Source organism: Panicum virgatum, chromosome 9N (genome assembly GCF_016808335.1).
Source record: "Panicum virgatum strain AP13 chromosome 9N, P.virgatum_v5, whole genome shotgun sequence".
NCBI lineage: Eukaryota > Viridiplantae > Streptophyta > Magnoliopsida > Poales > Poaceae > Panicum > Panicum virgatum.
The window spans coordinates 71,559,103-71,629,170 of record NC_053153.1 but is presented as its reverse complement, the minus strand read 5'-3'; the positions used below and the strand labels follow the sequence as shown (position 1 = coordinate 71,629,170).

Genomic DNA, 70,068 nt, shown 5'->3' with positions numbered 1-70,068 from the left:
GTGGTGCACCGAGAAGGAGCTGGTGAGGAGTGAGGGGCGAGCTTTGCCGACAGGGACGCCGGTTGAGTAAATACGTGGCGGTGGAGAGCGCTTCAGCCCAGAAGAATGACGGCGCGGACCCATGAAGAAGCAAGGTCCGCACGCTATCGTTGATGGTGCACAGGATGCGCTTGGCCTAACCATTTTGCTGCGACGTGTAGGGACAAGTCAAGCGAAAGACAACGCCGTGCTGGTGGTGGAAGAAGCTCCGGAGCGCGTAGTTGTTGAACTCGCGCCCGTTGTCAGTCTATAGAGCTAGAATAGGCAACTGAAACTGCGTCTGAACATATGCAAAAGAAAAGGAACGTAGAGTGGGCAGCACATCGGATTTTTTTTCGGCGGGGGAATGTCCACACGTAATGAATCTAATCATCTAGAACAGCAAGATAGTATTTAAATCCGGAATTGCTCAACACAGGCAACGTCCATACATCAGAGTGAATTAGTTGGAAGGGAAAATAGCTGACAAAGTTTGAACAAGAAAATGGCAGCCGGGTGTGCTTGCCGAGCTGACAGGCATGGCACAAGTGACTGACCGATTTATTACATGTGAAGGGAAAATTCTGAAGCACCTGATTAAGTGTGGCCTGACCAGGGTGGCCCAGCCGCTATTGCCAGAGATGGACGGAGACATTGGAGTCCGAAGCGTGCAGGCCGTGAGCAGCTGATGTCCGGAGTGGGTAAAGGGCGCCGCTGCTGTTACATCAGAGAATCTCCTGACGAGTTGGAAGATCCTTGATGGAGAAGCCAAATGGGTCAAATTCAATGGAAACATTGTTATCACGGGTGAGGGAACGCACGGAGATCAGATTCTTGATGAGGTGAGGGGAGAACAAAATGTTTCGCAGCTGAATTGGAGAAGAGGACGTGGAAATGGAGGCGGCTGCAGTATGTGTGACCGACAGTCGTGCTCCATTGCCAACAGTAATGAAAGAGTTAGAAGAAGAGGGCACCATGGAGTGCAGCATACCAGGATAAGCAGCCATGTGGGAGGTGGCTCCGGTGTCGAGTAACCAGTCGTTGGTGCCGCCGCCGGCGGCCGGTAGGTTCTGATGCCGGCCAGAGCTTGAAGAAGGGCGGACTGATCCCAGACAGTGGCGTTTGGCGGGGTGGAGGCGTTGGAGTCCGACGGCCCGGTAGCCATCATGGCCTGCTGCTGCGGAGGCCCACCAGGCCGAGGCCCGAGGACGCCCGCACCTGGAGCCCGAAAAGGCATGGGCCGGGCCTGAAACAGCCTAGTCCACGAGTTATACCCGGAGACCCAGCTCGGTAACACAGAACTGTGGAGCTGCAAGGACTGGTTGTGCCCTGAGCCGCCGTTGCCGGCGGAGCCTTGTCTGCCGCTGCCGGAATTGTTGGAGCCGCGGCCGCGACGGCGTTTGTCTTTGGACTTGGAGCTGTTGGAGCCGCCGGAGTTGTTCTTGGGGGGATCACCGTTGGACCCGAAGCCGGAGGAAGAGCGGCTGCCATGGGAGGCAACCATGGCCTGGGTGGCCTCCTGCTTGGCGTACTGCACGTCGCGCAGTTCCTCGAGCAGAAGGGCGGACCGAGCACTCATGAAGGTGTGCGGCGGGGTTCGGTTGGTGGGGGACAGGATGACGTAGCGGTACCGCGGATGGAGACTCCGCACCTGGTTAAGGACCTGGCTAAGCTCGGAGACGGGGTGGCCGACGTCGCGGAGGGAGTTGGCGAGGGTTTTGAGGCGAGCCACGAACTGGGTGGTCGTCATGTTGCCCTAGCAGATGCTGCAGAATTCCGCCTCGTAGTGGACGGCGCGGGAGAGCTGGTTGTCGCGGAACAAGTTCTCCAGGTCACCCCAGAAGGTGTAGGTGAAGGAGTCGGTGCGGTAGACGATGTCGAAGACGGACTTGGTGCATGTGGTGTGTAGCCAGTTGACGATGCAGTGGTCGTTCATCGACCACTCCGGCGTGCGGTAGGCCAGGGGCGGTAGCGGGTCGACGACGTGGTGCGTGAGGCCGAACTTCCCGAGCACGGATCCGAAGAAGGTGCGCCACTGGCCGTAGTTGGATTCGTTGAGGTTGAGCAGCACCGGGACGTGCGAACGGATGTTCACCATCTAGACGGTGGCGACGAGCGGCTGCTGTGGGGGTTGCAGGTTGGGGTGTTGGAGAGGCTGGACGCTCCCGGTAGCCGCCGACGGAGCCGCCGACGAGGAGGATGAATAGGAGTCATGGCCGGAGAGCACTGGGGAGAAGACGGGATTTTCGCTCATGGCCATGGGAGCGGAAGTGTTGTGGGCAAAAGGGTTCATCAAGAACGTTCGCCGTCTGATACCATGAAACAAGGAGAATGATGCAACCGCACTATGTGCATTGATCTCATGGTGTACTTATACATGTACATACACAGCGCCAAAGCTTGCCAACGGTAGATCCTATACATGCGCTACTGGCGAGGCATGGCGAGCGGTGCGGGCGGTGGAGCGAGTCCACGCCGCGCACGACGCGCGGAGAGCGCGCCGGCGTCAAACGACGCTGAGAGAAGCAGCCAACATAAAGACCGGGGATCTCAACTAATAGTTTAGAGCATCTCCAATAGTTCCTAATTTTTTCTTCCCAAAATTTATTGTTTGCCAACTCTCCAAATAAGTATAGGGATGTAAAAAAGAGTACATCTCCAATAGTTCCCCATATTTACTCCTAAAAATTGAAACATTGGCCCCACAAAAATAATTTCACAGGGACATCTGGCAACCTATCTCTTCCGCCGCCGCCTGCCGCCTCGCCCTTCTACCGTCCGCAGCCTCCTCCAGCCGCCGCCCCTCCCTGATCCACAGTTCGGCACCACAAACTGGCACATGCTAGGCACCCCTGTCCTCCCTGATTTGCGCCAGCACCTGACACCTGCCGGCCGCCCCTCTCCTCCCTGATTCAGGCAGCAACAAAGGCGAACGTCACTTGGGCAGGGGGCGTAGAGCACTTGGGCAAGTCCCAGGTGAACAGCACTTGGGCAGAAGATCATTAAGCCATGGCGGCTAGAAAATCCCTTTTGCAAACAGAATTGAATTCGTCATCTTCCGACGACGATGACGATTATTTCATCTTGTCTGCAGCTCGAATAGTGCAATCTTTTTCGAATGAAAAAGGAAAACATGGTGGTTCTGTCCATGGCCATCAAGTTTTGTATAGAGATCGAGAAGGCGGCCACAAAAGGATGTTTCAAGATTATTTGGCCGATGATCCGACGTACCCCCCCGCACATATTCCGTCGGAGGTTTGTGCACATTCAATAGTTTGTTGTTAAAATTATCTAGTTAATTCCTGTATACATTCTTTAATTTGATTTCTTTTACTAATTTCTTTTACTTTAGGTATAGGATGAATAGGGAGCTTTTCCTACGCATAATGAATGCGGTAGAATCATATGATGACTACTTTGTGCAAAAATGGAGTGCCGCCAATGTAGCTGGACTGAGTTGTTTCCAAAAAGTGACTTCAGCATTCCGTATGCTTACTTATGGAGTTCCAGCTGATGCTACGGATGAGTATGTTCGCATTGGAGAAAGTACGGTACTTGAGAGCCTACGAAGGTTTGTTGCTGCAGTAGTTGATATCTTTGAAGATGAATATCTGAGATCGCCTAATGAGGTTGACACAGCACGCTTACTTGCGCTTGGGGAGCAAAAAGGGTTTCCTGGTATGCTAGGGTCTATTGACTGCATGCATTGGGCATGGAAGAATTGTCCAGTAGCTTTGCAGGGTCAGTACAAAGGTCATGTGGAGAAGCCCACTATTATTTTAGAGGCGGTTGCTTCTAACGATCTATGGATATGGCATGCCTTCTTTGGTATGCCTGGATCGCATAATGATATCAATGTTCTGCATCGGTCTCATCTGTTTGCGAAGCTTGCAGAGGGTACAGCTCCTGAGGTGAACTATACCATTAATGGGCATGATTACACAATGGGATATTATCTAGCTGATGGTATATACCCATCATGGGCTACTTTTGTTAAGTCCATCTCTCAGCCTATGGGAAACAAGAAAAAATATTTCGCCAAAGCACAGGAAGCAGCAAGGAAGGATGTTGAAAGAGCTTTTGGAGTTCTTCAATCAAGGTTCGCCATTGTTCGAGGGCCAAGTCGTGTGTGGGACATAGAGACTCTAGGAAATATTATGAAAGCTTGTGTTATTATGCATAATATGATCATTGAGGACGAGGGAGCCGTTGACCCCAACGAGCGCTTCGAGTACGGTGGACAAAATGTGGAACCTTCTCATGAGAGTAATCGAACCATCGATGAATTTATTGATGCACATAAAAGGATCAGAGACAACGAAACCCATCACCAGTTAAAAGAAGACCTGATCGAGCACTTGTGGCAGCATTTTCTGGACAAATATTAGTTCGATTCACTGGTCGATGTATTGCTCATGTACTGAAGCACTATTTTATTTTTGAAACCCACATTGATTCTGTCGATTGACTCTGTCTATTGTAATTAGTGTCCAAGCAATATTTTAATTGGTTCTTTTGTATATAGAGCACCTGCGTGCAGCTGCCGGCATGCATGCTGATTCATTGACATAAAAAAACCATGCGCAGGATAAGTACCAAATTTTGCAGCTCCATAAACGATAATGCAAAGGTTCAGTGAAGCGAAATTACAAGAACAATGATAAAGTAAATTGGTTCACCAAATCAAACTAAACTTTTGGTTTCAAATAAAATAACATTAAGGTATTTCTAATTGGATAGGCGACGAGCAACGATCTTCGCTTGCATAATCTGATAGTACTGTAGCTGTGTCGGGGTCAGTGAAGATGAGGTCATGTCCATTGACATAATCTTGTATTCCTTCTCCATGAGGTCTGCCTCCACCTTTTTCTTCTCTAGCTCTAGTGCAGCCATGAATCTTTCCTCTTTCTTCTTTTCTTTCTCCCTGTCAAATGCCTCTTTTTTTGCCCACATCTTGTCTAAAGCTTCCATGCAAGCCTCACCACCTCTTCGCTTAAGAGCTTCTTTTGCCTTCTTCTGACCGGGCGGCCTCTTTTCTCCTTCTTGTTGTATAGGTCCACCTTCTGCTTGTGCTTGCACGGGTGTATTGCCATTTTGTTGTGCTTCAGTCTGTTGCATCGTAGTGGACTGTACGTGCACCTTCTGCTTCTTATTTTTTTGGCCTCTTGTCTTGGTCGGCCATCTCCCTTCTCTTTGTCTTCCACTTGTCTTCATCCTTCAACTTGTTCCAACAGTGAATTAGAGTGAACGCCTTGTTCTCTTGGTCTAATTCCTTGTACATCTCTGCTGCGTTAGATATCTACAAATGAATATAAGTGCTCATCAATGTGGTTGTCTTAACAAATGAACAAAAAGAAAAAAATAATAGAAATACAATTACCTTGTCCTAAATGGTTGCACCACTTTGATTTCTACTGCTCTATTGCTTCATAGCAGGCACAAAACTTGTTAACTTGATTCAAAATAGTCATCCACCGATGCATAATGGAACTCTCTGTTCTAAAAAAAGGAGTCGTCTTGTTTTCCTCAAAGTAAGTATGAATCCTGCTCCAGAAAGTTCCTTTAGATTGATTAGCTCCATGCACGGGATCTTTGCTAATATTAAGCCAAGCTGAGACCACCACTAAATCCTCCTTCGAGTCAAAATTGTTTGACCTCTTTGAGTTTGGCCTTGAACTGCGAGGGCGTGTACCAACAGCACGGCCTTCCACATCAATTCCTTGACCTTGAGTAGCAGTCTCATCAGTTTGGTGGGTCTCATTTGTCAAAGAAAAATCTAGGTCATCCAAACTAGGAACGGGATCGTCTCCCTGAACCATGTTTGTCCAAAACAATTCATTGGACCTTTGATCCATCCTACAAGAAAATATGAAATCAGCAATAAATACAATACAATGAAGCAGCATATATTGAAAAAAAGCATCATATATATTTAAATACAATGAAATCATTGTCTAAATAGATCAGATATCACGGCAGAGAACTCCACAACATATGTCAGCAATACAACCAGAAGTATGAATCATCAGTACTCCTCACATTTTTTTTGTGATAACTTTGAAATCAGCAAATCAACATATTGGGTACATCTAGGGTGCAGAATTAACTCGACAGTAGCAAAAGTTGGAATTCGTACCCACAAACTTCTCAAAGTGTTCCTAAATTCTAAACAAAATATAGGACACAACAATGAAAGGCCAAGAACACAGCAGGGCCGGCCTACTCCAAGCGGCAGCCGTGCGCAGGGCGCAGGGCACAGGGCAGGGCGGCCAGTGCAGGCTACGACCAGCGCAGGGCACAGGGCAGGGCAGCCAGCGCAGAGCACGACCAGCGCACAAGGCACAGGGCAGGGCGGCCAACGCAGGGCACGGCAGCCGACGCGGCGGTATAGACTAGGCGCCGCAGCAGGATAGATGGCGCCAACCCATGGGGGAATGAAAAACTAGAAGATGGATGGGATCATTGCCTCATTGGTACTTGAACCGTATCCAAGGACGGCGGCGGCCTTGATTCCTCGACGGCGATGGCGCGCAAGAGGAGAGCGGCGCGAAGGAGGGCGGGAGAAGACGCGTGGAAAAAAATCGTTCGCGGGGAGGCCGATCGGGAGTCACGGAGTGCTGCGCATCTTTACGCACAAAGATGGGAAATATGCCAATTGTTAGGAGATGGGGAATTAAGATAGGAAACTATTGGAGAAGAGTTTTTTTCTTTTTCCCAAAAAAACAAAAATGGGGAAGAGGGATAGGGAACTATTGGAGTTGCTCTTAGATAAATAAGTTCCGACATGTATATGTAAAAAAAGACCTCAGTCCTTGTCACATGGTTATCCATCATCGAGGCCTCGTAAATAAAAAAAAAGACATTACCAAAATCACCAAAAACCACCAGAGTTTTTATGCTTGAAGCTGATGAGGAAGATCGATCAACCGACTACCAAAATTTTGAAGATGATATTGATGAAATCACAAAATCATGGAGACAACTATACAATTCCAGAATTGCACTTATTGAGAGCTGCGAGAAAAATGATGAGGTAACGTCATTGTTTTTTATTTGTACCATCCCTCATAAAATACCGAAACAATACATTGAATTCTCATTACTCGTATTGTTTGATATGCAATTGATCTTCAAGGGCCTAGTAGACATGTCTTTGTCATTTGTGGGGCTGGATAGAAACTGGTCTCTAGAAATGTCTTTGTTTCTCTATGTCTGTGTCATGAAATTCACTATTTTAGATTGTTAATTTCTTCCATGCTGATGCCATTCTCCCTGCCCTCCCCATCCAGCTTGACATTTGAGCATACATGAAGCATATGATGAGTTTCTCCTAGATTTTTCTTTTTTGCAAGACATTGGATAAAATATGGCAATCATGAAAGGCGCCTCTCTGGCCAGGATAATGTTAAAGAAGTGTTTGAACGAGTTGTTACAGCTGTTCCTGATTCAGTGGATGTATGGTATAGCTATTGCCACTTTGCAATTTCTGCATATAAAGAGCATTCGATCGTCAGGAGGTAGCAGTGAATTCTATAGCCTTGGATCTAATTGTTACCTAGCATCTATCTACTATTTGTACCTGTCAGCACTAATTGTCTAACCTAGCTTTATCTGCAATCTAGTTATTTTATTTTGCACCAATCACTTTCTGTAGATTGTTTGAGCGAGCTCTAGAGTTTGTAGGCAAAGACTACAACTCTGGTAAACTTTGGGATCTTTATTTGGAGTATGAAGAATCAGAAAGTGCATGGTATGAGATGGCTATGATATATACAAGGCTACTCAGGAGTTCTATTGAGAAGTTTGACCGGTAGATGGCATGGTAGGTTTGCTGGGCTTATTTGTGCACTTGCGCGTAGTATTTGATTGATTGCATCACTTCTCTTTTGGCCATCCGCCTGCACAATCCTTATGCAGCCATATTAGATACTGTCACATGCCTAAATATGTTTCTATATGTTGGTAACACTCATCCTTGTTATTTCATCTCAGCTTCAAGAGCTTTGCAGCCTTACATCCTCTTCATGAGATACTCACTCCAGATGTAGCCCGTGCATATAAGAATTTTTCTTTGGCACATCTGAGTTCAAGTGCATTATCAAAAACAGATGAATTGCAGTTATACTTTGATGCTTTGAATTTCTTTCTGAGGAATCAAAAGAGAATGAGGCATCAATTTGGGAGGAAAAAATCTACGAAAGGTCTATTTCCTACATTTTCTGATTCATTCATGCTACCCTTTGGATTGTTAGCTTATACTTCACTTCTAATTCATGACAATTACTACACTTTTTTAGTCACTTGGTTCATGTGTTGCTACAATTTCTCATTGGTCTCATACATCTTGTAATTCTGGGTTTCTTTGTTCTTCTATGTATTTGTTGTATATCTACACCTATCCTCACTATTTACTATCTTTCCTCCCCTTGCCCAGCCTACCCACCCGGCCAAAAAATTGTAGTTATTCCTACTTTACAAGATGTAATTGTAGTTTTTCCTACTTTACAAGATGTTTCCCATCCAATGCTCAATTCCTCATGTTTGTTTTCAGTTACGCCGTTGTCTTCAGCTACCTCGCTGGCATTCGAGTATTGTTGGGAACCGAGGTGGCCCTAATACCCACTATACACTATACAGAGACCTACACCTAAGACACACCAACTCACTCTAGAGTCGGTTTTAGCCTTTTTAATTTCTAGTTACTTAGTGTATAAGGTCCGTTCGACAGCAGAGTCGTCTTCTCGCTTCCGGGTGGCAGAGCCTACCAACAGATGAAGCCGGCTTCCGGGATGCAGGGCCTTCCTACAATGAAGCCCAGACCCTTTATGATCCCGGGTAGCAGAGCCAGCCTATGATAGATCACAACTTATACACTAAGTACTTAGAAACTGGGAAACTAACACTTACAAGGGAACTCAAATCTTTATTCATAACTTATACAACACTTGATATAACATGAGATGACACTTACACTCTTTATGTGGCTACCCTATCATGACACCACTACACTATATGGCAACCTTGTCATCTCCTACTTGAGACCTCTTATGCCATGGTGTAACGAACATGGCACCATTGATGCCATTTCGAGTGATTTTGGTGATCGAATGACAACACAACACTTGGACTAATATGATTGTTAAGATGATCATTCTCAGGCTTTTAGGTTCAAGTGATGACAAAGAGAAAGAGAAGATAGGCGTAGCAAGGCCCGATGGACTGCCCCTACGGGGGTTCAAGTGATAACAAAGCTCTTCGATTCAGGAGCACCGGAAGAACCGACGCCAGGGCATCGGAGCATCCGATGGTAGTCGGAAGAACCAACGCCTTGATACTTTGGTGCAGAAGGGAATCGAAGCCAAGTCAGCCTATAGGCACCGGTTGAACCGACGGTCCAAAATAGGGCATCGGTGCAATGGCCGTCCTTTGTACCAGAGACGATGTCAAGTGCCCAGAAGAAGTTTCTTCAGCACCGGTTCAACCGACGGTGCATCGGTGCATACCACCGGTGTAATGACGTCAGCATCCAGGAGAAGATTCTTTCAGCACCGGTTGAACCGGTGAGGCATCGGTGCATTGCATCGGTTCAACCGGTGGTCTCTGCGTCAGCTGTCAGGACTTCAACGGCTACTTCATGTTGTGAGTGACCGGATGAACCGACGCTACCCTGCCAAGAGGCATCGGTTCTTCCGGTGGTACGCAGATTTTCAGCTAACCGTTGGAGCAACGGCTACAAGACTTGGTGGCCTATATATACGCCTCACCCCGGCCATTTGAAGTGTGCTGGAGTTGCTGAACATCCCAAACACACCCAAGAACATCTCCAACCACCATAGAGCTTCATTGTACATCATATAGGCTTAAGCACACTTGTGAGAGTGCTTAGTGCTTGTTTAGGGATTAGTTCTTGTGAGAGCTCACTTGAGAGAAGTCTTGCTGCGGCAAGCAACTTGTGATCCGTCGTGTGACCCTCCGTCTTGGTGTGGAGTGGCAACGACACTTTGTGCGGGGGAAGAGGAGGCCCCCTCCTTGGTGGAGAAGCTCCGTAGTGGATTTCGGCCGGGTGACCGAGAGAGACGGTGGCGGTGCTCTAGACTCGGTGTCTTGTGCGCACTTGCCTTTGCTTGCCGGCATCGCCTTGGTGGCGTAGTGCAAGACGGTGATCGGAAGAGCCTCGGTGTCCCGTGGACGTAGGCGTTTGTGCCGAACCACGTTACATGACCGTGTCTACTCGGGAGTTTGCATCCCTCTTGCACTTATCTCTTTACTTACCTTATTACGTTTCCGCATTTACTCTTTCTTGTGTGCCTTTACTTTCCTAGTTATTTTGATTAGGATTGGCTATAGGTTGCAAGTTTTTAGGGGTAAGTAGAGAGTTGCATAGATAAACCTTAGTCATAACTAGCATGTGTAGGACGTGTTAGGTTTATCGTTTGCAAGTAGATTGAGCCCTAGGTTAAAAAGCGATTAGCGACCCTATTCACCCCCTCCCCCTCTAGGGTCGGACACCCCGGTGATCCTTACACATGGTATGGCAAGGGGGAGGGGGACACCCCTATTTATAGGACTCCATGGTTCATATGGTGTTGCCATGTGTCCACCATCTACACTTTTCTATATTTTTAGAGTTTTCTCCATCTTTATCCTATCATACAAATATCTTTTCTCTAGAGAATTCTACACTTCACTATGAAGCATTATAACTATTACTCATACTTGCTTTCCACTCTTCTAGAACCTTCTTACCTTGGCATCATCTTATCCTCATGCATTGCAAAGTTAGTTTCTTGTGATATCCATAATCTTCTAGAATGCTCCAAGTATGCATTGCATATTTCAACAAGTATATGTTCAAATCTGGTGTTACTCTTCCACTACAAGAGTTTCTTTAATTGAATCTTCACATAGAAGAGATAGAATTCAACTTCAAAGCACCAACAATCCAGCATGCATGTTAGTATTACTTTCCGATACACAAAATCTAATGGTTATGCATTTAAATAATCAAAATACTAAAAATCAAAAGCATGAACCGCTATTGCTATATCATCCTGTCGTGGGATTTCTAGGGTACCCACAGCCGGGTGGCGGAGCGCACCCGCCTATTCCCAGAGAGGGAGTACTCGGGGAGGTACTAGGCGATTGGGCTGATCTAGCTCTGAGGCGTGCACACAAGAACACACGATCTAAAGTGGTTCGGGCCGCCGGAGCGTAATACCCTACGTCCACTGGGAGAAGTTTTGATCTCTGTTGTGTATGAATCTATCCTCTGCCGGGCCTTGGCTCCCACCCAGCCTGAGTCTTCCTTCTAGCGGGCGCCCCCTTTTATAGACCAAGGGGGCGGATACATAGGACGTTGGGGCCCCGACAGGTGGGCCCAACGTGACTGCGCAGCATACTATGCAGAGTATTCAGATGGGTACAGTGGTTACGGATCTTTCCTCCGATACTCTCTGCTAGCGCTACAGTGGTCTTCTTTTGTCCCGTCACCAAGGTGTCCGTTGGGGGAGCGTAGCTTGCGGCGTAGCCTATGGAGGCTATTATGTAGGCGTCATAATGGGTGAAGCCGAGCCGTCGTATCCATCTGTTATGGCAGACTTGGCAGACGCGGCGTGGGCGGCGCCTGCGGCTCCACTATCTTGGTAACACGCGATCAATAGTGCCTCCTGGTCAAAGAATCGCCTTGGCTTCCACCGCATCAATGCGGGTGTCCACCTACCACAATAAATGCAGTGGTGGGTGAGGCTTAGTATGGAGACCAAGCGGCCTTGAAATGTCGTGCTTGTAGACACGTGTCGCTCCGGACCACCCCGAGGTAGGGCGTCGACTTCTTCCCTTAGCGAGTGGTCCGGTTACCATACAAGGGGTCCGGGACCCTATGAGGGGTCCGGGACTTCCGCGGGGGTCCGGACCCCTCGGGAGGTCCGGAGCCCCGGCTGTTCGGGCTGCCCGCCTCTTTCGGGACACGCGTCGTTCCCGGACCTTTCCCAGTCGTGAGACAGGTCCGGAACCGTCGCCGAGAGATCAGGACTCCGGACCACAGGGGTCCGGCTGTTTGGACGTAGTCAAGGATAACTATAAGGCTCTTGCTTAGATACAGCAAAAAGGGGTACCTAGTCCTGGGGTACCGACACATCCATACTACCATGGAGACAAAAACATACTCAGGCCATCTCGCTGATCATCTGCAAGGGCAAGGCGATTCAAGCGGCTAGCTGTTGGCGCCGATGCGTCGCCACTCTTCGTGATGAGACGGACACCGCGGGCGTCCACGTGAGCTGCACGGGATGCGTCGTCCAACACATCTCTTTTGACTTTCGAGGCCCCGCTGAAGCTGGGCCGGTGCGTTCTGCGATGACGGATGTGATCCAGGTGCGGGTGCCCACATACAGTTGACGCACTGGTTCATCTTGTTTCGAACTGACACACTCGTCATGTTTCTATTGAAAAATCATGTGTCGTCTCACGTCCGATGGTCATGTGACGGGAGTCCGTCCTAAGAATGAAAACGGACGAAAAAACATTTGTTTTCGTCCTGCAGTATTTCTACATTTGTTCCGTATAAGCTGTTAAATGGAAATGGGATGGAAAATCCGGAAACGGGACAGAAACATGTTCGGGGTAACTGGGAATGGAATGGGATATGGAAGAGAGGGTCTATCCTGCCTGTTTTACCGGGATCCCATTTTCGACGGGGATGAACCGTATTCATCCTGTTTTCGAGTTATACGGGATGGGCTAAATAACTAAGCCTACTTGGGTAGTCCAGCCCAACACACGTCCAAGAAGCCAGCCCATCATCCATCCACGTTACATGCCTGTCAAACCCTAACCCCAACCGCCAGCCCCTCAATCCCTCACGAGTCACCCCTGTCCTTGGTGGCCGCCGCCCGTTTGTCGCCCCTGCAAGCCACCACGGTGTCTCCAAGCTTCGTCCGCGCGTTGCCTACTCGCCTGGCGCCTCCGGCGGTCCGGCCTCCACAGCCCCGCCCGAGTCCCTGCACCATGTGCTTGCCGGTGGTCGGCCGCCGCGACCCGCGCCCAAATCGCTGTGTGCTGCCACCCACCGGTGTCCACGAGGCCATGACCCCAATATACTGATCCGGACCGTTGGCCTTCTACTTCCACACCACCGGCCTTCTACTTCCACACTGTCAGCCTTCCGCGATCAAATTGAAGATGTCTCGTTCACATAATGGAGATGGAGTTGGCCGTTTGTCTTCTGCTTCGACACCACCGGTGTCGAAGAAGCAGTTAGGTTGTTCGCAGCGGGGACGGTATTGTGACAGAACCGTTAAACGGTTTAATTAAGCGTAATGATCATCATTTGAACGCATCAGGCGCATTAGCTTAATTAAGTGTAACCTGACAGCATATTTCCAACCCACAGGCCGATCGAAACACACCAGAAGTCTCGCGCGACGGCGAGCACAGACGGTACCAGCATAATATAATTTCACAAAAATAGATAATAACATAAATATTTACAAAACAGCTTTAAATTTAGAATTTACATAAAATAAATGACAGCAGCGGAAGAGAATATGACCTGAGAGAAGGAAATTTGATTGAGAACCAATAAAACAAAACAATAATTATGAACACGTGAGGACGTCACATCGAGCCTACTTATGCGAATCCTGGTTAGCTTCTATACCTGAAATAGGATAAACAACAAACCCTGAGTATACTAATACTCAGTAAGACTTACCCGACTTTTGGGTATACTTAGCCCACATATCTAGACATGCAAAACTTTCTGGCTGGTGGATTTATTTGTAGAAAAGCATCTAAGGGTAGATCCTTAATTTCAAAATTTTAGCTCCAAATCATCTATGATTTGCAGATCTATAACAATCAATGTGAAAACATAATTGATTAAATAACATCAACATGTATCATATCATTTCGTTTCGTTTCCTTACTACGATGTGACTCGGAGATCAAGGTGCTCATGTCCGAGAGCGACTGACGGCGAATCGATCCGATTTAACCTTGCAAGGTGGACCTAACCCACACGGCACGTATTTGCCCCGTCGGACAATACGAACCAACCATTCCCCTCCCCGTCTTGAACTACAGAACCGCCCCACCTGCATATAGTCAACCGAGCTCTACGAGAGACCACCAAAAGTAAATATATGCATCCCAATTCTCCGCGGCCACTCGACTGCCCTAAGGGGTGGGTAGAAGTTCTGTACTTTCGAAATAAGGCAGTACTAGGCTTACCGGTTTCGACTACCTCCTACTCCCGGCATGCAATTAGTACAATTCAAACATGATCAGCAGGGTCAACAACGGTACGGTCCTCAATCGACACAGACGAGGCTAAGACACCAGGAACCCTGTCCTGTTGTCATACCTATATCTCATCATCATTCCCCCGTCCGGTCTCAAATTTCCATTCATTCCATATTGTATTCCATATCTCATATACTAGAATATAAAGATAACTATAAATCTCGCGAATAACCGGAAATTACTCGACTTTTGCCCTATAGCTCACGAGTGTCAGGAAATCACTCGACTTCTACCGAGACTTATTTAAGCATAGCAGTGCTATCGACCTATCCATACTAGTATAAGACCAAGGGAACATAGGGATCATGCAATTAAGGTTCCAAGCCACTCCTAACAACATAATGCACAAGTAATACACATATAATAATTCATAATTTAAAATAGTGGGTTATGCACCGGGGCTTGCCTGGGATTAACACTGAGTCAGTGTTGGTTAGATGATACTCGCTTGGCAAGTACCTTCCTTTGGATCATGCACATCGGAATCCATTCATCCATCTTCTAGATGTATCCACCATTCACCGTCTTCTGACTCGGCTCCAAAATCATGTGCTTCACCTCCATGCGTTGTACATCTAGCGTACCTAGATGAGATGCACCAATGCGAATGTCTGAATGTATGGCAGTGTAGTAGATGATACAGCAAAAAAGACAAGCGAGGCTGGCACAATGTCACGATTGCAAGGCACGAGCATAATGCCATATAATGCGATACGATTAAAAGAAAGACATGACTGGAAATCATTTATCGAGTAAACACAACAAACAAACTCAAAAGACAATTGGGTTGGTGCTGAAATACTAGAGTTCATTTAATTTATTTTAGCCTGAATTATTTCCTTCTAGAAAGCATTACTAAATTTATTTAGAAAAGCCAAGCAATACGATAAAGCAAGAAGGATTAAACTAGAACTTGATGTAACAAGCGAGCAAGCATAAGCAAGGTAAATAAAGACAATCCACATTTTGATATATCAGATTTAACATGATTTATACATGAATAAGAATTTAATAACTGAATTTATCATTCAGTACAGTATTTATAAAGAAGTTTGTACAACTAGAGAGCAGACACAGGCAACATACAGCGAGATGCTTATCAATAGTTGCATCAACCCTATACTAGCTTAACACACAAGCACTTCATACAACCAACAGGTCAGAGGTAATTAAAGTGTTTCAAAATTTTGTTAGACAGCTCATGAAAGATAGCTCCGCTGACTAACCACCAGTCATGACATCATATGTACAAAACAAATGTTTATTTTTCTTCTAAACCTAATATCCATGTTCTTTAATATTAAACAAGCCTATTATGAGGTAAATTAGTAACTCAGGATATGAAATTCTTACCTTAAACTACAAACAATATCACTAGTTTACCATGAAATTGCTAAAGCATTTGAATTGTTACAACTTCATTTAAGGAATTATTACAAATTATCCACATAAAGCATTAACAAGCAATTATTGATTCCCAACAAAACATTAAACTAAAGCATGTCATATTATCTACCCAAAGCATATATCTAGTCGTGAGGCAATAACAAAATAAGTTTCGTCACTTATGGCTCAAACTATAATTTACTAGACATTAAACAAGTTTAGCACATTTTCTATTTTTACACCATTCTATTATTCATAATAATTTATTAAGCACTATCCAACTTAAATCAATAACTCAGTCATACATGCATCAATAATTCTGAAATTTTTACCACAGAACATACATCACATGAATAACCTACCACAAAATTTTCATAGCAAAAGGAGCAACATAACTATATATATGATTTTATCCCTAACAAGCATGGATAAAATTCTAGGATAATATTTTTCTACCAACACATGTCATATTATAGGTTCACTGCATAGATCCAATCACAAAGATTCCAAAACATCTTTATTTCCTATTTTATGATTTTTTCATGATTTAATATGCATTTTCAAGTTTACAGTCACTTTAACTAATATTTAAACTAGAGCAAAAAATATTTTTAAACTGAAGATCAACCTGTAAGGAAAGTTGTAGATCTTAGAACAAGGAATCCAACAAATTTTAGTTTGTATTTTTCTGATTTTTCTATGATTTACTATGATTTCAGTCAAACTATTGCAAAAGAACCCTTCGCAGCACTATTCACCTGAGTCATGGACTTCGCAGAAAGGTCCCTGCACTTCTTTCTATTGTTGCCTGGGGTCCCTAGCCGCGATTTTTGGAACAGAGGAGGCTCAGGGACCTCGGTTCCAGCGAGCTCGCTCACCGGCGGCGAGAGTTAGGTGGGGGAAGAGCAAGAGGAGGTCACGGGCTACCTTGGGTGGTCTTAGCGCGGCGGAGGGCGGCCGGAGGCGTGCTGTCCACGGAAGCAGTGCACGGCGGCGGTCGGCGACGGCGTGTGGCGGCGCTCCGGTGAGTGGCTGGCGACGGGGCGGCCAGGGGAGGATTCAGCAATGCTTGGTGGAGTGGGGGTGCTCGGCGGCGCAGCACAGAGGCGCGTGCGCGTGGCTTGCAGCGAGTAGCAGCACGCCGGCGGCGGCATGGCTCGGGAACGAGCGCGGAAACTCGCGGAACGCGCTAGAACGAGGAGAGCATGAGCTTCATTGCATCCCCTAGGTTTGATTTGAGCCGTCATTCGGGGAAAACAGTGGCCCCGGAAGGTGTGGTTCAACGTTGAGGTCCATGGCGGCGCCTATGGTGGCTCTGTGTCACTGGGGAGAGCTGTTCCGGCGAGGGACTCGGCCGGCCGAGTGTGGGGATCGAGGGATGAGCTCGTGGAACTCCTACCTGTGCGAGGAATTGAACTTTGGTGGCTTGTGTGGGGAGTATTGGAAAAGGGGGCGAGCTCGAGCTTCAGCTCGTTAATGGTGGCCCGGTTCTGGAATTGGGCTTGGCGATAGCGCAGCGCACGAGCGGGAGGGGGAAGAGGGCAGTGGGCGAGCAGCAGCAGAAGGGACAGCACGGCGGCAACACGGGACACGCACGTCGTTCGGCGGTGCCGTGGCCAATTTGGCCTTGGTGATCCCGGCAAAATATCGGGGCATTACAGGTACCCCGTCCAGTAATGGACCCTGCAGGATGCGTTTAGCGTTTTTGCTCCCGCAGCGGGAGATGCTAAATGATACGGGAAGATAGCGTCCGGGCGTCCAAACGGGAAATCCAGCGGCGGTGGCGGAGGCACGGTATACGCCACGTCGGTCCGCTCCCGCCGCTGCTTCCAACTACCTCATCTTTGCGCTTGGGCTAGGAACCGGAGGAGCCACCGCCCCTGCTCGGCGTGAGGGAGGGTGCCAGGGAGAAAAGAGAGGAGGAAGGGCCGGTTGCGGTGGAGGAGGGCGCTGCTGCTCCGGCGGGCCGTGGCACGGCGGCGGAGCTGGATCTGGCCGGCCTCGCCCTCTTCCCGGTGCGGCGGAACTCGAGGGATAGGGGCCCCGCCCGCGTGCCCGTCCGGAGAAGGAGATCGGCACGGTGATGCTTGAGGCCCGCCGCCGCCGCCGCTGCTCGAGGCCCGCTGCGCGCTCGCCTCACCGCCAAGGAGGTCCATGGCCTCCGCCGCTCACACGGATCTGGCCGGCAGAGCGCCGCCGCGCAATGGCCTCCGTGCCACGGGCCGCCATCAGAGGTGCCTGCCTATAGAGGAGGTGTCGGCCTATAGACGAGGGTGGCCTCGCCGTGCATCCACCTCCGTTGCGCCTCTGACCCCGCCGCACGCCGCATCCATCGCCGCGCTGTCCTGCCGAGGATCTGAGAGGAGGGGGAGGGAGGCGTCGCCGCCGGTCCTCCACGCGTGGATCCCCCCTGCTCTGCCCGATCCGCCCGCTGGAGGAGGGAGGAGGGATGGAGCTCTGCCATGTCCGCCGGCCACATGGAGGGGATCAGGTGGAGGATGACAGGGCCGCCTTGGGAGGCGCGCTCGAGGCTGCCAAGGAGGCGGGCTCGAGGCCCACAGCCGCAGTCGGATCCGGACGCCGCCGCCGGGAGGGCGCCGGGCCTGCGCCAACACGGGGAGTAGGAAGGGTGCTAGGGCCAGCGCCGGCGCGGGGTGGGATGGAGGCCAGCGGAGCGAGCGAGGAGGGGAGCAGGAGGCCACGCGGGGGAGGAGAGCTCCGTCGTGGCTCTGCTCGAGCTAGGAGGGGAGCATGAGGCCGGCGAGGGAGGAGGAGGCGCGCGGTTTGCCGTCGAGGGAGAGAGGCGCGGCAGAGAGGTGGGATAGGGGCAGAGATAGAGAATGACGGGAGGGTCGAGCGGCAGAGGAACAAGGGGAGAGAAAAATAAAAATAAGTATGATAAGTGGGTCCCACATCCTGGTAGCTGGTATAGAGTATGGAGGGGTGTGGAGAAACTAGATATAAAAGAGAGAATCTCAATGACCAAGAAAAATATTCTTTTTAGAGGATGAATTTAAAGTATGACGAGTGCAGGCAGCCTTAGGCTCAGAATAGATACTACCAGCACCACCAGTGCTGAAGGCACCCTCTTCTATTTCTGTCAATGGCTAATTACCTATGTTGCTTATTGATATGCACATGCTGCTGGTTTGTGCTTGGAATCATTGGATGTGTAAGGTGTCACGATATAGTTATGTCTTGTAATGTGTCCTTTTGGTGTAAGTTTCTTGTTCCCGCCTATTTCTGTTGTATTTCCATTCGTTTCCGTATACCCACCTATACCGGTTCCCCTCCCGTTTCCGGCTGATCCCGTCCCGCTCCCGTTTTCGATGAAAAAAAATATGGTAACAGAATTGGCTTAGAGTTTTTCAGCCCGTTTTCATTCGTAGTCCGGCCATTTGGTTCGGTAACCTGTTTCTGTTCGCTTGGCTTGTCAGCCAATCAACCTGCAGTACTTTTCGCTCACACCAAATATGCACTAGCCACCAGCCAGTTAATAGTATTTTTGTCTCATAACAAATTAGCACCAGCCACAGCTAAGCGAGGCCGGACTGCAGAGCAGCCTCTGAGTTCGTCGTTGGCTTCTGTTCAGGTGACTGAGACCCTATTTGTTTCATATTATAATTTGTTTGTTGATGAAAATAAGCGATAATTTTACCAAACGTCTCATTTATTTTCAGTTCTGTGATAATCCATTTTAGAGATTTGAACTACGAGAAGCGGGAAGCCAGAAAATTTTCGCTTCTCTCAAACACGTTTATGGTGTGTTTGGTTGGGCTGTGGTTTTTGAAAAAACTCCTGTGGGGTGTGACTTTTTGAAAAAAAAACTGATGTGGAAAGTCTGTTGTGACTTTTGGAAAAATCCGTTTGGTTGAACAGTGGTGACTTTTGGTAAAACTTCTCTCACCTACTAGCGGACCTCACACGTCATAGACAAATTCTTTCTTCATCCCTCTCACACCTCGTCATCTTCCTCCCCTCTCTCTCCACTGGCAGGGCTCGCGGTGCGTCAGCGGGACAGGCTCGCGGAGCAGCGGTGGCGGGATAAGCGCGGCGTGCTCACGGCGCGGCGAGCGCTCCTGGCGCCGGAGGGGAGGCGGAGGTGCAAGGGCACTGATGCCGCGTGGCGAGGAGGGGAGGTGGCGCCGATGTCGTGCGTGGAGTGACGAAAAAAAAACAGAAAGCGAATCAGTATCCTCATAGTCATAAGAGCAAGATTAATAGGTGCACCCGCTTGCCGGTGAGAACGAGCGATGTGACAGTGGCAGGGTCCCCTAGATGCGAAGTTGCGAGCTCAGCCAATAGCAGGCGGGCGCAATGCCACGCAGCCGGCTGCAGCGGGCATGTCGGGAGACGGTCGCTCTCTCCTCCACATCAGATGGGAATGCAGCTATTTATAATACTTTGCTCTAACTAGGTGGGTAATTTTTTAACCCAAAATCCAGTAAAAATAAGGGGAAGAGGTGCTTCTGATTTGTAGTACTAGCCTATCAACACGTGCTCCCGCACGAGCTAATTAAAATTAATATAAGAGTGAGGTCAATAATTATAATTACGTATCTCACGCTCTTTTTCATCAATTAAATGTTCTATCACATACTCTAAAATATATATCTATCATTATTTAGTTACAGTAGATTTCATTTTGCATTCCACCTCCCCATGTATTCGATATATATATTTAGTTGAACTATTTATTTGTGAATTGGTAGTCTTATCTCTTCCATCATACATAAATACATGGTGACACATTGTGGGTAGTATTTTATATAAACAATAATATTAGTAATAATATAAATTGTAATTTAGATTTTTATATTGATACATTAATATTTTATTATAATTATATAATTTAAATTCAGATTTAGTTGTAATTTAACTTCTAATATAATTTAAATCAAGATTTAGAAGTAATTTAACTTCTAATAATGATATAATTGGATAATTTATATGCAAATTTAGGGGGCTATTTGTATTATAATTGCATAGCTGGGTAATTTACACGAAGATTAGAGGGTTACTTTAGATTTTTTATAATGGCATAGGTGGGTAATTTAGATACATATTTAGAGGATTACTTTAGTCTATTTTCATAATGACAGAGGTGAGTAATTTATAAGGAAAGATAACAAATCCGATGGCTATTATAATTAGAGTTGTTAGATAGATGGCTAGACATTTCTGATTTTTTTTAGAATTTATAGGATTTATCTATTTTTTTACAGTGTCCACATAGGATCTTAGGTGGCTTCATGTGAAAACTTCAAATGAGCCTCCAATTAGTAATAGTAAGATAGTAAAAACTGCTTTTAGTCAAAAGCACATCTTGCTTTTGACTTCTTTGGTTGAGCTCTTGTTTTTAGAGGCAAAAGCGACAACCAAAAGCACATTTACATTATTAGCTGGGTCTAAAGCATCTCAGCCATCGTCCCATTGAGACGTGGAGCACACCGCGCGCGCATTCATCCATCAGTCAGTGTCGCTCCGGTGCCTGCCGCCGATCTTACGTAGCTTTTTTTTCTTTGAAATAAAAGGCAGGAGCACTGTCATATCATATAAGAAAAAAACACCACCACCACTGTCGGGTACCATAATTATGGGCACCCTAACCCTGGGACTAAATCACTCCTAAAAATGCAAAACACGATTGGGCAACCGGGCCCACGACGCCCGCCATCCCGACACGCTCTACAGTCACAACGAGTCTAGGCCCACGATTTTCCTCCGATCTGAAGGGAAAGAAGGATTACTCGACGGCCCCAACTCTCCTAACAACACCAAAAGTCCTATTCAGGACCCAAAGAGGTCCAATTCACAGCCTAGCTCTGCTGTACGGCCCGTCCGAACCCCCCTCGGACCCGCGGAGCAATCTACGCCTCGCTCGAGGCCTCCCCACCGAGACTCTCGACAGCGCTCCGCCTCACTCGAGGGTAGCGGACCTACCCTTGGGAGAGCGAACTAACTCCGCCTCGCTCGAGGCTACCCCTCGGCTGACGGAGTTAACGATCCACCGGCTCACCTGCCCGCCTGACAGAGGCAATAAAAGCCAACCACTCCACCGCTGAGTGGGGAGTCATGCGGCGTCAGACCACCACGTCGCACAACAGCTGTGACCGGAGTCCCGTCCGCCAACTCCGGTCACTGCTCCGCCATCCCCGGCCCTGTGGTGACACTGTGGGAACCTGCGATGCCCTGTGCAGACATCCCCGGGCTGCTCCCACCACTATGCTGCCTACTCCCCATACTCCCTTCGTACTTTCTCTACTACAGAACCCTCGATCGGCATGGGCGCGACCCTCAGACGCGGCCGGGGCCTTGACCAGAGCAAGACCTCCGCCAAGAGGGCCCTCGACGTTCTGTCACGCATGCCTGGAGGACGGTACCCTCTACAGCAACCGCCACGACGCCCACAGGAGCTATCAGGACGCCAGCGCGATCTCCGCAAGGCCAGGACGTCGCCCAGGACAACTGCACGCCCGACGCCTTACTCTCCAGTGCCTCACAGTGTACCTTCTATAGTAGACATCCACTGTGCACCCCCGATTCGGGGAGAAGACGATGACTTTCGACCCCCAGTACATGTACACCGCTGTAGCGAAAATGGCCTCTCATGCCATATTTCAATATAATGTTTTGGCGATTGATGACACATGCAACACTTGAACTAATGTGTTTGCTTAGATGATATACTCAGGCTTTTAGGTTCAAGTGATGACAAAGAGAAGAGAGGCGAAGCTAGGCCCGAAGGGCCGCCCCTCGCGGGTCTCAGGGCAGCGCCCTGAAACCTAAAAGAAATCAAGTCACCGGTTGAACCGACGCCAAGCAAATTACACACGTCGGTGCATTGACTTGAGCACGTCTGGGAGTTTTAGTATCACCGGATGAACCGACGTAAGGCAAAATGTACTCATCGGTGCAATGACAGAGATGGCCTGCGGGCTAGGGTTTGACACCGGATGAACCGACGATAGGAAGTTTGAATACGTCGGTACAATGGCAGAAGCAGACCAAGGAAAATGCATACATCGGATGAACCGATGATGCACCGGTTAATGGCGTCGGTGCAGTTGTCCAGAGAGTTTGTTTTTCAAGGATCAGAGGATAGTTGCACTCATCGGTTAAACCGACGCTAACATTACATACACCGGTCGATTGCGTCGGTTGATTGCCCGTACACGTAACGGCTAGTTTTCAGTGGGCAGTTTAGTATCACCGGTTAAACCGACGATGGCAATTTGGGGAGCATCGGATTAACCGGTGTTAAGCACATTTCTGGCAGCTTTTCTCCAACGGCTATATTTGCTTGTGCTGCCTATATATATCCCCAAGGCCGCACCATTTGATAGTGCTAGAGTTCAAAGAAGTATACTAGAGCTAAAGATCATCTCCAACCACCATAGAGCTTCATTGTACATCATATATGCTTAAGCACACTTGTTAGAGTGCTTAGTGCTTGATTAGGGATTAGTTCTTGCGAGAGCTCCCTTGAGAGAAGTCTTGCTGCGGCAAGCAAACACTTGTACTCGTCGTGTGACCCTCCGACTTGGTGTGGAGTGGCAACGACACTTTGTGCGGGGAAGGAGGCCCCTACTTGGTGTTAAAGCTCCAAGATAGTGAAGACGGTGCCGTGGTGACGCTTCGAGATAGACGGTGGCGGTGACCTCGTCTTTGTGACTTGGTGTCACTTAGCCTTTGCTTGTCGGGAGCCTTGGAGGCGTGGCAAGACGGTGATCAAGCGAAGAGACTCGGTATCACACTTGTTCTTTGTGAGCAAGTGGTCGTGGACGTAGGGAGGGACTTTGGTGTCCTAACCGAACCACGTTAAATCGTGTGTCTTGGTGTCTTCACGGGAGTTTGCATATCCTCTCCCTTACCGCTTTACTTACCGCATTACGTTTCCGCATTTACTCTTTCTTGCTTACCTTTACTTTCCTAGTTAGTTTGATTAGGATTGACTATAGGTTGCAAGTCTTTTGGGGTAAGTAGAGGGTAGCATAGATAAACCTTAGTCATAACTAGCATGTGTAGGACGTGTTAGGTTTATCTTATGCAATTAGATTGAGCCCTAGGATAGAAAAGCGATTAGCGACCCTATTCACCCCCTCCCCCTCTAGGGTCGGACACCCCGGTGATCCTTACAACCGCCCCTCCTTGTGTCTATAAAAGGAGGAGGCGGGCTCCTTCCTGGGCGAACCGATCTAACTTCTCATCTGCTCAGACTCTCATACGACCAACTCCCTTAGCTTCACTCGCTCACTCTCTCTGATATTGGCACTTGCCTCAATCATCTAGCAGAGACCTAGGAGTTTCTCTCCCTCTCTCGCCTTGCTTGTACCCCCTACTACAGACACTCCGGTGCAAGATAATACAGCGTGCTCGTGCACCCCTGCTGGACGTACGGCCCCATGGTCAGAATCAGTATAAACCCGCGCGTTCCTGTGTTGCCTCTTGCAATCTAGGGTTAGGGATCACGTAGCATCTTTACTATTTGGTGCCGGACCGCCGTGTCTAGACACCGACAATCACACAAACAACACACGCAAACAACGCACCCAACAAAACACTACACCACCACAAACTGGGAGAGGAAGCGAAAGAAGCCATCGCGAACTGCGCCGTCGTTGCCAACGATGTGCCATGGCAAGAGCCGCAACCCGCTACAAGCCCCAGCAGCTACCCGAAATCCTCCACCATGGGACTATCACCCTCAAGCCGCACGAACACGATCGTCGATCCCTCTGCACCAGTGGTGCGTCAGCAAAACACTCCCGTCGCAGCAGCAATGAACACCACTGATCCTGGCCACTCTGCGTAGGGGCCTCGCATCTCCTACCGCCTCACACTCCTCTGCCAAGGACTCAGATATCTGAAGCCGCAAAGAGAGCACCACCTCGGTACCACCAGCAAGCACCAGCCAGCCCCCCGGCCCCACCACCAAAGTGGCGCCGGACCAGCATCGCCGACAAGCAAAGGAGAAGGGGAGCACCATCCTCACACAGCATAACCCATCGCCTGCGCACCGCACACCCCCGGCCCCACCATTGCCCGGCCAACATGGCCGAGAGAGGCAGAGACTGGCGGCACAGCCACAGCCAACACCGTCTCCACGACGCCGGCCGCAGCCAGCACCCTGCACCCCGCACCGGCTGCCGCAGCCACCGACCCATGGCAGCCGCAGCCGCCACCGCCGCTCCCAGTGCTCGCCGAAGCCGCCGCCGCCGTCCAGCGCCGACCGCCGCCCTGCCCACCCACTTCCGGCGGCCCCCACCGCGCAGCCCCCCAGATCCGGCCAGAACGGCGCCGGATCTGAGGCCCATGGCCACCGCCGCCGCGGGGGCGGCCCGCACCGACAGGCCAAGCCGCCCTCGAGATCTCGCCGGCCGCGAGATCCCGCGCGCCACCATGGGAAGCCTCGCCGCCGCCCTCCTTGATGTAACGACCCGGCCTGGGAAAACGGTTAAGATTTACTCTACACGTCGAGTAAAACACACCTGCTAAATAACTCTTTTGCGATTTCGTCCTCGCTTCACGCAGAAGGTTCGAACCGGAGTTCCTAGCTTTCCGGAGACCGTCTATTTAAGCTGGTTCGGCTCCCTCACCGTTTTCAGTTTGGGACTAAAGAGACTGTGCCACGGCGCTACAGTAGCCGTGCGCTACAGTAACCCGCGAAGCCCAGTCAGCCCGTGGGCCGTGACAATCTCCCCCCGTTAGGATTCGACGTCCCCGTCGAACCAGCTTACCCATACGGGACAAAGGAGTAGGATCTCCTCTCTTGGCCACGTCTCATACGTCTAGTGATAACGATCCCATGTGCCACGTCCGTGGGTTCACTGCCAGCACCCCATGTGTGTCCGTCCACATGCCGGTGGCATCTGTCGGTACCCCAGGACTGGGGGTACCCCTTCTTGCTGTGTCTAGGCAAGGGCCTTGAAGTTATCCTTGACTACGTCCAAACAGCCGGACCCCTGTGGTCCGGAGTCCTGATCTCTCGGCGACGGTTCCGGACCTGCCTCACGACTGGGAAAGATCCGGGAACGACGCGTGTCCCGGAAGAGGCGGGCAGCCCGAACAGCCGGGGCTCCGGACCTCCCGAGGGGTCCGGACCCCCGCGGAGGTCCCGGACCCCTCATGGGGTCCCGGACCCCTTGTATGGTAACCGGACCCCTCACTAAGGGAAGAAGTCGACGCCCTGCCTCGGGGTGGTCCGGAGCCGACACGTGTCTACAAGCACGGACACGTGTACAAGGCCGCTTGGTCTCCATACTAAGCCTCACCCACCACTGCATTTATTGTGGTAGGTGGACGCCCGCTTTGATGCAGTGGAAGCCGAGGCGATTCTTTGACCAGGGGGCACTATTGATCGCGTATTACCAAGATAGTGGAGCCGCTGGCGCCGCCCACGCCGCGCCTGCCAAGTCTGCCATAACAGATGGATACGACGGCTCGGCTTCACCCATTATGACGCCTACATAATAGCCTCCACAGGCTACGCCGCAAGCTACGCTCCCCCAACGGACACCTTGGTGACGGGACAAGAGAAGACCACTGTAGCGATAGCAGGGCGTATCGGAGGAAAGATCCGTAACCACTGTACCCATCTAAATACTCTGCTGTAAGGATCGATGGACCAAGAGGGGGAGTGAATTGGGCCTTTTTCAAAATTCTAAAGCAATAAAACACCCTTAAACTATGCAAGGCTAGTAAGGCTCAATTCACCAACCGGCTAAACAAAGCAAACTACACAAGCTAACAAAGATATGAAACTAAGCAAGGTAGAGCTAAGTTATGATCTCTAATGTCAAGCACAAGAAAAGTTGCAAGAAGTAAATGCTTGAAATGAAAGAGTGGGCAAGAGACAACCGGATTTTTCCCGTGGTGTCGATGTGTTGGCACACACCCCTAATCCACGTTGTGACACTCACTAAGAGTCTTGTCACCTCCCATGTCACCGAGACTTGGGCGCTCACTAAGAGTCTCCGTTCACCATCCCGGCGTGGTGGAGATCAAGCCACGTACACACTTCTTCGGGCTCCCACAATCCTTGGCAAGCTCCGGAAGAAACACTTCGATCACCAAGATCGTCTAGGTGCTGCCAAACACTAAGAGTAACAAGCTCCTAAGCCTTCACTTGACCTACACTCAGTTGGCCCTAGCTCAAGCACACTTACTACACTTGAAAAGGATGAGTTCTTCAAAGTTGAAACACAAACTAAGCACTAGATCTTCTCTCTTTTGCTCAAATCTCTTTCTCTTCTTCTCAAGGGTGGCCTCAGGTTTTCAAGATGTCAAAAGGCAACTGAAATGAACCAGGGGGTACCCTTATATAGAGTGGAGGAGGTCACATAGCCGTTGGAGGTTTTCTGCAGAAAAACCGTGACCACCGGAAGAACCGACGGTATAGAAAATATAGGCATCGGTTCAACCGGTCTCTCTGTGTCAAAGAAGTAGCCGTTGAAGTTCTGACACAGTATCTACGCTTGCGTCATTACACCGATGCATGCTCCGTAGGGGCATCGGTTCAACCGGTGCTGAAGAGGTTCGCTAATCAACTCAAACAAGCGTTCTGGAACAAAGTACATCCAATGCACCGGTGTTTTGATTCTGAACCGTCGGTTCAACCGGTGCTGAAGAGAAGTTGGAGTCCACCAAACATGCTCTCTGGAACAAAGGACTTTCATTGCACCGGTGCTTTGATTCTGAACCGTCGGTTCAACCGGTGCTTAACTTGATTTCTGCCTTCATCCAGAGAAGATGGACCGACAGGGCATCGGTCCTTCCGCCATGCATCGGATGCTCCGATGCTAGAGCACCGGTTCAACCGGTGTTGTTGATTTTCTTTGTTTTCAGCTGTTTTGACTTGGATTCGAATGTGACTTTGATTGTTTCTTCTTCCAAGAGTTGTGTTGACTTCTATTGACCATCTTTTGCTGTTTTTGAGTGAGTGTGTAATATTTCTAGAGCCAACTTAAGTTTGATCAAGCTACTAACTCATGAACTCCTCTTAATAGTGCGATCACTACAAAACTATAAAATCTATACTAACCTAAGTGTCCTTCTCAACCTTGTGACACTTAGGACTAGAAACATCCTTAGCCTTGACAAAAGAAAGTTAAAAGCCGAGATCGCCTTTTTGAATAACCGAAATTGAGGGGCCTCTTTTGACATATGACCAAATGAGCGATAATGATTTATTAAGCTGCACAAACTCATTAGTCACAATAATGGTTGTCATTAATCACCGAAACATACCTTGAGGGCCTAGATGGTTACATATGCGTAGTATGTTGCGCAGTCATGTTGGGCCCACCTGTCGGGGCCCCAACGTCCTATGTATTCGCCCCCTTGGTCTATAAAAAGGGGCGCCCGCTAGAAGAAAGACTCAAGCTGGGTGAGAGCCAAGGCTCGGCAGAGGATAGACTCATACACAACAGAGATCAAAACTTCTCCCAGTGGACGTAGGGTATTACGCTCCGGCGGCCCGAACCACTCTAGATCGTGTGTTCTTGTGTACTTATCTCAGAGCTAGATCAGCCCAATCGCCTAGTACCTCCCCGAGCACTCTCTCTCTGGGAATAGGCGGGTGCGTTCCGCCACCCGGCTGTGGGTACCCTAGAAATCCCGCGACAGCATCTGTGTCCCCACGCGCGCACGTGCTCATGTACGCGCACTTTTGCCCGTATGTGGTGTGAAACCGCGAGAGTTTGGCTCTGATACCCCTGTAACGACCCGACCCGGGAGAATGGATAAGATTTACTCTACACGTTGAGTAAAACACACCTGCTAAATAACTCTCTTGCGTTTTCATTCTCGCTTCGCGCAAAAAGTTCGAACGGAGTTATTAGCTTCCCAAAGACCGGCTATTTAAGTTGGAGGCTCTCTCACCATTTCCTACAGTAGCCGTGCGCTCAGTAACCCGCGCGGACCAGTCGGACCGTGGGCCGTGACATTTGAGGTCCGCACGGACCTCCAGCGGCCCCTCCAGCAGCGGCGAGGTGGAGGAGGTTGGGAGAAAGATGAAGCGGCGGCGGCGCGGTTGGCCGCTGGAGCCGCTGCGGGGGGCGGCCCGAGCGGAGAAGAAAGGGGGCTCCTTTTCTCTTTCCTCTTACGCAGCTTTGAATCGAGTTGGGGAACGCATTCGCCGATCGACTCTGGTCTCATTCACACCGCTTCCCAAAGCTTAGAAGATGCATCGATCCTCAGCGTCGCCGTCCCAGGTGTGTGTGAGGCGTCAGGAACAAAGGCTCGCTCGGGCCAGCCGTCGAGGGAGCACCTGCACAGAGTTCGCAGGAAGCCGCACATCCGATGGGAAAACCGCGCACCCCAGGTGGGCAGTTGCGTTGGCCAAAGTTGCCCAAGCATCAGCATGGATTCGCTTGCCGTCGTGCTCGTCACTCCTCGCCTCCAACACGTTGTTTGCCTTGCCTGGATTCGCTTCGCATGGAATTCGAATCCAAAAGTTGTTTGCCTGAATTTGTTCGACAAAAGTTCCCTTTACCCTGAATCTAGCACAGACTGAATTCTTGTCAAAAAAAAAAAAGCAGACTGAATTCCTACTACCGCGTACACCAGAGTAGTTTTCAGCAGGAAGGAAGACGCTATGCAGGCTGCTCGGCTGCTCGTCAGCACGCTAAGTTTGCAGCGGCCTGAGAAGTTTGCAGCGGCCTGAGAATGCAGGAGGGGTCGGCTACTGTGGTTTCGCTCGAGGTTAATAAGCTTCCCAGGCAGCAATTCTCTGATGTTGCCCGGAAAACTAGTACTGTACTGGAGTCGGCTCCATCTGGCCTTCATTAGATGGGGAGCCCCTTTGGTCCATATCTGCATGTGTGTTCAGATAACGTTGTGGGGGCCCGGTAGCAGCAGCTTCTCTTGCATATGTGCAGCCAAAATGCAAGGGAGCAAGGTCTGCACCGGTCTGAGATGCCCTGTAGACTGTGGTTGTTGGTGCCTGTGTTGTCATCGGTCACTCCTTTTCTCTGCCATATTCCCTGTTGTTTGAAGTGATGAAGAGATGAGCTGTTTCAGTGATAACATTGATGTCATCTTTTGATAACCTTGCACTCAACTTACAGTCCGGAAAGCTGTACAATTGACTCAAGGTTAAATCGTAAAAAGGACCTTCAACTTGCAGCAATGGGACCTAAGTGAGTGAGCAGGCCTCACTCAGTTCTCAAGTTCCCATTTGAAAGTTGTAAAGCTCCTCTCAGTGTTGCTTCAAGTCAGTTCCGAATTGCAGTCTCCAATCCAAGAAGGGACCTTCCAAACTTAGTCGAAAGTTCAATTTCTTTTCACTTGAAATGTGGTTTAACTTGTGATGAAGATCCGGCAAAGTCACTTACATTAGTAGTGTCTCCATGGCAGCGCAAATACCCGAAGGCCATCTCGCTGATCATCTTCAAGGGCATGGCGCTTGAAGTGGCTAGCTGTTGGCGCCGACGCGCCGCACCCTTCGTGATCAGGCGAACACCGCGGGCGTCCGCGTGAGCTGCACGACGGTATGCGTCGTCCGCCGCGTCTCTTTCGAGGCCCCACCGGAGCTGGGCCGTTGCGTTCTGCGATGACGGATGTGATCCAGGTGCCTACATACAGTTAGCGTAATGGTTCGTCTTGTTTCGAACTGACGCGCTCGTCATGTTTCTGTTGAAAAATCATGCGTGGTGTCGAGTCCGATGGCTCATGTGCCGGCCGGCGTGTGAACTGTTTCGCTGGATGAGCCCTCGTGTCTCAGAACCCGGCCATTCGGTAACCTGTTTCTGACAACGAGGCCGGACTGCAGAGCTAACGAGACTCCGAGTTCGTCGTTGGCTTCAGTTACAGGTGACCGAAGCAGCTCAGCCATCCGTCGTCCCATCGAGACGTGGAGCAGGCCGCGCATCCATCCATCAGTGTCCCTCCGGTGCCTGCCGCCGATCTTACGCAACTTTGCATCGAGCTGGGGAACGCATTCGCCGATCGACTCTGATCGTCGCCGTCCCAGGTGTGAGGCGTCAGGAACAATGGCTCGCTCGGTCCAGCCGGGCAGGGAGCACCTGCACAGGAGAGTTCGCAGGAAGCTGCACCTCCGGAGGGAAAATCGGGTGGGCAGGTGCGTTGGCCAAAGTTGCCGAAGCATCAGCATCTCCAAACACAAGGTGATTCGCCTGGCAAGGAATTGGAACCCAACCGCCAGGGAATTTATTCGACAAAAGTTCCCTTTCCCCTGAATCTAGCACAGACCGAATTCTACTACCGCGTCCTACCACACCAGTAGTTTTCAGCAGGAAGGAAGACGCTATGCAGCCTGCTCGGCTGCTCGTCAGCACGCAAAGCAACAGAATCCCAGACGCGAACGGAAGCCAGCGAGCACGAGGACCAGGCCATGCACGAGGATGAGACGGCGGCAACGGCAACAACCAACAAGCCCACGCACCGGCGCAAGCGACGGACAGGGACACAGAGTGTCACAGTGACGACGGGTTGGTGACCCAACACGCACCAACCTCGCCGGGTGTGCGTAACAGGTGCAGGTAGGCACGCGGTGACCTGGATCCTCTGACCGCGACGCCGGCTGGGCTGGGGTAAATCTGAAGCCTGCAAAAAGGAAAAAAGAAGCAGTTGTAAGTTGTTCGTCCAGCTGGGCAAAACGACCGAAAGTGAAGCACGAATCGGACCTCGTGCTGAACCGCGATTGAAGCCTTCGCTTAAACAAAGGATCGTTAGGACGATGGCGTCGCTGTCCTCCAAGATCGTGGCCCCGGCACGCATCCGGTTCCTTTGATCAGAATACCTATGAGTCATGAGCGACCCCGGCACGCATCCGGTTCCTTTGATCAGAATACTAATGCTCGTACGAGCACTGTCGCTTTCCCTAGCTTCTCCAGACTCCAGGAATCCGGTGATCCAGATGACGCGGCGAAAAGATTTTTCACAGGACCGTGCGGCGTGCTGCCCTTGATCGAAACAAAAAAATAAAATTGCAGGAGCGAAACACGAACGCGATCCGGTGAAACAGGCGCACATGGAATGGGAGCAAAAAAAAAAGAAATCGGAGAGGCCACGGACACGGGGTAGCTAGGGGCTTGGCGCGAGGCGAGGGCGGGAACACGCCGCGGCGGAGGCGGCACATGCGCGGTGCCGCGCCGCGCCGCGCCGCGCCGGGCAGCCACAGGCGCCCACCGTTCGGCCCGTGGTTCCCCCGTGCGATCTCGTCGGTTTCGAGGCGATTCGGGCCGTCGGCCGGCCAACCACGGCGGCCGGCGCGCGCCCCGGTTTGCCCACGGAGCCCCGGGTTCGGACCCCGAGTCCTCTCGGCCCGTTCCCCGACCCGTCCGCCACCGCAACATGGCCCGCAGCGCCGATGGCGCCCGGCACATGCCGCGGCCTCGCGTGGGGCGTCGACACGTCCGCGCGCTCGCTTTGCCCCCCCTCTCTCTCCCCAGTCCCCACAGAGCCGCGCACATGCGCCCGCGGAGGAGGCCTGAACGGGATGGCGCGCTGCCCAACGCGCCGATCCGTGCCCGGACCCCGAGGGCGCACCACGTCGCCCAGGCGGCCAACAGGGAGGCGCCACGCGCACACGCCCGCACTTCCCTGCCTCGCCCAGGCCGTTGCCGTGTGCTGCCGCCTGTTCCCTGACGCTGACGGCGTGGTTTCTGCAGGCGGCCGCTGCGTGCGTGGCGCGCCGGCATACGCCGCGCGGCCTGCCGTGTTCCCGGAGTCTTGGGGTCGCGACAGCCAGGTAGGGGTCCAAACTCCAAGGGCACCCTGCTCGAGAGTTCCTCGTCCACGGGGGTAAGGTCTGGCGTTCTGCCCGGTTGGACCGACCGCGCAAAGCCGCGCGGCGTCCGCCCCCGCCGCGGCGCACGCAGCACGCAGCACGCAGCACGCAGCTCGCAAATCAGCCGCGGGCGCCGTTCCCGCGCGCCGCCCATACGGTAGTTTTCCCGCGTGCCGCCTGTCACGTGCCCGGCCGGTGGCCACGCGGTCCCAAGCCCTAGCCGTACCCCAGCCTAGCTACACTTAGCAAGTGACGCCCACCTTTGATTACGAGTGTCGCTAGGAGGACAGGGGGTCTCGATACGGGAGATCGCATCACCATCACCACATGCATTCTGATCCGATCCGGTAGCCCAGCAGCCGGCCACGACGAGGTAGTAGAAAGGGTCACGTTCCTATCTCGCTCGTGTATGCCATTGGGCCAATAAATAACGCTGGGTGCGGCACTAGCTAGACGGTGGCGTGCTTTCCGTCTCCGGCGATGCGAGAAACTCACTCCCTAGCTAACCCCTATAAGGAAGGCTTTCGAGCCAGAAATCTACTTGGAGCAAGCAAAAGATATGCAAAAACACACACCGGTTGCACTTGCACACCAGCATCATCCCAGATCAAGAAAAAGACCGGCGTACGCCTGCTAATCACTGTGTTCGGGAGGCTGGAGCTGGAGTGGTGTGAGAGAAAAATACTGTTACCTGGCTGGTGGCTGGAGGCTGGAGCTGGAGTAGTGTGAGAGAGAAATATTGTAGGGCTGGAGGGCTGCAGACCAGCCGAACACAGTGAATGGGGTTGACCCCGCCTCAAATCCGCCACTACCCATATTTCAAGAGCCCTAACTACCACCCGCCCCGACCCCATCCCGTCGGCCCAATGCCCCAACCCGCCCCAACCCGAAGTCACGACAAAAGATGATATGCGACTTACGCGCCGATCTACTACCATAGCGCCCCAACCCGTCCCAACTCGTCTGTGTCGTCAACCCAACCCGCCCCAACCCGTTTTATAGTGTCACCCGTTTCCACCCATCCAATAGTACTCGTATTAAAACCCACCCAAAAAATCCGTCAAACCCCGCCCCATTAGCAGGAGTAGGCCGGCGCGGCAAATGATCCATCCCACGATCCGCGTGTCGATCTGTGGAGCGGGGGGAGGAAGATCACGTGCCATGTCCCTCATCATGAGCTAGAAAGTCGCAACCTGGTAGAACCAACCTGAGGCCTAGTTTGGCAGCAAGAGGCATAAAACCCAGGGATAGGAACCCCCGAGGGGGATTTTCGTGGCAGGTGAGAACCCCCTCAATTCCATGGGGAGAAATCTCTGCTTGGGATTCATTCCCGGTAACCATTTGGAAGACAAATGGTAGAAATCCCTAGATACAAAGAAAATGATCAAATAAATTGGAAAAAATAAAAAAATTAGGTAACTTGTGTATCTTCTCTGGCAACGTCTACCACGGTTACAGAATGTAGAACATGTGGTTTGCCGTACACCCATAAATTAAAAAACAAAGATAAACGGCTATCAAGGCATAATGCATCTAACAGATTTGTATCATCCAACCATATCAGGTACTTGCATGCATATAAATAACACAACTGCAAAGAATCAAAAGGACTTGTAGCGCCATTAATAGTCAACTGCCATGTTGATTCATCACAAATATGTAAAACTTCACTTCTCTGAGATCATGCATTGGTTCCCACCAAGCACACTGCAAGTAACACAAAAAATAGCGACATGTTAACTCGGATTCAAAAAGTTAGATGTTAAAAGATATCTGCATTTTTCATACCACACACACAATATGATTCTACTTAAAATCAAACTTAAAAGGTCATCAGTTGTTACAATTCACTTTAAGAATTTCGAAAAATACTCCTAGTCTCCTACAGTACAGCTTAGATTCAACATATAATTTAGACCTCATATGTTCAATACCTTTTTCATGACAACCACATGTTTTATGCTACTAGAAAAAAATAATACTAGCAGCTAGTGCTAATTGAGGCTTCAGAATAACGCGAAGCTGCAGCTCGAGCACGTGCAGATGCTGCTGAGCAATGTGCCGGGGCTGCTGAGCAACGTGCACAAGTTTTGGAAGGCCAAGTCTCCACAGTGGTCGAAACAAATGAACAATTGCAACAAGAGCAGCAAGCCCAACGCGATGAGCTTAGTTTCTTGAGTGATGAGCTTATTTCCTTGCGTCAAACATAGAGTGGAGAGAACTTGATCAACAAATGGGTGACCTTATTGCACGCATACATTCTGGTGCTTTGCAGCCTCCATCAAACACATAATATGTGGAATTACAATTCAGATCTATGTGGACAGTGGACACCACCAAGTAGCACTCCAATATCAATGCAAGAAAATTGGCATCAAAGAGATCTGCTTCGATCATTAGTTTAATAAATTGTGATGATAAAGGTGTCACTTTTCACATATCAATTGTGATGATTTACTTACCACTGTTATAATAAAATAGTGAGAAGAAGAATTGACACAATAATTTCTAACAAAATCAAATGTTTTTGTGACAACAAAAGGTGCCACAAATGGATAGGCTAATAGTGCTACATTAATTCACCACTATTGGGTATAGTTATTTGTGGGGAACAAAATTTCAACACTACAATATTTTTGACTCGAGTATTTATGGCAATTGGCAACCAGTGGTTTTATGTTTTTCTGATTAGTTTTCACCACAATCCCCCCCCCAAACCCTTGTGATTAATCTAGCATCAAACACATTTTTTTCTTAGACCAAACAAGTATAATGTCTTCCTCAACTACTGTCTCTAGGCTTCACAGAATAAGAAATGCAGACCTGATTGCTTCAGTTTTATACCATTCATTGCTTCCACTGAGCACTCTGCAAGTAACACAAAAATTGACATTTCGCTTAGTTTACATGATTACAAAAGTATTAGAAATTCAGGTGCAAGACCAAAACAAAACTTCATCCATTCGATGATATCTATACTAACTCTACTTGCTTTTTCAGTCAGACATGATCAGACAAGTTTACATGGCTCAGTTTCATGGTTACAGAAAGTGCATATTCAGTCTTGAACAAGATTAGTCCAACTTGCTACACATGGATCACATCACATCCTAGCATGCATCAGATCAAATATGCAGAAGCGTGCTACACTTGCTCTGAAACTAGCTATTTTATTTCCAATAAATATCAATGTAGATTAGTATTTCATTAAAAATTGCACTGCCTAGCTAACTACCACTATTAGCATTGTCATGTTCTTTCGTGAAATGAGATGAAAAAAAGGCAAGTGTCGGTACCCTGCAACAGGGATACCCACTCTTACTGCAGCAAAGCAGGACCCGCGTAGTTATCCGTAGCTGCGCGGGAGAGACGGAGTAGCCAGGCCCCACAGGCCAGGCTTTTCCCTCACCAGGCCAACGGCCCCGGACCGTTCCCCGCCTGAGGATGGGTCCGGTGGCGCCACGTGTCTCCATGAAAGGGAAGCTCCAAGCTGACCGCCGAAGCCTCGGACCCCCAGAGGGGTCCGGGACCTCCTACGCCCGTCCGGACTCCCCTCACCGTGTAGGGGTCCGAAGCCGCCACGTGTCCCGGAGGCGTGGGATCGTGCGCGAGCCTTCCGGAGGAAGACTCGCCCACCTACCGCATTTAATGCGATAGACAAGGCGTGCTCTGCCGCCGTGGTACACAAGACAGCCTTTTGTCAGGCCCCGCTGCGCGCCGCGTATTACCAAGGAGCACAGTGCAGCCGCCTGAGCCGCGCCCGCGCAGAGCCCGCCTGTAGCATTAAACGGATACGACAGCACGGCACTTTTCCATCATGCCGCCTACGCCGCAAGCTACACCGCCCGCTTAAGCAATGTGACGGGCGGTGTCACTAGCTGCGACGGGCCTGACCTGACAAGACGACGCTAGGACATGATGGACGAAGGGCTCCGGGAGCAGGCGAGGGAATCCAAGAGAAAGATCTCCTTTGCCTGCGACGCCATAATGCATGAACAGTGCGTTAGGTTATACTACATCGTTGGACCCACCTGTCGGGGATCCAACGACTGTGTACGCGCCCCCTTGAGATATAAAAGGGAGGCGCTCGCTGTGCACAGGACAGATCCATACAGACTCAAGCTCTCGCACCTCCTCACGCTTGTGGGAAGGCAATACAACACACAGTGGATGTAGGGTATTACGCTCCGGCGGCCCGAACCACTCTAAATCCTGCTGTGTTTCTTGTGTTCTGAAGGGAGATCGATCTAAGACGAGCTACCCCCTGAGTACACACCCTCTGGGCTAGGGCGGGTGCCTTCCGCCACCCGGCCGTGGTTTGCAGCACCACGACATTTGGCGCGCCAGGTAGGGGAGGTAGCTCGTCGCATTTTCATCATCCGCTTTGTCCCCATGGTTCGTGTGGACGACGTGGAGATGACGGAGGGGGTGGCGTCCTCCACGCCACACGCCCCTCGCGTTACTGCTCCAGGGGCAACCGTGCCTGTGGAGCAGCCACCGTTGGCGGCGGCGCGAGCCGCCCGCCGGCAAGAGTCAGGGCGCCCATCAAGGGCCCCCTCACAGACTGCGAGCGGCGGAGCTCTAGCCGCGGCTAGGGAGTTGCTTCGCAACCCTCCGGCTGAGGCAGCCTCGCCAGACGCCCTGAGGCAGTGGCGAGACGACGTCGACCGTCTCCTCCACCTGGCTCAGGCCTCCCCCAGTTCTGCAAAGACTGGGCAACGACCTCCGCCTGGCAACGCGGTGGTACCTTACCACCAGCGTCAGGGCGGTGCGTCGGCATCTGTGCGCTCCCCCACCGTGAGGGGTGCACGAACAGAAGACTTGCGGGCGGAGCTCAACCGCCGGCGCGCGGGGGAGGATGCCCGCATCGCTGTCGAGAGGGCGCGAGAGCGCCGTCTCAACATTGAGGGACGCAACCTCAATGTCGATCTGGACGCGGCGGCACCCAGGCCTCCGGTGAACGCCCGGATTCAGCCAGGGGCACCGGTGGCCGGGGTGGGCTGTGCTGCGCTTGCGGAGCACCTCCGCGCCGTGGCGTGGCCACCCAAGTTCCGCCCCCACTTGCCGGAAAAGTACGACGGTACTACTAACCCGTCGGAATTCCTGCAGGTGTACGTTACTGCCATCACAGCAGCTGGTGGCAACGGCGCCGTCATGGCAAGCTACTTTCATGTAGCCTTGTCCGGGCCAGCCCGGACCTGGCTCATGAACCTCACACCTGGGACGATCCAGTCCTGGGAAGAGCTCTGTGCAAGGTTCACAGCGAACTTCGCCAGCGCCTACCAGCAGCATGGTGTGGAGGCACACCTTCACGCCGTGAGGCAAAAACCCGGGGAAACGCTTCGGGCTTTCATCTCGCGCTTCACTAAGGTACGGGGTACCATTCCTCGTATCTCAGATGCATCTATTATTACTGCTTTCCGTCAGGGGGTGCGTGATGAGAAGATGCTCGAGAAGCTGGCGACGCACGAGGTGGAAAGCGTCACTACGCTTTTCTCCCTGGCAGACAAGTGTGCCAGGGCCGCCGAGGGCCGTGCATGGCACTCAGCCCCCCAAGACGGAGACACCAAGGCTGGTGGCTCCAGCGCTACCGCTCAGGGCGGTGACAAGAAGAAGAAGAAGAACCGGGGTCGAGGGGAGCCGCATTCTGGCGGACCAGTCGTTGCAGCAGCAGCGCCACCAGCGGCGCCGGCTGCGGCGGCAGCGGCTGGGGGCCAGAATACACACGGCAAACGCCCTCGCCCGCAAGGTGGGAGCGGAGGTTCATGCCCAGTGCATCCCACCGCTCGCCACAGCGCTGCTGACTGCCGCGAGATCCAAAAGCTCGCGAAACGGGTCAGTGGGCGGCGGGAGCAGTCCTCTAAGGATGACTCACCCCCTCCTCGCCAGCGGGCCGGCAAGGAGAAGGCCTCTGACAGCAGGGCCGCAGCCGGGGAGAAGGAGCTGGGGTACCAATCCCCCGCTCGAGAGCTGAAGGGCGTCTATCACAACGACGACTCCGATTCCGACAACGGCGACCGCCGCAAGAAGCTGTACGTGATGTATGGCGGGAGCTGGGAGCTTGTCTCCCGGCGGGACGTGAAGACCCTTCGCCGGGAGGTCCTTTCGGCGAAGCCGGGGGTCCCGAGGGCGGCGCCGCACCAGAGGTGGATGAACACCACCATCTCTTTCGGGCCATCCGACTGCCCGGAGAATATGGCTGGAGCTGGTGTGCTACCTTTAGTCACGGCTCCTGTCATATCCAACGTGAGGCTCTACCACGTGCTGATTGACGGTGGGGCTGGCCTCAACGTCATCAGTTATGCAGCATTTAAGCAGCTGCAGATCCCAGAGTCCAAGCTGACTCCCTCTCGCCCATTCTCCGGGGTGGGCCCACATCCGGTGTTCCCCCTGGGGAGCATCACATTGCCGGTCACGTTCGGGACCGAGGAGAACTTCCGCACAGAAAGCGTCATGTTCGATGTTGCGGAGGTGAACCTCCCGTTCAACGCTATCATTGGCCGACCGGCACTCTACCGCTTCATGGCCATTGCCCACTATGGGTATTTGGTCTTGAAGATGCCTTCCCCTGCCGGAGTCCTCACCGTGCAGGGCGACCGCACCGCTGCCGTTGCTGCAGTTGAGAGACTGCACACTCTGGCGGCAGAGGCTGCACGCTCCGAGGAGGATCCGTCCACCTCGCAACCCAGGGCGCCTGCAAAGGCTCCCAAGGTCCAACCATCTGATCCGGACCAAGTTCCCGTGAAGTCGGTACAGATTGGGGCAGACACCACCAGGACCACCCGCATCGCGGGGAACCTGGAGGAGAAATAGGAAGACGCGCTCATCGCTTTCCTCCGGGCAAATGTCGACGTGTTCGCCTGGGAACCGTTGCAGATGCCCGGGATCCCCAGGGAAGTGATCGAGCACAATCTGAGGATCTACCCCGGCGCCACGCCGGTGCGCCAAAAACCTCGGAAGCAGTCTGTGGAGCGGCAGAACTTCATCCGCGAAGAAGTCCACAAGCTCCTACACGCTGGCTTCATCGAGGAGGTCCACCATCCCGAGTGGTTGGCCAATCCGGTCGTCGTCCCAAAAGCCAACGGGAAGCTCCGGATGTGCATCGACTACACCAGCCTCAACAAGGCATGTCCGAGAGACCCCTACCCTCTTCCGCGTATCGATCAGATCGTGGACTCCACCTCCGGGTGTGATCTTTTGTCTTTCCTAGATGCATACTCTGGTTTCCACCAGATTCAGATGTCTAGAGAGGATAGGAAGCATACTGCCTTTGTAACAGTAGATGGGCTTTATTGCTACATTGTCATGCCGTATGGTCTAAGGAATGCCTTACCCACGTTTGTGCGAGCTATGAACAAAACCTTCTGTAATCTAATTAGAGATATTGTTGAGGTTTATGTCGATGACGTTGTGGTCAAGACTAAGGTAGGATCAACACTAGTGGAGGACCTGTCCCTCGTCTTCGACCGTCTTCGCGCCACCCGCACGAAGCTGAACCCAGAGAAGTGCATCTTCGGCGTCTCAGCAGGGAAGCTGCTGGGTTTCCTGGTCTCGCATCGAGGCATCGAGGCAAACCCAGCCAAGATCAAGGCGATCGAAGCAATGAGGCCTCCTGGCCGCATCAAGGACGTCCAGAAGCTTACTGGGTCTCTCGCTGCTCTTAGCCGCTTCATATCGAGGCTGGCTGAGAGGGCCCTTCCCTTCTTCAAGCTGTTGAGGAGGTCCGGTCCATTTTCATGGACCGAAGAGGCTGAACAGGCCTTCCAGGAGCTGAAGCAGCACCTCACCTCGCTGCCAGTATTGGTGGCACCAGAACCCGGTGAGCCGTTGTTTCTGTATCTTGCTGCATCTGCGGAGGCGGTCAGCATGGTGCTGGTCGCCGAAAGGATGGAGCAAACCCGCCAGGGGAGCACCAAGGTCCTCTTAGCCGAGGATGGTGAGCCGGACCCCGGACACGGGGGCCCGTCAGCCTCACCCCAGCTTGAAGGTCCGGGCCCCGCACAGGCAGGTCCGGAGGAGCCTCATCCCATTGGGAGCCCAGAACCACTGGGGGCCCAAGGGACAGATGCGGTGGACAAGGACGAACTGGACCCAGGAACTAGGGTCCGGACCGTCCAAAAGCCAGTCTACTACGTCAGTGAAGTCCTCCACGAGGCAAAGGCCAGGTATCTTGAGACGCATAAGCTTATCTATGCAATACTTATTGCGTCCAGGAAACTGCGCCACTACTTTCAAGCACACCGAGTTGTTGTAGTGACCTCTTACCCATTAAGAGCGATTCTACACAATTCCAACGCCACAGGCAATATCGCCAAGTGGGCAGCAGAGCTGGCGGAGTTCCAACTGGAATTCCAGCCACGCCATGCGGTCAAAAGCCAGATCCTGGCTGATTTCATGGCGGAGTGGACTCCTTCCCCAAGCAACCCTGGAGGTCCCGCCATAAATGTTGGACCCCCGGAGCCGGAAATCAGGACACCAGTCTTCACCGAGCCTCACTGGACACTCTTCTTTGATGGGTCCGCCCGCGAGAAGTGGGCCGGAGCTGGTGTGGTCCTCATCGACCCAAACGAAGATCAGCTGAAGTACATGGTGCACCTTGAGTTCAAGGCCACCAACAACATGGCGGAATACGAGGCTCTGATCTTCGGCCTGACCCAAGCCCTCTCATTGGGGGTCCGGCAGCTTCTGGTGAAGGGGGACTCCCAGCTAATCATTAAGCAGGTCCGAGGGGATTGCAACTGCAATAATCCCCAGCTCGCGGCATACCTCATACACGTGAGGAAGCTCGAGAAGGATTTCGACGCCTTGGAACTACAACACGTTCCCCGCGAGCACAACTCAGCAGCAGATGATCTCTCTGCGAGAGCATCTACCTGGGCTTCTGTGCCTGAGGGTGTCTTTGAAAGACGGCTGCTGAAACCTACCGCCCAGCCTGCCGAGCCGGGTGACGGGGATCAAGCTGGCACCTCGAAGCTAGCGGTCCCGGCAGTATTCCACCTATGGTGCCCAACTAGGGCTGTGTGTTCTGTTGAGGAGCCTGTTGACCTCACAGAACCACCCCTATCTGCTTTGGGAGCTCCCGATGCATGGATCTCCGAGATCCGGGACTACCTGAAAGATGACATCCTCCCTGATGACGATGTGTCCGCTGAGCGCATAGTCCGATTGGCTAAACGCTACGCGGTGGTAGAAGGGGATCTCTACCGCCGTGGCGCCAACGGAGTCCTCATGCGATGCATTTCCCAGGGAGAGGGCCGCGAACTGCTTGCGGAGATCCATGGAGGCGAGTGCGGAAGTCATTCCTCCTCTCGCACGCTTGTTGGCAAGGCCTTTCGGCACGGCTTCTACTGGCCAACAGCACTCCAGGATGCGGCTGAGCTGGTAAGGTCCTGCAAAGCATGCCAGTTCCATGCAAAGCAAATACACACCCCAGCTCAAGCTCTACAGATGATTCCGCCCTCATGGCCATTTGCTGTGTGGGGTGTGGATATCCTGGGGCCTTTCCCCCGGGCTGTCGGCGGGTACCGGTTCCTCTATGTTGCCATCGACAAGTTCACTAAGTGGCCGGAGGTTACTCCTGTGGTGAATATTACTAAGAAATCAGCAGTCGCATTCCTCAGGTCCATTGTGTGCAGATTTGGCGTCCCAAACCGCATCATCGCGGACAACGGGACCCAGTTCAAAAGCAGACTTTTCCAAGAGTACTGTGAGGACATTGGCATCCAGCTATGCTTTGCGTCCGTGGCACATCCCCGCAGCAATGGACAGGTTGAGAGAGCGAATGCAGAGATCCTCAGGGGACTCAAGACCCGCACCTACAACTGCTTGAAAAAGCATGGTGCCAAATGGGTTGACGAGCTTCCATGTGTACTATGGGGCAACCGGACCACACCCAGCCGAGCCACCGGGGAGACTCCGTTCTTCCTGGTCTACGGGGCTGAAGCATGCCTTCCCCCAGAAATTCACCTGGGCTCACCACGGGTCCAGGCCTTTGACGAATCCATGCAGGAGCAGCTGCGGTGCGACGACGTGGACTTCGTTGACGAGCGAAGGTGGCGAGCAGCGATCCGAAATGCACGCTACAACCAGGCGCTCCGGCGCTACCGTCAACGGTTCGTGCACAGTAGGGAGCTCCGGGCTGGCGACCTCGTCCTCAGACGGATCCTGAACCGAGCGGGGCTCCACAAACTCTCCCCCAGCTGGGAGGGGCCTTTCAAGGTTACAGAGGTATGCCGGCCCGGATGTGTTCGCCTCGCCACAGAAGACGGAGTACCGCTGCCCAACCCGTGGAACATAGAGCATCTGCGTAAGTTTTACACCTAGGCAGAGCAGGGAAATAACCTTTCCTTTGTAATAAGATAGAGTTAGCGTGCGGCCCGGAGCGGTTGAGGGCTACCCTCGTAAACCCGACCTCTGGCATCCATCGCACTAGCGGCTAACGCGCGGCTCAGAGCGGTAGAGGTCCGACCTCATAAACCCGGCCTCTGACATCCATCGCGCAAGCCATGTACATCGAGATTGCAAAGGAAAGATTTTTTCCTAATTCTGTCTTTGTGTCAAAGTTAAATTACGCATTTCGATTCTCGTAATTTTCGCTTTTTTCTAACCCCCGCGGGACCTCTACTCTTGTTGCTGCAACTAAGATCTGCATTGAGCTGCTGGACTACCGTACAGGTCCGGACCCTCTTGCTGCAGGAGAGGGGTCCGGACCCCTAGGGACCTACTCTGGGGAGCGGGTACTTGTTTCCTGGGGTGGTTCGGAGTACAGTGTAGCCGCTTAGCTGGTTCCGTACCCAAAAGCCTGCACTCTCCACCACCCTGTAACGAGTACTCTAGTACCTGAAGCCAGGTAATTGGGGGCCCGGACCTCGACCCAGCTCAAGAGCTGGCTTCCTAAGTCCAACACGGCGTGTCCAGCACTATATCTCAAAGGATCGAGCACAGCAAAATGGCCTCACCCACTGCTGCGAAGGGTCTAGGACGAAGAAGCCGGGTCCGGAAAGATCGTACTGCTTCCTGGAGTGGTCCGGAGCCCTGCGTAGCGCCTTAGCCTGGTTCCGACCCTAAGCCTACGCACTCCCCCACTCTGTAACAAGTACAGAGCTACCTGGACCTGCGCATCTAGAGTCCTAGACCTGGTACCAAGCCTGGGATTAGTCAGGAATGAGCCCGCGGGTCTGCTCTAAGCTATAACTTTGAGGTGGTACACAGGTTCAAACCTGGCCGGTGGTAGACAGTCTCAAACCATTGAGCCTATCTACCAGGGGGGCCGAGTATCTGCTTCAAAGCTTTCATGCAGGATAAGAGCCAATCTCGGTGGTAGACAGACTCACAGCAGCTGAGTCTCTCTCCCAGGGGGCCCAGGCATCCGCTTTGTCCCACACATCATGGATGGATTCTGCATGCGTCAAATAGCTAAGTTGCAGTATCATTGCTACCATATAAGCAAATTTGATTCTTCTCTCTGTACTCCTGTATACCACGCAGGGAACAAGGCGCTTGCTCGCCTTGCAGGCTATGTGACACCTATGCCCAAGGTGGCAGACAGGTCCAGACAACTGAACCTATCCGCCAGGGGGCCAGGGCGCCGGGGTGCCGCATACCGCAAATCAACAACCGCCAAACAGCTAAGTTGAAGTTTCTTCTATTTCAAAAACTTTCAACTAATACAATGTTTGTTACATAATGCAAAAGAAAAAAGATACAATCCCCAGCCTAAGGGTCCGCAGGCTCTCGCTTGAAGTAGGCGGCGACGAAGTCAACGACCTCCCGCACGCTGTCCCGAGCGGCGGCCTCCGTCTCTGCTACAGGGCCATCGACCACGGGCGCCAGCGAGATGGCCGGGTCGTGGCTCCGGAGGCAGGTCAGGATGTGCTCCGCCACCATCCGGATCAGCTCGCGGCCCTCGGTTTCAAGCTGTCCAGTAAGGACCGGCCCCAGGCGCTGGAGCCTATCCGAAGCGGAGCTCAACACTGGGAGGGCGTCAGCTATCGAAGCTGGCGGCTGCGCCACCTGGATCGGGCTCATTCCAAATGGCACCAGTGCGAGGCTCGCTTCGGCCGCCCAGTCAGCGATCCGCTGAGCTCCAGCGCGCTGGTCTTCCTGGTGCTTCTGGACCGCCTCCCGGACAGCCTCCTGCACCCGGGTGTCCAAGGCCGCCTTGGCCACCTCCACCTCGCGGGACCTCTCCTCCAGCTCGCGGGATCTCTCCTCGAGTCCGCGGGACCGCTCCTCCAGCTTGGTCTCCTTCTGCTCCGCGTATACCTTCCGCTTCTTGAGCGACTCTCGCTGGCGCTCAAGCTCCTTCTCTATGGCGGTGGCGTGAGCTTCCCGCTTGGCAAGAGACTTCCGGTCCTCTTCCAAGTCCGCCTCGTCGGCAGTCAGCTGGCGGGCCCTCTCCTGCAGTTGTTCATGCCATCCCTGCAGAGTCGCGGAGAAGACGTCGAGCTCCTGCCTCCGGACCTCGAGGACCTCGCTGCGAGTCTCCAGTTCTGACTGCTGGGCTGCGAGGTGAGCCTCGAGGCCGGACCGCTGAGCAGCAAACCCAACAACCTCCAGGGTGAAGTCCTGCTCCCGCTGTGCCAAGGATTTCTCCCGATTCGACACTGCGAGCTCTCGGTCAAACACCTTCTTAAGGCTGGCTCGGTAGGCCTCTTGGTCCGACTTGAGCTTCGACCGAGCTTCCGCAGCGCGGGAGGCTTCCGCCTTCGTGTGCGCCTCCAGGCGGGTGTGCCAGTCGGAGAGGCGCTGACGCTCGCTCTCCAGCGCAGACCACTCCCGCCGGAAGGCCACCTCGGCGGAGGAGGTTGCCTCTTCAATCGAACGCCGAACTCGCAACAGCACCTGAGGAAGCGGAGTCGCATCCCTCCTCCGGGGGATTGGAGCTGCAGGAGCCGCCTGCCAAACACCACCTCCAACTCTTCCTCCGCAGCAGGACCGGAGCTGGAGGTAGGGGCTTCCGCTGCGGCACCTGTCTCCGGCGCTTCCGCTGCCGCCGAGTCAGGCGCGGCCGGGCCCAGCTCCGGCGCCTCCGCTGCCGCCGAGTCGGGCGCGGCCGGGCCCAGCTCCGGCGCTTCCGCTGCCGCCGAGGTCAGGCGCGGCCGGGCCCAGCTCCGGCGCCTCCGCTGCCGCCGAGTCAGGCGCGGCCGGGCCCAGCTCCGGCGCCTCCGCTGCCGCCGAGTCGGGCGCGGCCGGGCCCAGCTCCGGCGCTTCCCGCTGCCGCGAGTCAGGCGCGGCCGGGCCCAGCTCCGGCGCCTCCGTGCCGCGAGTTGGGCGCGGCCCGGGCCCAGCTCGGAGCCTCCGATGCCGCCGAGTCGGGCGCGGCCGGGCCCAGCTCCGGGGGCCCACCGCCGATGCCGCCGAGTCGGGCGCGGCCTGGCCCAGCTACGGCGCCCCCGCTGCCGCCGCGTCGGGCGCGCGGGCCAGCTCGGGCCTCCCCTGCCACCGAGTCGGGCAAGGCGGGCCCAGCTCGGCGCCCCCGTGCCGCACGAGTCGGGCGCCGTCGGGCCCAGTCCGGGCCCCCGCTGCCGCAGAGTCTGGGCGCGGCGGACCAAGCTGTGGTGCCCGCTGCCGACAATTCGGGCTGCGGCCGAACCTAACTCGGTCTCCCGCTGCCAGCTGTGTGCAGACACGGCCGCATCGAGTGCCCCCGCCACCAATACGTCAGGAGCGGCTGCACCCAGCACCGGCGCCACCGCCGCTGCCGCTTGCTGCACAGAGCCCTGCAGAGTCTGGAAATGGCATGACAGTCAGCATCGCATCATGTGTCACGGAGTTAGCAACAGGACGCCGTACCTGAGGGTCCCGCACCTACTGCCACCGTCGCTGTCGATGCCGAGGTCGCTGCCGCCCGGGCACCTGCTGATGTGCCAACGGTGGTAGAAGAACCGCTGGGGCGGGAAGCCCTGGTAGCAAGGCAGAAAAGCCGTCAACACAAAAAAACACAACACCGGCGCAAGGGAGGAGAGCAAGATGACACTAACCCAGCAGAACCGGGGACCCAGCGTCCCCGGAGCCCGGGCCTCTTCTCTTGCGGCTGCTGCTGTTGCTGTTGCTGTTGTTGCCCCTGCAGCTGCGATACAGGCGTAACCCGGGCCTGCGCCCGTTGCTGCTGTACCTGCGACTGCGGCATGGGTGCAGCCCGGGGTCGCTCCTGTTGCTGCTGCTGCCGTCCGCGTGCCTGCTGCCGCTGCTCCTGCAGCTGCTCCTGCTGCGGCCGCTCTTGCTGCCGGCGCGATGAATTCCTCGGCGGCGATGGTGGTGGTCCAGTTACGCCAGAGGACCCGTGGGGGCCAGCAGCCCGGGAGCTACCCTGGCCTGCGCCCTCGGAAGACCTCTGGCGCTTCGCGACGGGCTCCGACACCAGGGTCCCGTCGCCCCGGAGTAGCCTCCGCCGGCCTACGTCCCCTGACGACGCACCGGAGCTGCTCTGGGCCCGGCTGGAGCCGGCCGCAGCCGCGGCCTGTTTCCCCTTCGTAGTGGCACCGGACCCCGCAGCGCTTAGCGTAGCCTGATCCCCGGACGAGCCAGGGATCCGGAGCCCACGGTTCGGGTCACCCCCGGTCTGCCGCGGGGCCAGTCCCCCGTCGTCCAGGGTTGGCAGGGTGGCCAGCACCGCCACCCTCGCTGGGTCCTCGCAGAGGGGGACTATGCTCTGCGGGAGGATCAGATTCTCTGCGATGAAGGTGTCTCCCGTCACGTTCCGCACCAGGACCTCCAAGGCCTCCTGGGTCAGGTCGCTTCCCTCCCCGCGGTGGGTCCTGCTGCAATCGTTGAGGCCGGTGAAGCTCCACGCCGGTCGCGGCCGTTGCTTCAGGGGGGCGATCCGGCGCTTCACGAAGTCGCCGAGCACGTGCCACGAGGTGAGGCCGCTCCCTGCCAGTGACCTGATCTTATCCAGCACGGAGTCGAACTCCGGCTGCAGCGATGGCTTGGCCCTCCAGGATGCTTTGTCGGAGGCGGGCCCCGCGGTCGGCAGGACAAGGCGCTCGTTGGCTTCAGTGGTGGCAACCACCCAATCCCTGCGCCACTCCTCCCACCTTCCGCCAGCAAGGCCCGGAATGTAAGGAGTCGGCAGATCGCTCCTTATCTGGAAGTAGTACCCTCCCACTTCGTCCTTGCTCCTTCCGGACTTCACCAGGATGAAGAAGTAGCGGAAGAGGATGACGCAGGGACGCACTCCTACGAACATCTCGCATAAATGCACAAAGATGGACGCCAGGAGGAGGGAGTGGGGCGTCAGATGCTGAAGCTGGAGGCCGAAGTCTTCCAGCAGCAGCAGCAAGAATGAAGAAATCGGCAGCCCCACGCCGGCGGAGACGTGCGAGGTAAATAGCACGAACTCCCCGGCGCGGAGGTTGCCAAGGGGAACTGAGCCTGCTCGCACCCCCCAGCCGGTCTCCTGAGCGCTCCACCCGAGCAGGCGGCGCACTGTGTTCAGCTCTCCCTCGGTCTGGAAGCGACGGGGATGAACAAGGGATGCCATCTCCTGACGGGCGAGGAAGGAGCCTGTGTAGGGGGGAGAGAAGGTCAAGGAAGGCTCGGAGGCAAAGGGGCGCAAAGGCTGGAGGAAGAAGACGAATGCGGGAAAGCAACCATAGGATACGGTATGCCCCGTTATAAAGCCTGTCTCAACCAGCGCGCCCCGGAACCGTCGCCGGAACTCAAGCGACGCTCGCACCAGGAGTTAGCCGCCCAGTCCATGACGTGAGGGGCCCAGGCCCACCTGTCAGGGAGGGTGGGTAATCAACGGGGGTGCGAAAAGGCGGGATCCGAACCGTCGCCCGCGCGCGTGAAGCAAGGCGGAAGCCGAGCTGACGTGCGCGCATTAATCATAGGCGTGGCCGAGCTTTTCGGGAGCTGCGCCGGTGGTAAATGATCCGTTTACTCCGGCCGCAACAATGCCAAACGTCGCGCGTGTGACTAAGTGAACCGCTTATCGTGGGGCCCTTAGTCAGTAATCCGTTGCGACGTGATGAGGCAGCAACCAACCCAATGGGTAGTCAAAGCCGGTCAAGACCTGCAGAAAGGAGCTTCAAGCTATATAGTACCAAATCGCAGAAGTGGCCCCACCTGTGGGCTCGTACCTCCCCCAAGGTGGGCCCGGGGGCCACTGTCGGTACCCTGCAACAGGGATACCCACTCTTACTGCAGCAAAGCAGGACCCGCGTAGTTATCCGTAGCTGCGCGGGAGAGACGGAGTAGCCAGGCCCCACAGGCCAGGCTTTTCCCTCACCAGGCCAACGGCCCCGGACCGTTCCCCGCCTGAGGATGGGTCCGGTGGCGCCACGTGTCTCCATGAAAGGGAAGCTCCAAGCTGACCGCCGAAGCCTCGGACCCCCAGAGGGGTCCGGGACCTCCTACGCCCGTCCGGACTCCCCTCACCGTGTAGGGGTCCGAAGCCGCCACGTGTCCCGGAGGCGTGGGATCGTGCGCGAGCCTTCCGGAGGAAGACTCGCCCACCTACCGCATTTAATGCGATAGACAAGGCGTGCTCTGCCGCCGTGGTACACAAGACAGCCTTTTGTCAGGCCCCGCTGCGCGCCGCGTATTACCAAGGAGCACAGTGCAGCCGCCTGAGCCGCGCCCGCGCAGAGCCCGCCTGTAGCATTAAACGGATACGACAGCACGGCACTTTTCCATCATGCCGCCTACGCCGCAAGCTACACCGCCCGCTTAAGCAATGTGACGGGCGGTGTCACTAGCTGCGACGGGCCTGACCTGACAAGACGACGCTAGGACATGATGGACGAAGGGCTCCGGGAGCAGGCGAGGGAATCCAAGAGAAAGATCTCCTTTGCCTGCGACGCCATAATGCATGAACAGTGCGTTAGGTTATACTACATCGTTGGACCCACCTGTCGGGGATCCAACGACTGTGTACGCGCCCCCTTGAGATATAAAAGGGAGGCGCTCGCTGTGCACAGGACAGATCCATACAGACTCAAGCTCTCGCACCTCCTCACGCTTGTGGGAAGGCAATACAACACACAGTGGATGTAGGGTATTACGCTCCGGCGGCCCGAACCACTCTAAATCCTGCTGTGTTTCTTGTGTTCTGAAGGGAGATCGATCTAAGACGAGCTACCCCCTGAGTACACACCCTCTGGGCTAGGGCGGGTGCCTTCCGCCACCCGGCCGTGGTTTGCAGCACCACGACAGCAAGAATGAGAATGCAGGTACCAAATGCACTAATATTTCAAGCCAAGCCACCAGCAGTTAGTAGTAGGAGCTGGTTCGATGGATCAGGATAAAACAAAACGCACACTGCCGGCCGGCCACCTCACCAGCCTACTGCATACACATGATACAGCATCACCAGCCTGCATACACATGATACGACAGCTTGAGAAACAAACAAAGAGAACTGCAGGAACAACAAGCCCACCTAGTAGATCTTGACGACATGCCGCTGAAGTGATAAGATAAGATCCTCACACTCCCACGACCAACTGCCTCAGATTGTCGTTTATTCGTGGCTGCAGCTCTTCTTCCCTGCGATCTACAAGAAAAGGTACGAGGAGATACTAGCGGGGGCACGGAGCAGATGCGACGCGTAGATCGGATCGACTCACCTGATGTGGTGGCGATGGAGACGAGTACAGCGAGGCGACCAGCGGTGGCGGCGGAGAAGGAGAGCGCCACCGCGGTGGGTGGGAGGGGGCAGAGGAGAGCACGTACGCGCAGTGGCGACGGGGAAGGAGGAGGAGAGCGCGACCAAGGCGGCGTGCGACGGCGGAGGAGGTGAGTGCAGCGGTGGTGATGGGGAGCGGAGGAGTCGAGTCGATGCGGGGAACGATGCCTGGTGTCCTGAGGTCGGGCTTATTTCCACGTGGAAAACCGGCTCAATCGGGCTGGAGATCCTCGTTAGGCAGGCTTCCAAACGCGCCGGTTGAGTGGCCCGTGAAAACTTTCCACGCGGCCTGCCTCCACGGGGAAATGGCCGGAACCCGGCGGGGAAACAAGCTGCCAAACGAGCCCTGAGAGGATGTGCAGGACGGGCGAGAAATTCTGCGAGAGGGGGGGGGGGCATGTGCGGAAAGGACAGCATCATTAGGGGGTAGATCCGCAGGGGTAAAGCTACTCGAATGGCTTAAAAGATTCGTCTCGTGGTTTCCAAGTGAGTTTTGAAATTATTTTTTTAATTAGTATCCGAAAAGTCTTCCCGACATCCGGTCAAAGTACTGATTTGACATCCAAAAATTTTTAGACGGGGAACTAAACGCGCCCTGACTCTGAGAGAGAGTTCTTTGCGTCGTCCTTTGAATTCTTTGGCGACCGCCGATGGTCTTCTTTGTCCTCGGAATTCATGGCACGTTTAGTCTTTTCTAATGTGCTTAGCACCCGGAGGCAGTTTTTCTTTTCTGACCGAGTGATCATGAATTCCGGTTTTCCTTTGGCCTGCATTGACAGGTCCAAGAAACAGAGGAACCCGTCCAGCATCTTCCAGTTCCAGGTACACAGTTAGCTTGGACGGCAAGCAACAGGGGAAGGGATGAAATGGATGGACGCGCGGCGGCGCTGGGCCATCAGCCATCAGCCACTGACCCGTCTGAACGAGGGAGATGCCCTCGGCCTGCCCGGGCCCACGGTTCGGTGGGATCGGACTCGCCGCGCATCAGAAAATCGGGCGCGTGTGCGTGTGCGTGTGCGTGCCAGCGTGCGCGCAAGCTGGGCGTGGCAGGTGGGGACGGGAGCCAGCTCCGCGTGGTGGTGGTCTCCGACCTCCGACCGCGGTGGCCGGTGGCGGTGGTTGACCCGGGCCGGCGCTATCAAGGCTCGCCGACGCCCCGGCTTGCCCCCCGTCCGTTTCCGTTTGCGGCAAAGAGGCCCTTCCGACGTGGCTCTGCTTGCAGTTCGCTTACGGCCGGCCCCCGGATCACACCGAACCGGACCACGTTTCCGCAAGTGGGAACGCCCGCATAGGCAGACGCGGCCGCCGGGCGTTCAGACGTTCCGGTCGTCCCGCCGAAAGCCGGTGCGCGTTCCGTGCCCTCGCGACGCGCCCCGTACGCCCGTCGTCATCGCCGACTCGCCGGTGAGCACGCCGAGCGGAAACTGGCGATTGCTAAAACCAGTAACAGACAGGGAGCGTGGTAGAGTGCCGGAGCAAGCGACCGCTGTACCCGTGCGACCGGGCGCACGAAAGAATCTGTGGAAAAGGCGGGGGGCGCCCGCGCGTGGGCGCGCCAGGCTGCCAGGTGCCTGGGGGCGACCACGCGTGGGCCCGGGGCGCGGCGATCCCCCATCCTCCGTCCCATTCTGCCCACCCACGGCGAACGGCGGCATGAGCACACGGCAGCGGGCAGCAAGAGCATTTGAGCGTCTCCTCCTCGGCTCCTCCAGTCCTCCGTAGTGTAGATGTAGCCTGGCCTCCTAGGCTACAACTAGTACTAGTGGTGGCTCAAAATAATAAAAAAGAATTGCAACCCGACCCGTTGGGTCCAACTCCAGTAGTCCAAGCGCATACCGTTCCGTTTGCCCGGTCGTCGCCCGCGACCGCCGTTTGACTCCGGAGCCCGGGGCCGGGCCGAACCCACGCAGCGATCCGTGGCAGGGATCGCGTGAAATCGCCCGGTCTCGAGCTCGTCCCCCATTTTAGACGGGCGCTGACCCAGACAACCCCGGCCAGCCATCCCCAGACGCCCGCGCGCGCGCACAGGCAGGCCGAGGCCGCAGCCAGCAAGAGCCAGCACAGTCCGAAGCGAAATCCCACCGTTCCCGCACCCAATTTTGAACCAGCGCGACGCTCCGTGGCCCCAATCCCCAACCAGATTTACGATCCCACCCCCACCCCCACCCCCCAGACCGAACCGAAATCTCCGCCAGCGCTGCGCTGCCCTGCCCAGGAGGAAAGAAACGCACGCCCCCGCGGGAAAGGGAACCGTCGCGACGCGAACGCGAGAGCCCGGGAAACTGAAGCGGAGCGGAGGGGAGGAGAGGCCGAGGCGAGGAGGAGGAGGAGGGTTCCGGCGATGGAGCGGTGCCATCCCTCCGAGGTGTACGAGCTCTTCGTGCGCCACATGAACACCCCGAGGTAAGGGGAGGGTGGGTGTGGGGAATTTGCCCCCTTTTGCAGCGGTTCTTGTTCTTGGGGCATTTCGTTCGGGTGGGGCGGTCGGTGATCGGTCGGCGACGCGCAGGGTGGCGGTGGACAACGGCGTGTGCGAGACGGCGACGCTGGTGCAGGTGCACAGCGCGCGGAAGCACGGCGTGCTGCTGGAGGCGGTGGCGGCGCTCTCGGATCACGGCGTCTGCGTCCGCAAGGGCTACATCTCCTCCGACGACGGGCGGTGGTTCATGGACGTCTTCCGCGTCACCGACGCCACGGGGCGCAAGGTGGCCGACGCCGACGCGCTGCGGGCGCGCCTCGAGTCCTCGCTCTCCGCCGACGCATTGCCGCCGCGCACGCCGCCCGCAGCCGGGGCGGCGGCGGGGGCGCACACCCTGCTCGAGCTCGTCGGCGCCGACCGCCCGGGCCTCCTCTCCGAGGTCTTCGCCGTGCTGCACGACCTCCGCTGCGGCATCGTCGACGCCAGGGCGTGGACGCACGGCGGCCGCGTCGCCGCGCTTGTGTTCGTGCGCGACGAGGAGACGGGCGCGCCCATCGACGACGCGGCGCGGGTCAGGCGCGTCGAGTCCAGGCTCAGGCACGTCCTCCGCGGCGGCGCGCGCGGCGCCAGGACGGTCCTCGCCGACTCCGCGGCCGTCAACCTGGACCGGCGGCTCCACCAGCTGCTCAACGAGGACGGGGAGGCCGGGAGCCGCGCCGACCAGGCGGAGCAGCCCACGACGACGGCGGTCGCCGTGCAGGATTGGGGGGAGAGGGGGTACTCGGTGGTCACCGTGAGCTGCCGCGACCGGCCCAAGCTTCTCTTCGACGTTGTCTGCACATTGACGGACTTGGATTACGTGGTGTACCATGGCACGTTCGACACCGACGGCGATCACGCGCAGCAGGTGAGGCTTCTAGCCGTTTCTTTCTCGATTGATCCGCAAAGGTTTTTTTGGGTGAAGCAGGTTGGGGCTACACATTTGGAGCCCTTGACATGTATCCCCCGAATTCTCTTCGCCTATTTAGGGCCGCTATTACCAATTTCTCCATCCTCTGGAGTTCTTGGGTTGGAGTGCTTCTCATGAATCTCGACGTTTCCATGGGTGACAGATTGCGTTAGGGGTATGGCCTTCCTTGCAATTTTTTTCTCACTCACTTTTACCCAACTTTTACCTTTTGTTTGCCGTGATTGTGATTCTTGTGTGAGCTTGAAGTTAATAAGGTCAGACTATATTTTGATGGCTCTTGTTCATGAAAATTCCTTTCACTGAATTTTCTGGGACTTGTCCGTCAGGTCAAATAAAATGGAAGGAGTAGTAGATTAGTCCCATTTACATTGTTACATTATTCTGCCATCAAAATTGAATTGCTACCGATTGAATTCAGACAGTGAACTATGCACGGGTGTTGAATTCATTCATTTTTGTCTCTGAATTTGAGTCGGTTTGATAAACCGTTGCTTGGTTTGGCGGCAGGAGTTCTACATCCGGCGGTTGGACGGGCGGCCAATCAGCTCGTTGGCTGAGAGGCGGCGCGTGATCCAATGCTTGCAAGCGGCCATCGAGAGGCGCACATCCGAGGTGCGTGATCGCTGAATATCTCCCTTCCTTTCCCTCCGTGCCGCGCCACCGCGGCAAAAAGCACACGATTCCGGATTCCTCCCATCTTCACACTACTACGGACTAGTAGCCGCAGCAAAAGTCTCTTTCGTTGTGTGCCCAACTTTCCACTTCACCGCCATGTGTTCGGCGGAAATCCCAGCCGCGGCCTTTCTAACGCTGCGGATCCTCTGTCTTGCAGCAGGGCGTGAGGCTGGAGCTGCGCATCACCGACCGCCGCGGGCTGCTCGCCTACGTCACGCGCGTGTTCCGGGAGAACAGCCTCTCGGTCACGCACGCCGAGATCCACACCAGGGGCGACATGGCCATGAACGTGTTCCACGTCACCGACGTGGCCGGCCGGCCGGCGGACCCCAAGACCATCGACGACGTGATCCAGAGGATCGGCACGGAGAGCCTCCGGGTGGACGAGGAGCGGTGGCCGCGCCTGTGCTCCACGGAGGGCGACGCGGGCCGCGGCGGCGGCGCGGGGATCTTCTCGCTGGGAAGCCTCGTGAAGAAGAACCTGGTCAGCCTTGGCCTCATAAGATCCTGCTCGTGAGGACGTGATCAACGGGGGAGCGGCGTGTGCCCCCGGTGGGACCCTTGTGTAAATATGGGATCGTGCATGGGTTAGTTTGTAAATAGAGTAGGAGTTTAATTTGCCGTTTCTAGCTTTCGTTGCCACGTGTACATAGTAGTAGTAGAAAGGAAAAGCTTTAAAAGTTGCTGGTCGGCAACAGCTTGGGGCCTCTGTGGGACCATGCATCAATGTTCCTTTTACATGAAAATAGACAGACGGGTGAAATATAATACATCAATTTTCCCCCCTGTTGCTACAGTATATGAGATAGGGCAGAAAACAAATAGCCAATGGAGCTCTGTTCTAAGATATTAAAGTATTTGTGTTGACTATATGTATTACCCAACTAGTCAGCATCATGAATCTTTGTTCTGCTATTATGCAACCAAAAAGAGAGCCCTCCTCTTAATGAAACACGGTGGGACCATCATAAGCCATCCCCCAGGTCAAGTTTTTAGCAAGAAAAAAAGAGCAAAGATCCTCGTTCGAACCTTAAAAAGCCATGCTAGTGAGGATCTCATGTGAAACTGTGAACTTGATTCACGTAATTTTAAAGATGCTGCCACATGGCCATATAGAAAGAGTAATCGTAACAATACTAAAGTTTGCCTATGCACATAAAAAAAAAGGTCAAAAAATTGAGGTCACACAACAGGATAATCAGCCGAGCATGACAGTTGAATTTGACAAATTTCGCTTGAACTTTCAGCAAGCAAACCGCCCTCGTCAAAAGCCTCGCACAAGAACCCCAAATTGGTCTACAAAATCATCAGCTCAAGCACAGTTTTCTCTCCGGGGAGCCATTTTCAACGTAGTTACCGACATCATTTCGCTGTCAGCTCAAAATAAAACCGTTTTGACTTCCTACAGCCGCATTGGAAATTCCGTTGATCAAGCAGACGCTGCAGACCAATGGATCCCTGGCGGGGTGTTTAGTTGATGAATTTTTTTTTTACAAAAATCACATCAAATGTTTGATCAGATGTCGAGAGAGATTCTTGAACACTAATTAAAAATTAATTTTAAAATTCGCTTGGAAACCGCGAGACGAATCTTTTGAAGTCTTTGACCGCATTATTCGCACATGTTGGTTACTGTAGCACTTATGGCTAATCATGCACTAATTAAGATCAAAAAATTCGTTTCGTCGTGTACATCTAAACTGTGCAATTAATTTTATTTTTTAATTATATTTAATACTCCATACATGTGTCTAAAAATTAGGCAAAAATTTTTTGTAACTAAACGGGCTCTGAGGTGTCCCCCTGCAGTGACATATGTGCTCACGGGCTCACGGCTCGCCCTGTCCCCTCAATAAAGAAACCTTGCACACTACTGGGTCGGCCGGCATATGCATATCGCTCTCACGAATTTTCGCCGCCCTCCCCTGTCGGTTTTTTTTTATCCTTTTTCCCCTCTCGGTTCTCGAAGGCGCCACCGGTACGATACCTGCCCGCCCGGACACCGTGGCGCGGCTGCGATCTCCTCGGGACGATCGGGCCATGGGTTCGTTGCGGTGCGGTGGAGGCGTGGAGTGGAGCCCATGGGTGGGGGAGCAAAACGTGCGGGAAACCATCCTGTGTGAATGTGGGTTCGGTTTGGTGTGCTTGTGACGGGGCGGCTACGACCGCCATCGCCATTAATCAACGCCAAGTGGACAACTGGGTGCAAGGACGCCTTGGAATGGGCCTCGGCAACCACTAGCCCCCGCAGCCAGCACAGCAGTACTGAAGTGGAGATCGTAAGCCTGCCGTCCTCATGAGCAGGATTTTAACAGGCTTAATGACATGTGCTAGTCCTTCTAACCCAAAAGAGTTTATGCTATCCTCCCGCCACTCGAGCTTACCTGCCTTTTAGAAAACATGGTGAAAACAAGCTGTTTCTTTGTTTGAAACGCCAAGCATACTTTTCTTTTAGCTAAACTTTAATGATTTGTACAGGGCGGAGCCCAGCTTCGCCATTGGGCAAAGTAGTGCCAGTTCAATGGAGAAGTACCGCTCACCATTGTCGTCGACCCCATCGTGTAATGGAGATGACCCCGGCGGCCTTGTTTGCTGGCTTCACCCATGGATTTATATCAAAGTTCCATCAAACCGGAATAAAAAAGTTTCGCCAGATTTTTCTAGACTGTCTTTGGAGATCTACAGCAGTGCAGTTTTGGACCCTGAACAGTTAGCAACGTGGGTAGCAATTCGAAGATAAGGTCCCTTTCGTTCTTGTCGCTGGTCTGCCCCGCAAGTCCAGTGTCCCACTGGTCCAGCCTGTCTGTTTATATAGCTGCAAGGGTTTGGTATCGTCTATATATATGTTGCGTGCGTACGAAACCTACTTTCTTACCTATCAAAACGGCCTCGTTTGTAAGGACGACGATCTCGAATTCTTGATGGCTTCGATAAGCAAGCTAAAGCTGTCAGCTCCTTGTCTGGCTCTCAGGAGGGCAGAATCACCACCGTGCCAGGGACTTCATGGCAGAGGCGCAGGCCAAAGCAATTGGTTCGCTCGATGCCTCTACCTGCTGCCGAAGCTACCCCCATTCCGGCATCGCATTCCCACAGGATTCGCAGCTGATCGGCTCAGGAGTCCGTGTCTGCATAGCTGTATGTAGATCTACGACGTTGAAGCTACGCCAGGTCGCCAGTATATAATGGGTAGTAATTCCCAGCTTACAAGTTCCATATTTCAATCGATGCAACTTGAAAGAGCTACACCAAGTGACGAATGATCACCAATGTTACAGCACTTGTGTTTCAGCATCCAAGCACGCGTTCTAACTTGTAAATGAATGTTTGATCATCCCCACCCTAAACAGAGCAGGACGACACTATATACTGACATGTACTGTACAAAAGAATCTGTGGCTGTTTTGCCAGTTTATGAGCGAGACGTGCCCTTTTTGTTTCTGATGTGATTCACACAACGAATTGCAAGCGCACACAAGCATTAACTAATCCTGTGAGTTTAACCATCTTACACAGGGTCACTGCTTCTAGGTATTATTCTTACATGAAGGCCAGCTAGCGTGGGGTTCTGATGATCGGCAACCAGGTGTCGATCATCTTCATCCTTATGATGGGCATCATCAGCGAAGTGCAGGCTCAACCCTTCCTCAATGTCAGAGCCGTCCATGTACCTTGTCTTGGACAAGGCATGAGGGCTTCTCCAGCCACCGCTGCCGGTTCTGCTATTGCTCTGCTCCAGATCCTCTGTACTCCCCTCTGATATACTACCTCCGCTGTGCTTCCTGTAATGAGGGTCTGACATGTATCGATTTCCAAATTCTGGAGGCTCAAGGAAGCTGCCTTGCGGACCGCCAGAATATGTAGTGGCATGATCCCACCAATGGCTATTAGAGTTCTCTTCTATATCACGGTGCTTCACTGGAGCATTCTGGAACAGAGCACTTGATGTCGATGCCCCTAGATGACTCCTAACTCTTTCGTACGACTCATATTCCCAGTTTCCGGCTTCTTCAATTTCAGATGTTTCCCTTGCTGGTGGACTTGTGCTCACACCAGTCTCAGGGAATGCTTGCTCAAATTGGGGAGTTTCAGCTGCATCTGAGTGTGGTGGATGGCACGTATAATACCAGTCCAGGATATATGGATGAGTTCTTTGGTCTGTGTCAAGCAATCCCAAGGGGCCCAAGTCATAAACAGGAGGCAGGGTGGCCTCAGCATGGCCATGGATACCACTTTGGAGTAGTTGGAAGGTTTCACTTCTAGTGCCTGCCACAAAGCCTGAAGCCTCCATTGCTTGATATTGTGCAAGAGCTTGCTGACGTATTTGCCTTTCCTTGAACTTTTGGAGGATAGATAAGAATTGCTTACCATCAGCATTTGGCTCCCATGATGGGTAGACACTCTGAAAACTGAATACAATCATGTCATACAGTTAGAATTCATATGCTGCTCCTGGTTTTGCAATGCAAACACAAAATCTGGTTTGAACAGTTGAGTACAGGTAACCTATTCTGATCTCAACCTCCCAGAGATGCCATTCTCTAAAGGATAGTGGAAAAATGTAAATGTGCAGTTCAGGCCTGATGGCAGCAACCAAATCCAGTGTACCGTACACAGAGTGGGACAAATAGAATGGTGCTTGATATATCTTTCATCGTTGCTTATATTTCACTGTATCTATAGAACGAATCTCTCTCGCTTAGAATAACTTCTGGTAAGTGCTAAAAATTTGTCAGCACCTATAATCTGCTACATCTAGTATCAACAAGCCAGTAATGATTAAAGGCATAAAAAGGTTACTGCTCTAGGCCATGCTTAAGATTAAGCACTCTAAAAAATATACTGGATGCTTTTATTTTTCTAGGCAACATTTTCCACCAAATACCCATATTAAGGAATGTTTGGAAGAGGCGGAATGTTCTAGGAATTTTCAGCATTTAGTTTACATTTCAATTAAACCCTAATAATTTATTTCCTAAAGCCCCTTTCCAAATTGTTTACGTATTTCCGAAAGCCCATTTCCTAAACCCTAATAATTTTCAGCATTTTAGATGGTACGTATTTTTCAGGCGCTAATGCATAGTTCATGTGGTTAGATATAATCTTGCAAGCATGGCATTCAACTACAATAACAGAAGACAAGAACTTCAGAGCAAGAATTGAAGTACTCAAGCTCTCCAAGCCATCTAATCAACCCTTGACAGCACATAGGATGCATTTGTGATAAGCCACATTACATGGCTAGTAAAAAATATAAATAATACTTGAAACTGCATGTACCTTAAGAATGATTTCTCCATTTTCCCTTGAGAGCTTCTGAGGCTTTTAAGACCATTGAATGGTGACCCATAGTTTCTATTTCCATGTCTTTTGAAGTCAAACAAGCTTAGGCTATTGAAAGATAGAGAAATAGCAATGTTAAGTATTGCAAAGGCCGAAACAATAATAAGGGCTAAGAAACTAAGAAAAGAAACAGCAGCAGAGAACCTGCATACATCTCCCACTCCATCTACATAAATTGTGAAGTCTGAGATGAAGTGTAGAATGTCATCAACTCGCTGTGGATAAGAATTCACAAATGTCAATAATCAAGGTTTGAATGGAAACCACTGTTGAGTTAGTTTAGAACACTACCTTTGGTACCTCAAAAATGAGCAAGTAAGGAGTGATGAAAATGGAGGCCATCTCCTCAAGTAGCATAATTATAGTATACTGCATCATAAATTCTCAAGTCAATTCTTAGTGCCATATAATAGAAGCAAACCGCATAACCGATATATTTATACCCATGATGTAAAACATACGCCATATAAGTAGAGCCATCCAAGACCTTAATGTAAGATACAGATGTCTAACATTTCTAACTATGAAACAAAGCATTTTACTTGAGTTCTGTGGATCTACATAGCTATCTAAAAAAGTTTCTACTTCCTAGCATAGATCCAAACTGCCTTTTGCCCACTAGTAGTACCCTAGTATAAAAATAAGTACTCCATTTAGTAAGGCATAGCTTGGTCTGGGAAAATCATCATAAGCATAATTTGACAAATAAATATCCTACAGTATAGCTGATTATTACCAAATCAATATCACACTAAAAGTACTATGGAGTCTGGACTACGAATCTAGATTTATGTACACTGAACTTCCATATAATTAGATTAATCATTGGTCAAAAGCTAGGAAGCGTGACCTTTTCCATGAACATACGCCTTATAAAATTGAATGGGTAGTAGAAAAAGAAGTTGAGAATAACTTCTTTTAGTATGACAGTGGCATGGGGAATTTCAAAGGAGCACTGGATACAAATAAATGGATGGATTGGAACACCAGCATTTTAAAGCCAAACTGTATGGCATGCAGGATTTTTTTTTTGGTATCTTGGCCTGTTGGTAAAATATGGCATATGAACAATTTTACGCCAACTATGTGAAATGAAATACTAGAGCTGAATTAGTTACCGGAAATAATGTGTCATATTCTCTTCGCACAAGTTCGCTGCTCTCTTTACCACGCCACCACTTTGGCATGTAATGTGTTTGATGAACAGCGAGGCACATAGCCCCTTCTGGATCAATTACTTGAAGCTCATCTGCCACTACTTTTCGACTCACAGCTGCTATTGCTCCAAAAACAATGGTATACCAGAGCAGGTTTCTTCCAAAAATCTACAAAAGTGACACATTAGATTTTACAAGGCGAATAAGATGCAGGTACCAACCAAATATAAAGGGCAATGCAAACACCCATACAAGTCACATCGAGTTGCATATACCCCTCTACAAGTGACTTCAAGTAACACTCCCCTACAAGTAAAATTGTTGCATTTATCACCATATGTGAAATTCTAACTTCATGCCATATCAAGTTGCGACCTCAAGTGTTCCGCGCTTGTTGGCAGCATAGAAAGGTGGGGATGAGGAAGGTTATAACTGTGCACTTAAGTCCACTAGATCAAATGATTCATTTAGTCAGATCCTCCCACACCCTCTGCTTCACTTTCGCCTTTGAATTGGTTAGGTGGCTCTAGTAGCACTCCTCAGGTCCTGGGTTCGACTCCCCGTGGAAACGGTGCCGTTGTGTAAGGGTGGGGCAGGGGTTCGGGGGTTTTCTCGACCTGTGTGAGAAGGTCTTCTTAGCAAAATGCCCGGGGGCTCTCTTACCACCCGCAGGTCGAGTTTTTTTTTTAATAAACGCAGATATTTACTTGCAGGGAGGTATCTGCACTTGAAGTGACTTATAGAGGGGCATTTGCAATTTAGTCAAAGCAACAGTTCAAAACATAGGGCTTACATGTCCCTCGAGAATAGATTCACCCACAAATCCAATGATTATTAGAGCACCAGCCAAGCCACCAGAAACAAAAGATACAAATTTTGCCACGATGGAAACCAGTGGGGTTGGAAATTGCTTCAAGTAATTTAAAGAATGCACAGCACTGTTGTTCATTCTGTGTCTGAAGAAATGATCAACCTGAAATAATTGTAATCAATAATTTTTAGATCAGGAAAACAATGTGCGCATATACTATGAAATTGCGCGACAGAAATTAAGAATGGGGAGCTGGAGTGATCAAAGATTCATTTAGATAATTTGTTGCAACTACAGTGACGGTAAAGGGAATAATGAGTTCTGAGAATATGCTACCTCATTATACTCCCTAAAGATCCACCTTGATAAGTTTGACCATCGCCTAGATGATGCTGTACTGGGGTGATTATAAATTTCTTCAGCGTGTCTTAGAATGACGTACACCAATGGAAATATCACAAGGCAGGGTGACAGGATAAGCATTGCAACGCCAACAAATATAAGTCGCTTTTTCAACACATCTGGGCTTGTCAAAAACTCTTTCCGTACGCAAAATTTACTGAAAAAATGAGAATGGATATTCAGTAAAAAATTAACAATGAGAAGGGATCAAAGCCTAGCAAAATAGAACAATATAGTAAGCTACATGTTTTGAACCATCCCAAAACAATATATGAATGCTTGGTAGAAAGCTACATGGATTGTATTGGAGGTTGGGGAAGACTCTAGGTACTAACATGTAAACTCCCCACATGATCTGCTAGAAGAGATTCATTATGTGGGGAAGTGGGATCCCTCTATGATTCCATTATGGATTATTCAATCTAATGAAAGTAATGAGAATTTATATCTGGTAACCTAGAAAATGTATTAGTCCAGATTGTTCTAAAATTTAGCAATGCACACTGCACTAGTAAGAGTTATATCGATAGTTCTTTTTTTTATACAAAGTGTCACCAGTATTAAATAAAAAAGGTAAAATAATAAAGATTGCATCAACAGTTAGTTGATTTATATCATCCATCTAATGCAGCTATGTGCTAAAGCAGCAGCTTGACAGCCTATCTGGGCTGAGCTCATAGCCAAAGAAAGAGTAGCATGTAAAAAACAAACACATAGCTTGGTAATGTAGAGACTGAAGTATTTTAGCCAACTATAGCTGGAAAAAGAAATTCCAGTGGTCGTAAGTAGTTACAGATGAGAGCTATGGACTGCCTTACCTATCAAACATACTTTGGAAGATGCACCAATTTAAGGTCCATTCAAGGGCCTTGGGAAGTATTAAATGGTTTCTCCTGTCATGCTGATGTGATCTGACAGTTGGACCAGCTCCAGGCACATAAGAACGAATTGGAAATGAAAGAATGCCCTTATTCACCATCCCAATCAAATAATTTTCTTTCCTCATGATTCTCATGATAATATCATGCTCTGAGAGATCCCTAACAACACAAAGTTTATGAGATTTCTGGAGCAGGACAGCCTTCTCGATTATTCTGGGCCATGATATGGTCTGGATCTCAAGGTCATTGACCTTAAGCCTGCATGAAGGTACACATAATATAGGTGAAGTCAGTGCTCTGAGCTAAAAAAAAAAAACTTAAACATGAAATACATAAGCAGAAAGGTTACCTGTCATAGTAGAATTGACGAACATTGAGTGTACTTCTTAACTGTACAAAGAACTTGAGGAAGTTGGTAAGTCCATAGCTTGTCAATATGACCATTGAACCAACAGTTATCATTTTGGGCAATGTGAAGGGGACTAATGGGTCATGCTTAATGACCTTCATCAGATCACATGGTTTCTCCCCAGATTCAAGTGCCTCCACACCGCATTTCAAATGAATAAGGGTATCCCAATCAACAAATAAGAAGAAAAATCCAATACAGCATACCATAAAAAGTACATTGAGGATCTCTATTATCCATTTGGTAATAATACACCTGAGCCCTTTTGCGCAGAAATATTCATAAAGCCTTTCAAAGAAAATATCCAAGTCAGGAATCGGTTCTTCCTTGAAGCCTTCACCATGGAGAAGTCCTGACGGGCTCTCACTTCCAGAACTCGGCAACCGTCGGTAGTCCGACAACTCTACTTCAGGTGGAATATCAACAAGTAGTTGTGCTGACAATGGGGATTGGCTTCTCCATGGCCAGTTAAATCTTGTTTGTGCATGTGTGTCCTTCGAAAGGAAGGACATCATTCATGAAAACAGAAGGCAGGGGCAGTTGATAACTCCCTTGCCATGCCAGACGTATGCACCTACATGTAAAAACAAATTATCCATAGTTTGCATACCACCATTTTCCATGAAGTTGAAGTGCAATAAATTCAACGCCGAACTCACAAATATGACAAAAGCTCCAAACTGGACAAACTATGCATAACATAAAGGCATTACTATTTGGATCAGTAGACATGACAAAACTAAGTCCCGAACGAGCTTAAGCAGCTACATTTGGAAGGCATTAAAACCAAATTGAAAATACTACTTGTAGCCGCCATCTCGGAGCAGATGTAATTTTCCTACATCAAGCACTAAATATCTACCAGTTTATCCTCTGGAACTGCAAGCAGCAATAATTGCAGCCCAAAACTAAACAATCCTCAAGTTCCTGTGTATTGATGAATTGATCAATCAACTCCCCAGTGACACAAAACAGCCCAAACGTAATTGCACAACACATATCTCCCTCCGCACCCCCACGTCACATCCACGAAAAGCAATTCGCCAATTCGGTGTCCCGGACCACAAGGTTAAGCAGCTAACCAACAGGTTGCGAGCTAACTTCCAGAGAAGCCTCTACTCTCTAGCCCACCCCACCCACACAACACAAGACCGATTCAACAACCAGAGTTCTCCGCCAACCATCGCGGAACTCGGCAAACGAATCGAACTAGTTGCCAATCTACGCGCAGAATCGTCAAAAAACAAAATCTACGCGAAGAGGGAGGGAGAGAGAGAGGAGCTGCACCGACCTGGGGAGCTCCGGCGATCGCCGGGCGCGAGCGCGATGGTCGGGGGAGGCGCGCGGGGGACTGGAGGCTCCGCGTGAGCAGATGACTGGCGGTGGACTGCGGGCGGCGCCGGCGCTGGGGTTAGGAGAGGTGGGGAAATCGCGCGAGGGGGAAGGAAGACGAGGGGGACGGCAAGGCAAGGGAGGCGAGGGAGGGCGTGCGTCTCAGGAGACGTGACGGGATCGGGGAGGGGGATCGTTTGGTTCGTTCCGTTTATCCGCGGGTTTTGTGTTGCGTTAATCGCCAAGGAATCGGGAGTCGCAAGGGCTGCCGCATCGGGCCCCACTCATTCACTGTTATTTTGGTATTATTCTGTTAAGCACTGTCATTTGTGACGAGAGCCCAGAGGGCTTTTAGTTTAATAAATTACCTGCTTTTAGATAGAAAAAACTGTGAGCGAGGATGTACAGATTGCACGTCAACGTTTTGCCAGAAAAAGAAGGTGCACGTCAACGTTCACTTCTTTTGACGAAAGAGATTCGAAGGATGGCGGTGGTCGTGTCGTGTGGTGACATGATAAAATTCCAAGGCCGCGGAAACATCTTTAGTGGCACGATAGTTGTTCGGAGAGCGGAGAGCACAATAAACCATACGGCATGGTTAACCACGGCGTCTACACGTGGGGGCGCGTGCGCGCTTGGCAGCCTAGACGTGTCCACTATTCGTGTCCCCCTCGTCACCGGCAAGCGCGCGCCACGCAATGCTGCGCGGCGTACCACGGCGCCGCCTCCCACGGTGGATCGAGCCTGGCAGCCGGCGGCAGCGGCGGTACGCCGGTACCACTGCCACCAGTCCACCAGCGCGGCCGGTAGATGCATCCAGCAGCCAGCCAGCCGACCACACACACTGAGCGGTGAACGGCTGGGCTCGAAAGCCCAACCAGTACAAGCATTATACGGGCCGGTTATTGAGGCCGTCTGAAGTTGAACAATGTGGCCTGTTTACGCCTCCATAATACAAGCGACGTAACTGAACACCTCCTGCATCAACCACACTGCAACCGGGAGGTCTATATATCACATTCTGCGGTTTGGAGCGATCTCATCTCATCGTAGAAGGCTGAGGTCCTCCTTCTTCCTCCACTCCACCCTCTCCTCCCCCGCCTCCCCCACCTCCCTCGGCTCCAGCGCTGCTCCCGGCGCCTCCGCCGCCGCCCTCCACCGCCGCCACGCTAACCGAGCTCGCTGTCGCGCCGCGCGGCTTTCTCCTCGCCTGGCCACGTCATCCGCTGCCACGCTAATCAGGTGTCCAGCCCCGCCTGATCGGCGCCCCTCCCGCGCCGTCGGGCCCTCCTCTAGGTCTAGTGGCCATGGAGCCTCCCACCCCAGCAACCCAGAATCATAACCTCAGCCGCCTCCCGCCACCAACCCGGTCGCCGGCGACGTCGCCGACTGCCACCCCGCCCACCTCCAACCCCTCACTAGCCACCCATTCCCCTCATCTGGCTCGTTGGCGGCCACTTCCCCCTCCCCTGGCTCGGGGAAGAAGATGAACAGGGGCGGGGGCGCTTATGCGATGCCTCGGCTGACAGCCGCTCGCGCGATAAATAGCCTCGCCGCTACAACCCCACCATCATGGGGGCTAACAGCAACGCACGCGACTACATGCAGTCACATCATAGAAGGTCCACGACGGTTCATGCCCCCGCTGCCGTCAACCTTCCTCGTCTCCGGCGGCGGCCACTGCCAGAGACACATTCCTGCAACCCACTACCGCTATCGAGCTGGTACGACTCCATCCTAGTTCTGACCCATCGGTTGTCTACCCCATCATTGACAAACGGCGGCTCCCGCCGCCGTTCAACCTGCCTCCGGCGCCGGTCTTCCCTACCGCCCCAATCCCTTTCTAAGGCCATCGCAGCCGCCCACCCCCCCTCCCCCCGAACTTCGGCTGCCGCTGCACGATGAAGAAGAAGAACTGGAGTTTGGGCCTACTTGGCAGCGACGTCAACACGCTTCTACGACATCTTGTCTCGCAGTAACGTGTGTGACACCTTGTATTCAATGATTGCGTAAATAAACTTTGACCATAATTTTTCCTCATTAGCAAGTAGTACATCGAATACAAGCATGATGGTCATCAATTTTGTGGCACATAATTTATACATTCTAGGTCGTCAGTGTTTGAATACTACCGTAATGCGTGGCTAGAAAGACTCAAATTGGTTTAGCTATTGCCTGAAGAGGTGTAGCCAACCCAAGTATCATCCCAAAATTCGCGGACAGGTCTACCCCATTCTTCTCGACATCTGCCGGAAGCCTCCACTCGAACCGGTGCAGCAAGGTCGCGAGCATCAGATGCACCATACGATCAGCCAGCGGCATCCCGGGGCAGATCCGCCGTCCGGACCCAAACGGCAGCAGCTCAAAGTCCTTGCCGCGGAAGTCCATCTCCTTCTCCAAGAACCTCTCCGGCACGAACTTCTCCGGCTCGGCCCACAGCTCAGGGTCCTGCCCGATCGCCCACACGTTCACCAGGACGCGCGCACCCCTGGGCACCGTGTAGCCTCGGACCTCCGTCGCCGCCTCGGCCTGGCGGGGCAGCAGGAGCGGCGCGGGAGGGTGGAGGCGGAACGTCTCCTTCACGACGGCCTGGAGGTACTTGAGCTTCCCATGGTCCGATTCCTCGATCTCTTGTTTGGCGCCCATCACCTGTGCGAGCTCGTCACGAGACTTCGCCATTGATGAAGGGTTCTGTAACAGCTCGGCCATTGCCCACTCCACCGTTGCCGCGCTTGTGTCACTGCCGGCACTGAACAAATCCTGAAGAAATATCGGAATAATGAGCGATTTAATTGGCATTTGGCATTTGCTGGCAGTCTAACTGCATTTGTGTTATTTTGGCTTTATAGACGTTCAGGCCGAAACTTTATCCTAGCTTGATCTAAAAAAATTCGATGTAGAATTAGTCAGACCATATATGGGGTCGAAATATCGTGCAAAAATTCCGAAGATGCAGCACCGTAAAAAACACGATACCGTAAGCAATGAGAGCAGCGTCCGCCGATCGAAGCCCCGGCCATCCTCCGCGCCGCGGTAGTCAAGCAGCAAGTCCAGGAAGTCGTTCTTGGGGGGCTCCCCGGCGGCGCGCTCCTGCATGCGCCGCTCGATCTGCTCGTCGAAGATGGCGTGCAACTTGTCGAACACCCTCCCGATGCGCGCCCTCAGGCGCTGCGGGTCCAGCGGCGCAAACACGGGGAAGAAGTCCGACACATTCGGCACTCCGACGGCCACCGTGAACTCCTCGATCACGCCCTTGAACGCCCCCGACGCATAGCGGTCGTCGAGGTCCGCGAGATCGGCGGAGAAGATGGCGCATGACAGCACGTTCAGCACGGTCGTGAAGGCGGCGCGGCCGACGTCGACGGGCGCGCCCTCGCGCGACAGCCGGGCCACGTGGGACGCGAGCCGCCGCACCTTGTCGCGGCGGAGCGGCTGGTGCTCGTCGAGGCGGCGCGGCGCGAAGAGCTCCGCGGAGCACACCTTGCGCAGGGCGCGCCACCGGGGGCTCCCCGGCGGGAGCCAGCCCACGGAGTGCTCGTCGTGCGCGCACGCGCGGGCGGCGTCCGGGACGGAGCGCGACGAGAGGGCGGCGTCGTGGCGCTGGAGGACGTCGCGGGCGGCGTCCGCGGAGGAGGCGACGACCGTGGTGACCGCGCCGAGGCGGAGCGCCATGAGCGGGCCGTGGCGCGCCGCGAGGCGCTCGAGGGAGCGGTGCGGGTGGGCGCCGAGGTCCAGGAGGTTGCCGACGACAGGCAGCGGGCGGGGGCCCGGAGGCAGGTTGCGGCGGCCGCCGGCGATGAGGCACAGGAGGTACAGGGAGGAAACGGCGAGAATGGCGCATGTTGCGTAGACAAGGAGCTCCATGGTGACCGCCGTAGCACTAGCACGTGTAGATTACTACTCCTCGTTCCAAATTATAAGTCATTCCGACAATTTTGGAGAGTCAAAATTTTTAGTTTGACTAAATTTATATAATAAAATAATAACATTTACGATATCAATTAAGTATCATTAGATTCTTTCTTAGTTATATTTGTATAATATATCGATTTGATGTCATAAATCTTTGTATTTCTCTTTAGAATTTTGATCAAACTTTGAAATGATTTGACTCTCTAAGATTTTTAGAATGATTTATAATTTGGACGGAGAGAGTAGAACTGTAGAAGGTATGGCCTATGTGACGGTGTGGTAAGTGCAATAGACACGTCTTTCTTTGTTTTCTCAGAGTTTATTCTGGTCGGAGTTTACCGGGCGATTCCTCGCGTTGCCGTCTTTGGACCGGTTCTAGCGGCTTGAGGTTACTCCTGACCGCGACTGATTGGGCCCGTTTCAACCGTTGGTAGCTGCTTGAGGTTACTCCTGACTGCGACTGATTGGCCCCGTTTCATTTGGTCCTAGTAGATCCTAAAACGCACTTTGATTGCTAATTAAAGGTATTAAATAAAATTAATTTATAAAATCAACTCCACAAACCGTACGCTAGGAACCATGAAGAATTTAATGAGGTCTTTGACCGTACGATTAGAAAATGATTATACTTTAGTATTACTGTAGCCGATCATCAATTAATTACCGTCGTTATATTCGTCGTGAAAAGTTATACTCATCCGTGAAGAGGCTTTGTCAATAGACTTTTATTTAGTACTTCATGCATGTAAGATTCTCTTCTAGAGATGTCTGAGTACAAATTTTATGTCGAGCGGAGCTCCTAGAACATCTTCTCCCCTGAATATAAGACAACCTCAATAATTTTTTTTAAAAAAAAGAGATTCTATGCTAATTCTATAATGTAATTTTTTAAATAAATTAAGGATGGAGTTGGAAGAAGTTGAGTTAATATTAGAGAATCATGTAGAATCACTTTTAGCTAGTAAATCACTTCTATTAGCTCATAGTGAGTCAGAGTAAGTTGGAGCTCCTTGGAACCACCAACTTGGCCTTTTACAATCACACACGTCGAAACAGTGTATTCGTGAGCGTAATCCGGCCATGACGAATAACAGCAAAACCTGCCACAACTTGTTTAGGCAGTGTTTAGTTCCCAAAATATTTTGGGTTGAGGTCAAAAAGGTAAGGTATGTCAGGTTGGACCTGTAGTGTTCAAAATTACTGTATGGGTTGCATTGCTGAAAGCGTTTAGTTGGCAAAAATTTTCAGGCCGTCGGACACATTAAATGCTTGTATGCACAATAGTTTATTCAAGCCGCCAACATGCACCATCATGCTGTCGCATGCAACGAGCATGCACAAACCGCAAGCAAATTCAACAGTCACATGCAGAAACTGGAATCCGTCGACACATTACAGAACAAGGCAAACTGACAACGGTGACAGCTTATTACACAAATAATCAACAATTATTCAACAGCCAAATTTCAATCTCCATCTGGTATTCTGGCATCTGAATTTATACGCCAGAGAATGTTCTCGAAATGAGTCGTCAAAATTCGTCCGCATCCATCAGGCAAGTCCAAAAAACTAACAATCTCCTCCCGTTTTCCTCCCTGTTCTGAATCTGGACGAGGCAGGGCAGTTGCAGCTCCCAAGAGGCGCCAAGACAGCACAGCAGGAGCAGCGCA

General features: G+C 52.4%; 3 protein-coding genes and 1 long non-coding RNA gene across 7 annotated transcripts; 1 reads left to right on the top strand and 3 right to left on the bottom strand.

Annotated features, from left to right (window-relative positions):
- Window positions 1-33,864: 33,864 nt before the first annotated feature.
- On the bottom strand, window positions 33,865-50,130 carry LOC120692551. Of its 2 annotated transcripts, XR_005682667.1 has the most exons (5): window positions 50,032-50,130; window positions 49,845-49,958; window positions 49,640-49,779; window positions 35,282-35,326; window positions 33,865-34,165 (listed from the first exon to the last, which is right to left on the bottom strand). It is a non-coding gene; the product is annotated as an uncharacterized LOC120692551 (long non-coding RNA). The 2 variants fall into 2 exon arrangements; XR_005682666.1 differs by having other exon boundaries at window positions 49,845-50,046.
- Window positions 50,131-51,906: 1,776 nt separating this feature from the next.
- Window positions 51,907-54,940, top strand: LOC120691981 (ACT domain-containing protein ACR8-like). Of its 2 annotated transcripts, none has more exons than XM_039975188.1 (4): window positions 51,907-52,493; window positions 52,600-53,416; window positions 53,987-54,091; window positions 54,312-54,940. In XM_039975188.1, exons 1-4 carry the CDS (start codon window positions 52,432-52,434, stop codon window positions 54,669-54,671), a joined length of 1,344 nt encoding a protein of 447 aa, XP_039831122.1. In that variant the 5' UTR covers window positions 51,907-52,431; the 3' UTR covers window positions 54,672-54,940. The 2 variants fall into 2 exon arrangements, with proteins under 2 accessions (XP_039831122.1, XP_039831123.1); XM_039975189.1 differs by having other exon boundaries at window positions 51,912-52,493; window positions 54,315-54,940.
- A 2,439-nt stretch (window positions 54,941-57,379) lies between these two features.
- LOC120687943 (autophagy-related protein 9-like) lies at window positions 57,380-64,670 on the bottom strand. 2 transcript variants are annotated; one of them, XM_039970036.1, is made up of 10 exons: window positions 64,446-64,668; window positions 63,095-63,728; window positions 62,683-63,003; window positions 61,799-62,021; window positions 61,445-61,624; window positions 60,613-60,819; window positions 59,786-59,863; window positions 59,639-59,709; window positions 59,432-59,542; window positions 57,380-58,560 (listed from the first exon to the last, which is right to left on the bottom strand). In XM_039970036.1, exons 2-10 carry the CDS (start codon window positions 63,667-63,669, stop codon window positions 57,660-57,662), a joined length of 2,667 nt encoding a protein of 888 aa, XP_039825970.1. In that variant the 5' UTR covers window positions 63,670-63,728; window positions 64,446-64,668; the 3' UTR covers window positions 57,380-57,659. The 2 variants fall into 2 exon arrangements, with proteins under 2 accessions (XP_039825970.1, XP_039825971.1); XM_039970037.1 differs by having other exon boundaries at window positions 57,660-58,560; window positions 64,442-64,670.
- A 1,818-nt stretch (window positions 64,671-66,488) lies between these two features.
- Window positions 66,489-68,359, bottom strand: LOC120693049 (geraniol 8-hydroxylase-like). Its single transcript, XM_039976447.1, has 2 exons — window positions 67,463-68,359; window positions 66,489-67,246 (listed from the first exon to the last, which is right to left on the bottom strand). Exons 1-2 carry the CDS (start codon window positions 68,348-68,350, stop codon window positions 66,641-66,643), a joined length of 1,494 nt encoding a protein of 497 aa, XP_039832381.1. The 5' UTR covers window positions 68,351-68,359; the 3' UTR covers window positions 66,489-66,640.
- Window positions 68,360-70,068: the final 1,709 nt, after the last annotated feature.

What these genes read in the sequence shown, in the direction of transcription:
- LOC120693049 (XM_039976447.1), bottom strand. Translation starts at nt 68,350, where the DNA reads ATGGAGCTCCTTGTCTACGCAACATGCGCCATTCTCGCCGTTTCCTCC. An exon ending in CGCTGCTCTCATTGCTTACG is followed by an intron (nt 67,247 to 67,462) that starts GTATCGTGTTTT and finishes ATATTTCTTCAG; the next exon opens with GATTTGTTCAGTGCCGGCAG.
- LOC120691981 (XM_039975188.1), top strand. Translation starts at nt 52,432, where the DNA reads ATGGAGCGGTGCCATCCCTCCGAGGTGTACGAGCTCTTCGTGCGCCAC. An exon ending in CGCCACATGAACACCCCGAG is followed by an intron (nt 52,494 to 52,599) that starts GTAAGGGGAGGG and finishes GGCGACGCGCAG; the next exon opens with GGTGGCGGTGGACAACGGCG. An exon ending in TCGAGAGGCGCACATCCGAG is followed by an intron (nt 54,092 to 54,311) that starts GTGCGTGATCGC and finishes TCTGTCTTGCAG; the next exon opens with CAGGGCGTGAGGCTGGAGCT.
- LOC120687943 (XM_039970037.1), bottom strand. Translation starts at nt 63,669, where the DNA reads ATGATGTCCTTCCTTTCGAAGGACACACATGCACAAACAAGATTTAAC. An exon ending in AATCTATTCTCGAGGGACAT is followed by an intron (nt 60,820 to 61,444) that starts GTAAGCCCTATG and finishes TCACTTTTGTAG; the next exon opens with ATTTTTGGAAGAAACCTGCT. An exon ending in TCATTTTTGAGGTACCAAAG is followed by an intron (nt 59,710 to 59,785) that starts GTAGTGTTCTAA and finishes TCTTATCCACAG; the next exon opens with CGAGTTGATGACATTCTACA.